The 72,089-nt window shown below is 38.7% G+C and overlaps 2 protein-coding genes across 2 annotated transcripts; both read right to left on the bottom strand.

Annotated features, from left to right (window-relative positions):
• Positions 1-28,684: 28,684 nt before the first annotated feature.
• On the bottom strand, positions 28,685-31,429 carry LOC117424040 (forkhead box protein C2-B-like). Its single transcript, XM_034040061.3, has one exon. It carries the CDS (start codon positions 31,068-31,070, stop codon positions 29,751-29,753), a length of 1,320 nt encoding a protein of 439 aa, XP_033895952.2. The 5' UTR covers positions 31,071-31,429; the 3' UTR covers positions 28,685-29,750.
• A 6,990-nt stretch (positions 31,430-38,419) lies between these two features.
• Positions 38,420-40,821, bottom strand: LOC117424422 (forkhead box protein C2-like). The gene has a single exon (XM_034040741.3). The coding sequence runs from the start codon at positions 40,560-40,562 to the stop codon at positions 39,141-39,143; it is 1,422 nt and encodes a 473-aa protein (XP_033896632.1). The 5' UTR covers positions 40,563-40,821; the 3' UTR covers positions 38,420-39,140.
• Between the last annotated feature and the right edge of the window lie 31,268 nt (positions 40,822-72,089).

The following is a 72,089-nucleotide window of genomic DNA, read 5'->3' as shown; positions in this document are numbered from 1 at the left end:
TAAGAACAAAACATTGGACTATTCTGAAGTGGCCTTCATGAGTCCTGATCTGAATCCTATCGAACATCAATGGAAAGAGCTGAAACTTTCAGTCTGGAGAAGTCACCCATCAAACCTGAGGCAGCTGGAGCAGTTTGCTCAGGAAGAGTGGGCCAAACTACCTGTTAACAGGTGCAGAAGTCTCATTGAGAGCTACAGAAAACGTTTGATTGCAGTGATTGCCTCTAAAGGTTGTGCAACAAAATATTAGGTTAGCGGTCCCATCATTTTTGTCCATGCCATTTTCATTTGTTTTATTATTTACAATATTATGTTGAATAAAAAAATCAAAAGCAAAGTCTGAATTCTATTAAATATGGAATAAACAATGGTGGATGCCAATTACTTTTGTCAGTTTCAAGTTATTTCAGAGAAAATTGTGCATTCTTCATTTTTTGTGGAGGGGTACCAACAAATTTGAGCACGTCTGTATATATATATATATATATATATATATATATATATATATATATATATATATATATATTAGCTCAAAGAGCCAGCTGCCCAACGTTTCGATATGTTGTACATATCTTTCTCAAGGGAATATATATATATATATATATATATATATATATATATATATATATATATATATATATATCAAGGGATTATATATTGTAAACGTAACTCACCCACTCGGGTTCGTTGCCCCTTTAAGAATTGACCCAGACACAGAAATAGGTGGTTCAGCACTTACGCGCACTTTTAATAAAACAAACAAAAACACAAAACAAACACCTAGCTCTTATACGAGCACTAAATAAACATACCGGAACGCCCTTCCTAACACGGGACGGATACCCTGTTTACCCGTAGCAACCAAAACACCCGCTTTACAAAGCTAAACACAGCACAGTACTTACATTGGGACTGCTAGGACACAGAGTACTCCTTTCCATGTCCTTCTCCTCAGCAGCCTCGAGCAGACTGCCTGCTCTCCTTTTAAACTCCCCAATCACGCACAGGTGCGGATGATCATAAAACAATTAACAAAAGGTGCATTCTCACATGTTTTTTTTTCTCTCGCAGGGAGGTTTTAACCCCCTCCCTGCTGTCTCTCACAACCCGCTATCTCACAATATATATATATATATATATTATCGTGATAACCGTGGGATCACGGTATTGTAAATAAGTCAGTCTGGAATGCAGACTTTAAGGGAAAGAAACAATCGTTTTACACACATTGTTTATTAGATAAAACACAACTAAATAAATTAAACATTAATAAATTATTATTATTATAGAGGTTTGCTTTGTGGCTTTGGCTGGCATCAGTATAATGATTTAAAGCAGTCTGCAGCATTTCCACTCCACCATGCAGTATGTGTTATGCTGTTGAATTTTATAACTCACGCAGTTATTATTGTTGATTTACATTGCCTTACAACCACTGCTTCATTGTACAGGTTTGGATCAAATGTCTCTTTAAGCAAGTATAATATCGATGGAATACTGTAGTCTAAACTGGGTCTAAAAATAAATAGAAAAGCTATACAATTCGCCCTTAATTCAGTCGCTCGACTCCAGTGAAATAATGTTATTCACTAAAATATCCGATGCTTCCCACTGCTTGGACGATTATAAAACACAGTGAGTCAGTGGCTGAGGTCACACAGTGAGTCAGTGGCTGAGGTAGGATTTGATCGAGGGACCTCTGGGTTACAAGCCCTGTTCTTTAACCACTGGACCACACAGCCTGGAGACTATTCATGCAAACTGCAAAGCAATATTAAGTCCCTTGGATGATGATGTTAATGTTAAAATTTGATTACCCATATTATTTCAAAGATTAAAACTAATTCTCCCAGCAAAACCACAGCAACCTAAAATGGCCATATTGACACTGTCAGAAATATGTGATTTTAACAAGAATTTAACATCATTATTAATAAGTAGATGGGTTCCTACCTTTATTGACTTGCATTTGGTACACTGCTGGGACTGGTAACTGCTGCTGACTGGTAAGACTGGTGCTGATACTGCAGGGACTGGTGCTGACACTGGGACTGGTCCTGACACTGACTGGTGCTGACACTGCTGGGACTGGTGCTGACACTGCTGTGACTGGTGCTAACACTGCTTGGACTGGTGCTGACACTGACTGGTGCCGACACTGTGACTGGTGCTGACACTGTGACTGGTGCTGACACTGCTGGGACTGATGCTGTTCGAGTACAACTCTCTTGTACTTTGACAAGATATTCACCAAAAATAACAACAACAATAATATTAATACTACTACTACGACTACTACTACTACTACGAATAATAATAATAATAATAATAATAATAATAATAATAATAATAATAATAATAATAATAATAATAATAATAATAATGTGATGTTCCCACCTCTGAACGCTAGATCTCCTTTGAACGTTTACATAGTTTCTCACACAATTCTAATATTCTTTTGTCAATATAAATCGATGATAGGAAGCAGTACAGTACTTCAGGCGGGGGAAACCGGTCACAGAGGTCCTGGTGCTGCCTAGCGCACAGGCCGGGTCTCTATAGATGCAAATACACAGCCACTATCCTATAATAAAACGCTATTCTATGGCAGGTAGGGAGGTATGACACAGGCCCGGTTTTTGGGATGGAACCGCATAACAGTCTCACGTTTTGATTGGTCCATGTCTGTCACATGAATATGTCGTCACACGTGTGGAAAAGCTTGCAGGCATTTTTAACATTGTAATCAGAGAGAGAGTGATCTGCTTTCCACAACCTTTCCGTTAAAATATAATGTGGTATTACGCTGTACTGATATAACAAACTATGGGTAATTACTTTATATGAATTATCATGTTATGCACGAATGTAAGAATTGGCTTTCTATGGTGGTGTACTTTTTTCTTTCAAGTAGCATATATCTATAATCGTTTTTGCGATATATTTCAATATAAAATGTATACACTATTGCAGTTTTGTTACAGGATACATTCGTTTATCTCTAATGTAATCACAGTTTTGCATATAGACTTCCCCTGTTTTCATTTATGTCGCAAATTCTGGGCTGCTTTGCTTTTCAGATAATGTCCCAAATTCTGGGCCGATTTGGTTTGCACATAACGTCCCAATTTCTGGGCCACTTTGGTTTTTAGATAACGTCCCGAATTCTGGGCCGCCTTGGTTTTTAGATAACGTCCCAAATTCTGGGCCGCTTTGGTTTTTAGATAACGTCCCAAATTCTGGGCCGCCTTGGTTTTTAGATAACGTCCCAAATTCTGGGCCGCCTTGGTTTTTAGATAACGTCCCAAATTCTGGGCCGCCTTGGTTTTTAGATAACGTCCCAAATTCTGGGCCGCTTTGCATTTTCGAATTCAGCCCAGTTTTGGGGACTCAGCTGACAGCGAGTTTCTAAGTCATCCATGCGCAGTTTACCATAAACTGGATCGTGAATTCATTTGAGAGTAACCCTTGGTACATGAATCAAAGTTAATGTATTTTTTACTCTCCCCAGAAATCTTTTTTTATGAAAAAACAGAAATAAAATGTAAATTAAAAAAAAAACGTATTTATTATTACATGAAGAAACTACATTGCACTTAAATAGATACATGACAATTAATCAAAGCAGTCGTTTTCCTTTATTAAAGGCTTATTAAAACACATTTTTGGGAAGGAACATTGTATTCCGAAAAAAGGACATCTCATTTTCTTATGTAACGTCCATCAATATATTGAAGTGTTTCAGGTTCTTTTTGAACAGCAACTGTGAGTAGATGAAGGCCGTTTATTTTGACAATAATTAAATAATCACAAAATAAAATCATAAAGTGAGGGTAAGGAGACTGGGAGTCGACAGTGAAAATAAATGATTGTAGTAATTTTTCTTTTACCCTACCCTTCCAAGTCTTTTCCCCGGCCCCTCTTTTGCGCAAAACCTGCACTCCAATTCCCCTCCACACACGTGTACCACCATGCAACCCCTACACGCACACACCACAATGCAACCCCTGCACGCACACACCCACCATAAGACCCCTGACCACACACACCACCATGCAACCCCTGCATGCACACACCACCATGCAACCCCTACATGCACACACCAATATGCAACCCCTGTATGCACACCACCATGCAACCCCTGCATGCACACACCACCATGCAACCCCTACATGCACACACCAATATGCAACCCCTGTATGCACACCACCATGCAACCCCTGCATGCACACACCACCATGCAACCCCTACACGCACACACTACCATGCAACCCCTACACGCACACACCATCATGCAACCCCTGCATGCACACACCACCATGCAACCCCTGCACGCACACACCACTATGCAACCCCTGCACGCACACACCACCATGCAACCCCTACATGCACACACCACCATGCAATCCCTGCACGCAGACACCACCATGCAACCCCTGCACGCACTCACCACCATGCAACCCCTGCATGCATACACCCACCGTAGCAATTCTTTGCAAAATATATTTTCGGGTATTCAGCCCAATTCATGTCTATGGCAGTGTTAAAAAACACATTTTCAGTCATATGTCTCGAACCAGAGCACCTACAACCACCGTTCGAAGGGTTCTAGACCAGCCTGAATGTAACATGCCAAGATTCGTAGCAATTCTTTGCAAAAAAATATTTTCAGGGCGTTCAGGGTGTTCAGCCTCACTCATGTCTATGGCAGGGTTGAAAAACACATTTCAGGCATATCTCTCGAACCCGAGCACGTAGAACCACCATTCAAAGTGATATAGACTCAGGGGAGCACCCCAAAACACCCCCTAAAACGGTGTGGTAGTTCACGCAAAAACTCATATCATGACGAAAAAATTCACTCTGCCAAGCCGTCCTGGCATCTGAACCATGAAAATGGTGACTCAGCCGCAAAAAGTTCAAGTTCCTAACCCCCACAGAATCCGAGATATGCCCTGTCAAAAATGTCCAAAAACTACCCTTTTCGGGGTCATATCTCCATGACCCCGGGGCCTAGAAATTGGGTTGAACTTCCTAGGGTCATGTCTGGGGGCCCTCTTTCACAGGGAGCCACCCGTTTTCAAATGCTACATTTTCAACAAATTTACACATTTTCAGCATGATTGCATGTCAAGGTTGCATTTCCAATAGCTTTTGAGCTCCAGGTTGGCAAAAAAAGTCTAAACTGGTGTCCTTTCTAGCTGGGGACACGTCGCTTGGAGGGATCGACAGGGGCCCTGAGTTGGACCTCCGTACCGATTTTCAAGTCTCGGGGACCCCCGGAACACGAGATATAGCACCCTAAAAAATGTCTATGGGAAATCCCATTATAAAACCCCTTTGGCGGTGGGGTGGCGTATGAACCTGTGGCCGATGTCTTTCTTTGTTGGCCCAGGGGTCGTGGAGATACGGGTACGATAAGAGACCACCCCCTTCCCTATGGCAAATCCCATTATAAAAACACTATCTGGGTAAGGCTCGGCCAATGGTGGTCGTGGGTCATACGAACTCGAAGGAGCCCATTTTCATTAGATAAGACTGTTGTGCATCTAAAGAGAGTACTAGCGAGTTTGTTGGCCCAGGATTTGTGGACTCATGGGGTACGACAGGAGGACCCCCCCCCCCCCCCCTGACCGTGTTTTCCTATAGCAAAATACATACAAAAAATGTCCATTATATATAAGACCTGAAATGTGCACTTTCTGTAGTGTATTTATGCAACAGAAGCACCAATTTAAGTCCATTCCAAGTGTTTTGTGATATCAGCTTTAGTGTATCAGTATCAGCTTGAGTGTATCAGAGCATAATTTTGCACCAAAAGCGACAGAGGCGAAAAAAAGCACTATATACCCTATTCTTTAAAATATCACTTTGCAGTGCAAATTTGAGGAACGCAACCACTTAGCAACTTGCAAATTGGTACTGCAATTTAAAGGCCTGTAGTGTCAGACTGGTAGTGCCTAACTGATTCAAGTGTTTTTGGAATGATTCTTGCAAAGACTGATTTATTAGAAAAAAGAGAGATTGATAAACAGCATTTTGCTTTATATGCAGAAACGGGCAACTACAAGAGGGTATCAAACAAGCTGTGAATGTCCTAGGAGGCTACAAAGTACCTCTGGATATGAATCCAGATGCTTGCAGTAACTGTTCTTAGATGTCCGAAACCACTGTATCGCTGTATAACTGTATACCCTATAAATATCACTTTTTATTGTGTATTTGAGGAACACAACCAATTACAAACTTCATTTGAATTGCTGTGCTATCAGAATGTCAGTGTATAACTTTGCTGGGTATTTCAGTGTATGCTGGATATCAAAAGGCCTTCACTTTTACAAAAGGATGTCAAAATTTAAAAAAGGCCTTCAAAGTTACAAAAAAATAGGTGTGCTCCTAACCCAATACTTGTCTTTTTAATTCTGTGCATCCAAATACTTGTAGTTAAAAGTTTTAAGAATTAAGCCTACTGTTTGTTGTTCTGTCCTAAACCAGCAGTTTGTCACCCAAATTTATTAAATAAACAGGGGGGATGGTCATCAGATTATTCTCCATTTTATTGTAACTGAGGTACCGTTCAGTTGAGCGAAAACTGTAAAGGGGTACTCGAGCTGAAACCTCCAGATAGAAGGGGTACAGTTTCAAAAAAAGGTTGCAAACCCCTGACCTACAGTATAAACTATCAGGAATAGATAAGGGAAATGTTGACTAATACAATACAATAGGATTTATTTGAAGTTGTTGAAGGGCACTGGTCTCTTAAACCCAGAAGCTCTGATAAACCCCTACGCCTCACTATATATTAATGGACATTACATAAGCAAATGAGATGTCCTTTTTTTTTGGTATACCATGTTCCTAAATGTTTTCTGGGAGAGTAAAAAATACATTAACTTTGATTCATGTACTAAGGGTTACTCTTAAATGAATTAGCGGTCCAATTTATGGTAAACTGTGCATGCATGACTTAAAAACTCGGAGGTCAGCTAAGCAGAATATCTCAAAAACTGGCCTGAATTCGAAAATGCAGAATTTGGGACGTTATCTAAAAGCCAGAGCAGCCCAGAAATTGGGATATTATCAGAGCGGCCCAGAATTTGGGACGTTATCTGCAAACCAAATCGGCCCAGAATTTGGGACTTTATCTAAAAACCAAAGCGGCCCAGAATTTGGGACGTTGTCTGCAAACCAAATCGGCCCAGAATTTGGGACGTGAATGAAAACATGGGCAGTCTATATGTACAACTGTGGTTACATTAGATCTAAACTAATACATCCTCTAACAAAACTGTAATAGTGTGGAAGACATATATTTGATATTAAAATATATCGCGTAAACGATTATAGATATATGCTAATAGAAAGCCAATTCTTACATTCATGCATAACATGATAATTCATATAAAGTAATTACCCATAGTTTGTTTTATCAGTACAGCGTAATACCACATTGTATTTTAATGGTAAAGTTGTGGAAAGCAGATCTCTCTCTCTCTCTCTCTCTCTCTCTCTCTCTCTCTCTCTCTCTGATCACAATGTTAAAAATGCCTGCAAGCTTTTCCACTTGTGTGACGACATATTCATGTGACAGACATGGACCAATCAAAACGCGAGACTGTTATGCGGTTCCATCCCAAAAACCGGGCCTGTGTCATACCTCCAGGTAGGGTGATACTTGGACGACCTGACTGTCCAATTAAAGTGACGAGAAAAAAACAAACAAATAAAAAACCAACATGCAGCCAACATGTTCATTTTACCCAAACACATACCTATAAATAGTAAAACCAGAGAAACTGATAATTTTGCAGTGGTCTCTTAATTTTTTCCAGAGCTGTATATATATATATATAATCTCAAATCAATTTTACACTCTTAAATAAAGTGGGTACGTTTTTTTTTTTTTTTTTGTCTTCACAGAATTGAACCGATTTTTACAGAGGCGGCTGCCTCAATGGACGCTAGGCGCCTGATGTTTTTTGACTTCAGTAAGAACTAAGACATCGTAGTAATCGATGATTGCTTTCCAGTGTGCCAAACCTGAAAAAAAAAAAAAATGTTGTAAAAAATAGAAATACTGTTTGTCCACCTGTGTGATCATCATCCCGCTCTCCTACAAAGAGACAGTGGGAAATGCATCTTCCAATGGAAGTGAAAGTCTCCTAAGATTTTTTTTTTTTTTTTTTTTGTATTTTAAAACTTTATGTGGCTTTGCAAAGCAACCTGTCAGACAGCTATTATTACTACAGATTAGGATTTTATAATATATGTTTTGTTATAAGGATCAGATAATGCACAGCTGAGCAATACTGTAGGAGTCTGGGTATCATGTTTCTTTTGTTAATTTCTGGAGGGGGGGGGGGAATAAATACTTCTAAGATCTTTATTTTTTAAATGCAATAACTTTAAATATGCCCTTTTAAGTGTCCACATTGTTAGTTAAAATGTGATTTTTTTCAAGCAGATGGGCAGCTCTCCAAAGATGGATTCTGAAAAGATGGATTTTATTATTTGTTTAAGTCATTTAACCAGGCTGACTCTATTTGGCACACAGCACAGTGTTGACACCGGAAGTGTCGGCAGGGATCCTGCACAGCGAGGACAGGAAACAAATAACTCAACCCCACGCACACCACTTAAATATACTTTATTAACTTTTATTTCTGAGTATCTTTAAATCATCAATGGCTAAAGACCTGGAAAAAAAATGTTAGTGTTGACCAAGTAAGGAAATAATTGTTTCAATTAAGAAATTCTACTCAGGTGGAATGAAAACCAGAAGACCTTGCGGCTCTGCAGGACCAGGGTTGGCCACTACTGGTACAGACAGTTAATGTCTTTTTCAGCTTATATCAACACACGATTGCTACCATTTCAAAGAATATGCAGCCATAGCAGAAACCTTTTCTGTACAATTAGTATGTTTAGATATAGCAATCACTTAAATGACAACCCTCCTCATCTGCAGTTTTTTTTAAACGCTTTAAAAGTACATGATGAACTGTAAAAGGTTTGCAATTTCCTATTTACCCACTCTAGGTTTTTTTGGAAACTGGAAATATTGATTGCAAATGACCACAGCCTAACCTTGCACCCTGCCATTGTATTTAAAAAAGAAAACATCTAATTACTTCACCCCGATCATATCCATTTGTAGGCTGTAGCTCTCCCTGTCGTGGATGCAGCAGCCTAAGGAAGGAGTTTATCATAGTACATCTGATTATTTTCCACTTGCTTTTCCTGAAAGGATGTTCTGGTTTACAGAGTATCTGTGGCCTGTTGATAAGTGAGTTATTCAACAAAGACCAGTGCATTATCCAGTTCTTCCTGTATGGTACAATAGTAGCAGCACTGCCATAAATTGCATTAACCATGAAAGTACTTCCCTGTACAAGCTCTCAAATAAAGCTGGGGTCAAGTGGCTTAAGCTTTGCTGGAGTATTTTGTTTTGACAGACAGACACTGGTGGGTTTCTTTATTGTGAGATGAATTAGGTACGAGCACTGCTGAGCACATGTATCCCTACATCAGTTAACCTTCAGACAGCATGCACTGCAATGTGTTTTGACTAAATGCTTAATTTGTTTAATTTTGTATATAATCTTTTTATAACCAAGAGTTCTCATTGAGATTTGACTTTCATGGGAGAGCTGCTCCAAGGAGTGGCAAACAAAAGCACAGTTATTAGAAAAATAATCACAAATACAAACAGTTAAAATAGGGATCATTAGTCAAAACATGACTATGTGCCTCTGCTCAGTTCTCTTGTTTTAAAACTCATTTTGAGTTATTAAAACACTAATTAATTTCACAGACCCTTATTGGCACTAATCTTGGGCTACCTAAGGCTGCCGATGGTACGGTAGTTCAAGATTAGTGATAATAAGGGTCTTTGAAACCAGCTATAAGGGCTGGATTCTTAAAGCTATTTACTCTAAAGAGTCAAGAGCTCAGTTTTTTTTTTTTATCATTCCAAAGAAGGTGCAAGCTTAAATGCTTTTCTAAGAATAACAAACAACTTAAATCTACTTACAAGCTTCTAAAATAAATATCTGACTTGTTTATTTTTTGTTTAGTTACTTTTTTGGTAGGTTTTAGAATTTTGCCCTAATTTTCAGATCATTTTGAAGTTACCATGGTTAATAAACGGAATGGCTATTTTCTGTGCAAACTTTAGGGATCGCAAAACTTGAGATACAGGTTCTATAAAAGGTAAATATCAGGTTTTTCTTTTTTTTAATAGTTTGGAAAAAGCACTTCCATTAGTATTTGTTTTATTAAAAAATTATGTCTCCTTGTTTTTTTGTTTTTCATATTGCATATATATTATATTGTGTAATAATATGCACATGCATGTTTCCAGTTGTGAAGAGTCTACACTTTTTATTTGCTTCTTGCTTTTGAATATTGAAGTGCTCTCAATTTGATTATTGCCTGTCTGGTATTCCATTAGGAAATTAGTTGCTGATACATAACACCATTGACAAAGAGTTCAATGTTTGTTCAAATGTATTTATTTGTTAGTACTACTGTACCTATTAGATACAAGATGTTTTTAGGTTTCAGGTTCATTGCAAATTACATTTTGCTGATCTTGGGCGAGATATTTAACCACACTGGGAAAATCAAACTTGAATTAAACTTGCTGAATAATGTTATTTTAACATATTGAATTACATAGCACTTTGTTGTTTCCTATATACTTAAAGAAATGCAACATTTCTAAATACTGTACTAGTAAGGATTCCAGTAGACTTTTGCAATACCATTTTGTAGTTTCTTTGATTTCTTTGATTAAGTTCATATAGTTATTTTTTTTAATTATGTGTCAATCCTAAAATTCTAAGTGATGCAAAACTTTTGGCCATAGCGCTATATATATATATAGTCTGATCCTGCCATCTCTTTCTTTCAGATTTATCGCCTGTCTCTTCCACAGATACATGCAGGTTAATCAGTAAGGCTAAAGATTCCACCTGTGCTATTGACTCGTGGCCCACTAGTGCTGTTAAATGTTGTGCTGGTACTCTGTCACCTTACGCATAATTAATTGGTTACTTCTCAAAGGCTTTGTTCCTATTGCACTAAAGCAAGCCTTTGTTAAATCAACTCTAAAAAAAGTTTTGCTGGATCCTGTAGTGGTTGGAAATTTTCATCCTATATCTATTCTCCCTTTTCTTGCTAAGCTACTTGAGCGAGCTTTTGCCAACCAGTTGCTCTCTCATCTCTCACAAAATAATATAATGGAAAAATTTCAATCTGGGTTTAGAACATCACACAGTACTGAAACTGCAATGGTTAGGATTGTTAATGACCTCCTTCTTAATGCTGATGAGGGTGCTCTCTCATTACTGGTTCCTTTTTACCTTACTGCTGCATTTGACACCATCGACCATCAGATTATCCTGAAGCATCTTGAAAATCTGGTAAATGTGAGGGGGAATGCTCTGGAATGGTTCCGCTCATATTTATTGGACCAACATCAATATGTGTCTTACGCTGGCTATAATTCCTCTAATGCTCGCCTTGTTGATGAAGTTCCGCAGAGTTCTGTCCTTGGACCTCTCCTTTTTAACATTTATATGCTGCCATTGGGTGATGTTATATGTCAACACGGAGTCCACTTCCATTCTTATGCAGATGACACACAGATTTATTTAAAAATGAATTCCAATACTGAAGCAGTTTTATCTGCTTGTTTGGCAGATATACAAGCTTGGATGTCAAATAATTTTCTCAAATTAAATGCTAGCAAAACTGAGCTGTTGGTAATGGGATCTAAAACCCAGCTCTATTCTTTTCCTGGGTTTTCTTGCTCTTTTGGTTATTTCACTGTTGGCGCCTCTTCGGTTGTCTGCAGTTTAGGTGTCCAGGTAGACCCTAGGCTATCATTTGAAAACCATATTTCTACTGTGGTTGGCAGGGTTTTATCACCTAAAGAAAATGTCCAGAGTTTGTTGTTTTCTGTCTCCCAGGCATGCAGAGATCCTCGTTCATGCCTTTGTAACATCTCGATTGGATTACTGCAATGCTCTTTTTGCTGGTCTTCCTACTCGTTCTCTGAATCATCTTCAGATGGTGCAAAATGCAGCGGCAAGGGTCTTGACAGGCACTAGGCAGACATAACATATCACCCAGGTCCTTATGTGTTTGCATTGGCTTTCTGTTCATTCTTGTGTTGCCTTCAAGATTCTGTTGCTGACATAGAAGGTTTTGCACGGTCAGGGTACTAGTTACATTATGGACCTTCCCAGCCCTTACAATCCTGGAAGACAGCTTAGCTTGTCCAGCTCTGGACTTCTAAAGCCTTTGGTTCCAAGATGTGTTACTCTTGGTGGGCGTAGCTTTAGCTGTGAACTCTCATTTTAGACTCCACATCAGTGTTGAATATTAAATCCACTCTTAAGACACATTTGTTCTCGGCAGCTTTTTTACAGTGATCCTGTGGACTTGTTCTTAAAACTTTTAATGTTTTTGTAATTATTGTTTTTATAATCTTAGGAATTGTTTTTTTATTCGTATTTTACTTGTTTTGAATGTATTTTTTAATTGACTGTTTGTTTTGTTTTATTATTATTGTTATTACTATGTTCCTGATTTTGTTTTTCCATATTGTGCAGCACCCTGAGACACCTTGGTGTGAAGTGTGTTATATCAAATTAAAGTTATTATCTATCTATCTATCTATCTATCTATCTATCTATCTATCTATCTATCTATCTATCTATCTATCTAAGATGATAGATAGATATACAAGCCAATAAGTACCTCCACCATTGGTTTTCAAACTTTCTCTTGACAAAGGTATGTTAGAATACTGAAATGTTGGAAAGTTGGCCCTATTGAGCCCTTTTCTTCTGTTGAATACATGTTGTTTCTTTATAGATGAATAGTTGCAGTTATTCAAATAAAAAATTGTCATGAGATCACAAGATAAATTATCTCAGCGTCTCTACATTTCAAACTGTTATGTCGAGATCAAGAGATACATGATCTTGCAATCTTGACATACCAGTTTGAATTTGTCAAGATACTGAGGTCATTTATCTTCGGATCGCAACATAATGGTTTGAATTGTTGAGATCCTGAGATCATAGCTCTTGATCTTGACATAAAGTATTTATTTTTGTTAAAATGAGCCACTCATAACTTAATCTGTTGTAGTTCAAACTCTAACGGCAGAGCTGCAATCAGACCACGGTTTTTTGAATCAGACCAAAAAAAAAAAAATGTATTTGAATTTGAGTAAAAAACGGGAAGAATCAAAATATTAGTGGCATATTTAAAGTAGCTGAATTTAAATTGCATTCACCACACAGATACTGATATTATTTTTTAAATAACAGTGAGTTTTCTTTGATTTTGAGCATTGTATTTTATAAATGTTTAAGTGCTAAGTTTGGCAGTAGATACATATTAGATATGGATTAGGAATTGAAGTTCTTAGACAAAAATAAAAAATAATTACAAATGCAATACAGAAATGGAGGTAAGTTTATACCACTTGTCTTCTAGAAACAGAAAGGGGATACAGTATGTAGAGACCAGTAAATCACACAAATGTAACAGTATTATGAATATCAGGGAAAACCCCAGCGGTGTCTGTAGACAGCCTACCCATCATAAATCTACTTTTTTTCTTTCCTCCTTTACAAATGACTATCATATGTTGGAACAGTCTTAAAGGGACTGTTTGTTTGAATGAGGTCTCATGCACTTCCTACGGTCAAGTGCATCTTACATGAACCCAAGCTGCTGTTCCTCTGGCCAAAATCAAATGAAAACAAATGGAAGAATGCTAAGATGAGAAGGAAGCAGCGGGGAGGCTGTAAGCCAATGAACAATGTGTTTGTTCACCAAGGGAGGGCTCCACCACAAACAACACCAGGAAGAAAACCAATGCATAAATGTAAACGAACCAAGAAGTAGCTTATAAGACTAACTGTAAGATTATGCAGCTACATGACTGATAGCAGTATCCAAATTAAAGCAGCTTGTGGTGATAATCAATGAAAACTGCATTTGAAATTCATCTCGGCCTCTGTTGTGCTGGGGTTTCGTATTGGTTGCATTATCCAAGTTTCATGGATGGGTGTGTGTGACAGAGAGCGAAGGTACTGGAGCTGTAAATCTCCCTCCCGACCAGAAAAGGCGTTGTGTAAGGGTGGTTGTACGTTTTCCCCTCGACTGACTCGATGGTAGGTGGAAACCGGAAGTCGGCCATCTTGAGGAAGACGCATAGCTGCAAGTGGTCAGGCAGCGATTGGATAAACCATGACACTAGGCTGATTAAAGGGAGGAGTTTGAGAAATAAATAAATAATAATAATAAAGGGGACACAGTTGCGTGAGTATGGCCCCTTTTACGCTGGTTATGAAATCTGAGCTGGAGCATTGTGGTTTTTGTTGTTTTTGTTAAGTGTTGTTTGTCTTGCAGAGGGGCAGGATTAAGGGCCAGGAGCTGCAGCCACAGAGACAGCACCCCACCTAGAGCACTACCTTCACTGCACAGCGCAGACACCACGTCCTGCACCACAAGGCACAGTTTCGTGCATGGAGGATCATAGTTACTGGAGTGTAGGACTTTTGTTATTGGGAGCAGGAACCCATTCCGCCTTACCCTATACCATTGTTGGTATAGGGTTGGAGTATTATTATTTGTGATTTTTGGGATTATTATTTTTAAAAAATAGTGTAAAATAAAGAACCTGCATTTTGCACTAAAAAACCCTGTCTGAACAGTTTATTTTTTTTATCTATGCACCATTCATCTCCTTACAGTGTGTTACATTATTTTGTTTTCAGCATCAAAATATTATCTGATAAACCAGCGCTGTCCAATTGATATTTGACTCAAAGAGCTCCCCAATATGACTCTCTTGGTTTAGAAGCCGAGTATCACATGCAAGACTCTTAATGGGTTTGAAACTATTGTAGGGGCAACTGTTAGTCTCTGGTGGAAGCCAGTACTGTCAAAATGTAAATACAGTTAATTCTCATAAAAAACAACTTGGATTAAACTAATGTCTTGATACTATGAATTTTCAACAAGATCCTGGCCAGATTTAGCAGTCGCTTATTGTAAATTAATTCTTATAGTACAAATTCATTGAATACGATTGTCCTGTTTGTGGGAATTATTTTGGAGCCCCCCATACCCTAGGGAAGAACATTTTGAATCACACAGATTGCCCTAGTTCAAACAGCTGACTGTAAAGAATATTCGGGAATCTATTAACTTGCATCCAGAATACCGCCTGTGTACTGTATTTTAATGCTGTTTTGGGACTACTTATCCTATGATGCATTTGGAGTTGCCATAGACAGAGTTTTTGAGTTGCCATTTCCATGAAGCAGCATAAAAATGTGCACTATCCTTTCAGACAAAAGTGGAGGAGTTGAAAGGGTTGGATAATGCACTACTGTACAAGAAAAAGATGCTTCAGATTTCAACACTGAACCATTCTGAAAAAACAGGATACCCTGATAGAGGCCTATGAACAGTAAACTGTTGATGCAAATCGTCAGTTTCCGAATTGCTCAAAATTTCAAAATTTCAAAATGCCACGTGCCAATTTCAAGTGCCGTTCATTTGCAATGTCTACTTTTCAATACAATGCACTGCACTTTTAAATGTATAATACTTTTCATTGTACTGCAATTGAAATTTGATTTCAGTGTTACTATAAACTACACATATTTTATGTTAGTCTTTCTTTCTTTGAGTATATTTGTTGTAAGGCTCATGAGTATGGCTCATTTTTAACCAAAAAGATTGGACAGCTCTACTATAAACAATTATTTTAATAAGATTTCCTGATAGTAGAGTTGAAGTTTCTTGGAGGTATGGTGGAATCACCCTACAAAGAAATGATATAATTTGTTGATGTTATACCCTATTGTGGCAATGTGCCCCGCCCCTGTGTGCATATTATGTGTTGTATGTTGCGTGCGTGTGTTAATGTTGGTGTATAGATTGGTACACGGGATATAAACGGGTCTGTGTTTCATGTGTGATTTAAAAAGTGTAGATTTGTATTTAGGCACGAGGAGGGCACAAATCACTTCACGTGCTGGTTAAATGTAATATGTGAGCACGGGGTTGCACAGAATTAATTCACGTGCTGGGATTCAAGTGAATAATTAATTAGTAATTGAATCCCAGCACAACAGTATATATAGATGCACGTTTCTTTCACTCGGGGTTGGGTGTTCGGTGAGTGGAGAACAAGTGTGGAGAAGGAGAAACTAAATAGTAAAGAAAGTAAGAACGTAAATATAAGTGTTTCACTCACCGTGTTTGTTTTGTTTGTCTCTTTATTTTGGGTATAGTGCCGTGTCCTGTTTTTGTGTTTAAAACCTTTTATTTTCTGTTCTGTTTATTAAATGCTGAGCGAAAGCATTCGCTCAGCTTTACCAAACCACACCTCTCTGTCTGTTTATTTCCTGCTTCTGGTCTGACGCCACCCACTCCGGCCATCTTTGTGACACCTATACAGACCTATACCTATATAATCAACACCTATATAATTGATCATGCATTATTTAGGTAGTGTGGTTTGGCTATTAGTAGAAACGTGTTAATAATTAAAATAAATAAATAATGTGACCCAGTGCTGTATCATTAAGCCGTCTTCAACCCACAGGTGTGACCATTGCGTCAGTCTAACATTGACTCTCGGTTGGTGTGAAGTTAATTTTGGTTCAAGTTTCCACCCCTTAAACCCACCGCACCCCTCCACCCCCACAGTCACGCACTCTCTCTAGCGACACCCCTGGTGAGGAGCTCAGTTAATCCACTTCATTAATGCCGAGGTGCAAGCCTGTTAAAGGTGATAGGAGTTTCCACAGGTGTTATCCCTTGGAAAGAACAAGAACAATCCAGGGGGACACTCTAAAAAGGGACACCCATAGAGCGAGTGTGGAACTCAGCAGGCACTCGGCACAATCAAAGAGTGATTCATATTGTAGAATCACATTCCAAGCGGAGAGGAAAGCTTTAACCTTTAGGTAAATTATCTCAAATATATACAAAAGTTCCTTTTTCTGAAAGGAATTCTAAAGTAATGATGTGGTTATGGTCAGACTGCAGTAGTTAATAAATGATAACTGTTTAGCTAATTTTACAAGGGGATTAAGAATGTATTTCATAAAGCCATTTATTTAGAAACTGTAACAATAAGAGTTGAATCCACTGCAAATAGGAATCATATCAGATTTTTTTAGCATTTTACAGCACTGTGGAACCACCGTGAATATCACCAACCACCTATATGTGGTTATTCTAGGATTACCCCTAAAAATAAGTGGTTAATCCCCATTCAGGTGGATTCCTGGGTGCTGTAATATGATCTCAACCTATCCTGCTGGGTATAGGTATGTCAAATCACCCCTTAAATTAACTTATCTACTTATAATCATTTTACATATATGTTTGTTTTATGGATGTAGTCACGAATTAAAGTCCACATGCTAAAGCTGTGGTGTACTCCCTTTCCCACTGACAATCACAAACATTACTTTTTGGGACACAGTTAGTGACAATAGGGTGATACAATGGCTTCATCTTACACCAAGTTTCCATCTGGACCATGAAGTCAGTCTGTAAAGCTCACTTTTCTCTCATATCAAACTGGGGCTGCCATCGGTTTCATCTGTAGATATTTAGAGATTAATTCACCAACCTCCAGTATTTTCTTGACATTATGTTCTGCGTGCATTATTTTTTGTCTGCAGTGCGATTTAAAACCTGCCTCTCTCAGCCTTCGCATTCTCATTAGGAGACTTCCACAATGAGCGTGAGTTGGAGAGATGGAGTTCTGCCATCTCGCCAGTAGTTTACAGCATTCGCTGTCAAGCCCATGGGTGTAAAAAGCCGATTGGCTTGGCAGTGTGATCAATGGATGCCCACTGACCTTTAGTTCAGCTGTTTTGGGGCCTTGCTGCGGTGATGGAACATAATTGGATTGTGGCAGGGTAAAACCCTGCCACGGTAAAATGTGTGTGTGTGTGTGGGGAATACTGATTTGGCAGGGAGCGGGTTATATTCCTCCCTGTCAAAACACATGGGAATGTGGCTGGAGCTGTAAATTGAATAAATGATTAATGATTACTTAGGCTCCAGCCACAGGTGTATAAAAAGGGTGATCATGGATGTTAAGGGAATGTTGGTGGTGGAGGTGGAGGTACGTGTTGCTGTGTATTGTGTGTTGGTATATCGTGGGTGTTTAGGGGAGTTTGTGAAGCCGTGTTTTAGTGAAAGCGGTGGCTCGGCCTGAAACCACGGGGTATATAAAGTGTATTTTTTGTTTTAACTGTTTGTTTTGGCCACTGTCCCTGTTTATTTTGTTCCAGTGTTTTGTTGGTTATTTTGTTATTTGTGATTAAAAGTGTGCAGTCACGCTTTAAACTGCAGATCTGTCTCTGGGTCTCCTTCCTGCCAGTTAACATCTTGGGCCGTGACGCTACCCTGTCACATGGATATTCTATACTTTAGTGAAAAAAGGGGATACAAGTGTGTGTGAAAAAAAACAATCCTTAAAACTGTCCTTAATTTTTTTTATGAATAGGGCTCAGTATTTAAAATGATAAAATAGAAAAATGAAATAGCACAATCTTTCTTTTTTTTTTTAATCAAAATTTTAAATATTCCTATATATCTAGAAATTGAATATCCCTATAAAATATCCAGAGGTAACCACAATTGCCTCTTTAAACCTTTTGCTAATGTATTAAAAGTACTTCTTTTTTCATAACACAATTACACCAATAAAAATGCAACATGCTTTCCTTCAAGTTAGGATTTCCTCCAGGCAGACCGTACTAAAACTGTCAGAAGCTGGGCCAGACTCCAAGGGTTACTGAAAGGGCTACAATGTAATCTCGACTTTTCTGAGAATGGTTTTCTATGCATGAAATTATAAATAATCTTGCACCCAAAGGCGCCAAGATCAATATTTCTTTATTGCTGCTCAGCGTAGATTTTGACTGCTGGAATTAATAAACAGGTCCCATTTGAGCTTTGAATTAAATAAAACACCATCAAATTGTCACCATCAATGGCAACATTTTTCTTGTACTATAGGTACATGTCTCTTGTTTAGGTTGTGCAGAAATTCTATAGCTGAGGATTTAAATAACCACCAAGATCAGACTGTAGTTCAGGCTTTACAGTAACAGAACTGACACATTGTCCTTTGGGATTGAATTGATCAGCCTATAACCCGATAGCATAAAAAACGTTGTATAAGTCGATTTTCTAGGCATTTTTGCGGGGCCCTTAAAAGGGGGGAGCGACTAATACACTGGTGCCACAATGGGATTACTACATGGTTATGGCTCACACAAACTAATCTGTCAACAAGCTGATTTATTTTTTCAGGATCTACAGCATTCAAGTCACGTTGCTAGGTAGAAACACAAAACTACTGTTCTAATTAAAAGTTTTAATTTGTTACTCTCAGTACCCTTAGTCATTCTGAATGTTAAAATGCAAGCTTTCAGACTCTTGACTGACCTCCTTTCAAAAGCGTCACAGCTATACTGCTTCACTGTTAACACAATAGCTTAGTCTCTATGAATTTCCTTATTCCCACCCTACCAAGCCATTGATTTGTCAACACTCAGACTGAACCCAGTCCTTGGATCCGTAGCAAACAGCTATTGGTTAGAAAGCTGGGTGGTAAACTTTTCAAGTCCTCCGATTGTTACAACTGCAATGCTAGGTAACTTTGAGACTGGTTAAAGCAGGACAGTCAAACAAAGATGAAAATGCTATGTTGTTAAATTTATTATTATTTGTTTATTTAGCAGACACCTTTATCAACTAGGGTGTGTGAACTATGCATCAGCTGCTAAGTCACTTACAACAACATCTCAACCAAAACACAGAGCACAAAGAGGTTAAGTGACTTGCTCAGCATCACACAGTGAGTCAGTGGCTGAGCTGGGTTTTGAGCAGGGGATCTCCTGGTTACAACCCCTTTTCTTTAACCACTGGACCAGACTCCTTTTTGCTGAATTTGCAGAAATACGTGTTAATCACAATGCTGAAACAACAGTATGTGACTTGTTTACTGGTTATTATTACTAGATGGTGCACTGTTTAGTTTATTTATTTGTTTTTATTTATTTGCTTTTTTAATTGATGCGAGCAGCAATGTTTAATACTTTTCTTTTAAATTTGAATTAATACAACTAATTTGTAAAAGTAAATGCAGCGGGAACTATTGTCTCTGTATGGTTTAGGAAAGAAATGTACAGTAAAGCAAAGAAGATATGTTCTTGAACTTGTTTGGGAACTTGATAAGCTAAAATAAAATACTGGTAGCTTTAATACAGATGTGATGTGTGACGAATAACTTGATTTTACGCACTGTAAATTATTACTTTTTAAATTTTAGAAATATTGAAAAACGGAATTGTTTCTAGCAGTTTAACAAAAAAACTAAAACACTGTCAAAGTATTAATTGAATAAAATGTTGTAAACAAGGGTTATTTCGAAACTAAACCTATGTATCTTTCTTTATTTATCAGTGTTGAGCATGTAGGGAAAAAAAACAATTGTAAAAAAAGTATATTAAACACAAAAAAGGTGTTTTCCTAAAATTGAAGTCTCAAAAAGTGGGGAGCGACATTTATGCCAGTGCAACCTATAAAACGATTTTTATGGTAAACCACAGTTGATTTGTAGAGCATTTTACAGTGCATTGGAAATTTTAGAGCATTGTACAACACACCAGAATCCCTTTGGATTACAGGGTGATCCCCCAGGTGCAGTAAAATGCTCTAAGGAAATCCAGTTGCAGCCAAATCCATACTGGAGCAACAGAACAACTCACAAAGATTGCAAACACCATCAAACAAAAACAAAGAGCGAATTGCTCTTTGATAAACCTCAGAAACTCAAAAGCTCAATTAGTGCCTGCAGTATTCAAAGGAGTTCTGTAAACATGATTTAAATACCATGGCATTTGACCTCTGTATCCTAAGCTAACTGGGACCTTGTCTACAGCTACTCTAGTGTAGACAAGGCACATGCCAGACCTAAAGCTGCAGTGGGTACAGGGCTAAGCAGCTGCATAACCAATTGTGTTTGATGTCACTGATCTGCAGACAAGCTTCACATATGAGCTGTGTTGTCATATAAACAACCCTTATGCTGTATTGTTTCAAAGTGACACATATCACAGAGTAAGTGTACCGCTTCCATAAAATTCCAAATAGAAAATACTTATATAATCAGTTATGGTGATCTGTTGAACATGTGTCATACCATTCTACACATTGAGCTTTAAAATGAATGCATGTTTCAATTGGTTTAAACATCCCACTGATTGGACCAGTGGACCTTTGACCAGTATATAGAAACACATTTTTAAAGGCTTGTATACAAATTAGGTTGGTATGCAGAAAATAACCAGAGTTTAGTGATGATATCTCTGCATCTGCATGTGCAGTGTTTAAGACAAAGCTAGTAAGTGAGGCAGTAAGGTTGTAGGATAAAAATGCAATATTAAAATGAGGGGACACAGTTGACTAGTGAGAAATTAAACTCTAATGATTATTCTCCTATGGAGAAAATATGGACCACGCTATGCAAAGAGATTTACAAGTGTAACCTGGCAATAGCTTGTTATTTATTTAGTTTGACTTGCATTCCACTTATTCAAGAATCCGCCTTGGCTCAACACCAAACTGCTAATAAATTCATACAATAGAGCCTGTGAAAGCTAATTTTGCTGTAAAGGCTTGTTGGCATCACTGCGCCGGGAAAGCTGCACACACTGGGAGCTTCATACCAGGTCTTAACACACATAATTAATTAGACCTTACAGAGCCTGTGGACTCAATAAGGGCTGCCAAGTTACTAGACTGGGTTGAGGAGGAACGGCAGCTCACCCATGGTGTCCAGTTCAAACAGTGTATCTGGGGTAATTTCAGGGCAATGTATATTGCACTGAGTAAATCATTTGCCAAGAATGAACACAGAAAATAAAAAGGGTTTTATAATCAAGCCATACTTCATGAGATCTTATTTAGATCCTAACAGTGGAGGATCTTAAAGTAATTGTAGCTAACAAAATAGTTTCATAAAATGTCTCCGGCATGCACATTTATCTATTTTCTCAAATGTGCAGTTTTGAAAGAAACACATGTAATAGCATATATTTATTTACATTTCAAAACTTCATATCTGGGACTACACTGGGTTAAAAAAAAAGCTTTGTTCACAAGCTATGCTTTTAGACTCTTGTACTTCCTGTGTCATTTCACCTGGAGAGTGAAACTGTCCCCACTCCTTCAATGGCTTCTTTCCTGTCACTAGCCAATCAGCTGCTTCCCATATTAACTAGCATGCTTTAACCAGTAACATGCATGACCCAGGGAGTGCAAATGCAAACACATAAACCAAGAATAAGGTATAGAAACTGATAGCTTCCTTTAACTGAAAGTAGTACCAGATGTCATGTTTTAAAATTAAAATAGATGTTGCTTTAACATGTGTGTATGTTAAAACTGCACATTTGAGACTGATGTCCGAATGGAAGTGCAAAAAGGCTAACATTTGTGGAATTACTGAGTTAGCTACAATTACTTTAATACCACCAACATTCAAATCAATGCATAGAAAATGACTTGTTCATTTCTGACTGATTTCAGTGGTGGAAGAATTGGGATCCCAAAACTGTTTAGATCAATGGAATACCCCCTGTTAGCAATGTAGTATTTTTAAGGGTGTTCATATTTGGTGTTTATTTTTGAAGATTTAATGAAATACTATAATAGAGAGCTCACCTTTTCGAGTAGCGTTTTTCTATTGAGCTGACTCAAAAGAATTTGGAACATCATAAAACCTGCTAATTGTGCGACACGTTGGTGGTAAAGGAAGAGGCTTGGAAAAATGTGCCAATGAGGAGGGAAGTGGAAGGAAATCAATGACAACTTTTTTAGATTCTAATGAAAGATTAAATATATAATTGAACAATTACATAAAAAATAGTGTAATACACAAGGGTTCATTTTGAAAGTTAAGTTTTCCATGAAACCCATTTCTTTCTATTGCTTACCTGGATATATAGATTTTATGGTACAAAGCAGTGAAACCTGATAATTACTAGGTTCAATGGAGAACCTCAGTCAGCTAAACATAAGTACTTTACTCCAAAAGATGAGAACTATTTTGTGCGCTCCTAAAAAATAAAATAAGAGAAACGAATAAGTCTAATTATTTGATACCTTTGCTCAATTCTTCCTGATAATCATGTAAATGTATTTCTGTAAGCCTCTTAGGGCCATATTTTCAAAGCTTTTACTTCAGTCTTTAATTAACTGAAGGAAGAAAACAATCATGTAAATGTTACAAACAAAACATCATGAGAGTGATTAAGAGAACTTGAAATATATCATTTTGTTGTGTGGTTCTAGTTTTGTACAATTAACAGGTGTTTTACAAAAAACAAAAAAAATAGGAGTTAATTAAAGGCCAGCGGAAACACTTAGAAAATATGGCTCTAAATCTCTTTACAGAGTGAAGTTGCAATTTGCTGACTTTTATCTTAATCCTTTCTGGTGGGTCTTGCTGGGAAAAAAATGATTAAGCAGATTTTCTGTTAACATTTGCAGCTTTCAAAGTGTGGAACTGCCATAAGCCAGGATGTGAAGAAGAAAAAAAATGAGTCAGCATTATAACTTTCTAACCTTCTGTGAAATGGGTTCTGTTATTCTCAGGCCATTTCCTGCCAGAGTCCACAACTCATAACCACAATGACGATTGAGCCTAACTGGGCTCCTCCTTATAAGGGCTGTATTGTTATACCCTTCGAGGACGAGACAGAGGGACAGACAGACACTCAAACCATGTAAGGGGTGCTCCCAGAAGGCTGGTATTGAGACGTGCTGGCAGGGCCAATGTGGAAGGCGAGACACTGAAACTTTCAGCAACATTAAATAACTTTTAAATGCATTACAAAAAAATCAATGCTGATCAATGTGTGTTTTCTATGAATATGATTTATGCTACAGTACCTGTTTAAATTAAGCTGTCAGTGTCTGCGTGTGTTGTGGTATGCATTCCATATGTGTATACATTGTGTAATCATATGCATAGAGTAGCATACTCTGACCACCCTACCCAGAACCCCATAGAATATCTATGAGATCATCTTGACAGCCACGAAGACCTTCCCAAACTTGGGTGTTCAAAGTATTCTTACATACATGCATTGCCTAAACTTGTCTGCCCAATTGAATTTGGCATCACCCTGGTGTGGGGCATACGCCCTGGTCCACCCTGACGACCTTGATAGACTACACTGGAATGACGGACGGATGTTGTCGTCTACTTAAGCATCGTTGCGGATCAAGTCCACACAACAATGCTGTACGTGTTTCTTTCAAGAGGATAATGCACCCATCCACCATGCCAGGATTGTACACATTTGGGTTGAGAAGCATGATAGAGACTTTAGGTGTCTTCCGTGGCCTCCACAATCCAGGGATCTCATTCTTTTAGAGCATGTTTAGGAAAAGCTTGAATGACACATTCCTCATAACAACCTTTTGGCTACCTCTCTGCGCCAATTGCATGAAATATTAATGATTGAATGGAGACCTCAAGACACCTTCCAGAACTTTGTGAAGTCCATGCCATGTTGTGTCAAGGCTGTGATCAGGAGAAATGGTGTCCCAACCCGATATTAGGTACAGGTCCTAATAAAGTGGCTTGTCAGTGTGTAATAAATAATAATATATACCTACATATATACATACATAGCACATACATACATACATACATACAGGGAGGCAAATTTGGCCTTTGGTGCTAGATTCTAGCGCTAGGGTACCTCATATAGTGCCAGCAACTTTAAATTCTGCCACCAGTAGACATGTTAAATTATATATATATATATATATATATATATATATATATATATATATATATATATATATATTTGTATTCTTTAGCTACCATAGATGATGATAGTTTCTCATTTGGTCTAGACTACTTACATGACCCACCCACACTCATCCACATACACAAGAGAGAAGGTTTGTGTCGTGTGGGAAGTTTAACTGCAGAAACTGGGTGCACTTTTACCCAATTATAACACTATAAACTAATTGAAGAGTGTAGAAGAGGGGGAGGTGGGGGCTTGATTCGGGTGGGGTTTGATAATTTAGCACCAGTGGGCTCTCTGGTGCTAAACTTTCAAAACAGTTTAGCACCCATGTTCTAAACTATTTGCACCCCTGACATACTTACAGACCTACATACATACATACACAATACATACATACATGGCCAGAATCAGCCTTACATCTTTATTGAAGCACTCCTAGGCTCTTTCAAAGGGCTAGGACTGGGAACAAGGTTTAGGGTGTGACTGTGGCATATGTGCACCAGCGTGGCATTCCTTTCTATATAGAATAGCACCATGCTGTGAATGAAAAAGACACAATGCTGTCTGGTGGTCTCTACAGCACAGGGTTTCTGCGTCAAAGTTGTCTACATGTTAGTTTTCTTTGGCTTGCCGATAAAAGAGCAACAGATTTGTTTGAAGTTTAATTTTTTTATTGATTAATGAGCAGCTATAAATAACTGGAGGGGAGCAGAGTGATGTCAAAGTTTACCCAGCTACAATGGTAGCAAAGAGAGCACAGCAAACATGAATCACACTGTGACATGAACTCATTTTAATGGGTTGTAGACTCCTTTGGAGAAGGAGCTGGAGTGAGCTTTTTTATGTGTCGCTACAAATAAAATATTATAGATTCACCATTCTCAATCAAAGTTTAACTGAGGTCTCCACATTTACACCCATCATCAACAAACAAGTACAAACCTATATTCCTATATCAAACTATTTTTATTATTAAAAAAATAAATACACTGTTTGGCCACTTTATTAGGACATGTACCCAGTTTCGAGTTACGACACCTGTAACGTGTATTATTCTTGGCAAAGGGCATGTATGTTACTTACATACCTTGTTTATTATTATTATTATTATTATTATTATTATTATTATTATTATTATTATTATTATTCATTTCTTAGCAGACGCCCTTACCCAGAGCGACTTACAGTTGTATACAAAAAAAAAAATACATATCAATAATTAAAGTACATTGCATTGACTACAGCCGTGACATGACGTGGCATAGACTTGACAAGGTGCCGGAAGGTGTCTTGTAGGATGTAATAGAGAAGATAATGATGATGAATGCTTCATTCAAGTTCAACCCAAACATGCTCAATTGGAGTGCAATCTGGGCATTGTGGTGCTCATGGAAGTTGCCTGAAGTCTCATACACCTCTAACCATCTGCACACAGCATTATAGGGCTGCAGGAATCACTGATCACATCACATGATCAAACGCATTTTAAAGGATATATCTTGGGAACTGCCTCTACAATAAAAAAAAACGTTCTTTTATTATTTTATTCAATTGTTTTCCTTAGTGTTTTTTTTACAATGTTTATATTTGCAGTTCTTATTTAATCTATTAATTGCTCCTAATTGGAAAAAGGAAAATCGTCACCACAACCCAACCCCCAACCCCCAACCCCCTATCCACACTCGCCATGCCACGTCTTTCACGTGGGTACTTGTTCATTCAAGATTTCAGTGTTATGGGCATAGGCGTAATATACATGGGGGCCATGTCCCCCTCACTTTTTCATTATTTCAGTTATAATAATCTTTATGCATGCATCAGCTATAGAAACTGCTCCCCCCCCCCCCCCCCCCCCCCCCAAACACACACACTTTTGAAACCAAATTTACGGCACTGGTTCTGGGTGACGTTTTAATTACACTTACAACCAAAATAAGCTTATATACAGGAAATACTTGCAATTTCTATATTATTTTTTATTAACTGTGGGAAAGTTTATTTACATACAGGCGCATTCCTGATTTGCACACTGACCAAAGCCCAGGGCTATATTTAGGCATCCCGTATTTAAATAAATCGACTTTGCAAAGATCTGGAAATGGATATATGACCATTAAATTGTCTGAAGAGCTTAGATCTAGATTTAGGAGGTAACAAGCTGGAGATATTAGCAAACGTAAAACAGCTAATTCATTCTTTTAAGTAAAAAAAAAAAGTAAAAACGTAGTAAAACACGAGGTAAAAGAGAACACTGTTTGTTTACTATTAGAATGAACATGCAAAGTAAAAGTAATAACTCAAACTTGTCCTTTCAGAATATAGGCACGAACACAGCTAACTTAGATGTGAGCCCTCACGGCCTAATGTATTCCAACAGAACCCATAAATTCATCACATACCGCTTTGTAGTTTTCAATATATTTAACGAAAAACTGACAAAAATGGAAAAATGTGACATTTCGAAATCTAACATGAAATACTGCACTACTATTGTGGCTTCCGGTAAACTTTTGCAATATCATTTTCTTTTTGTTGTTGTTCTTTGATTACATAATATTAAATAAAAGATCCAAATTATGTTCATATATATATATATATATATATATATATATATATATATATATATATATATATATATATATGTGTGTGTGTGTGTGTGTGTGTGTGTGTGTGTGTGTGTGTGTGTTACGAAACAGCTACGGATAATATAATTCATAATAATGCACAATTCAATCTGATGGAACGTTTTAATACATTTGAGTTCATTTTAAATAAGATAGTAAGAACAATAAAGTGTTTGTCAATCAAAGGAATGATTTATTATTATTATTATTATTATTATTATTATTATTATTATTATTATTATTATTATTTATTTATTTATTTTGCTTTCATGTAATTTATTTTTGCACGTCAGAAGTGATCCTTTTTAAACTCAAGCAAGTAAAACGAGGTGTCAATCTCGACAAGAACAGTCTGTACACATATTAACAGTTTATTGCCTACAATATTCGTTTCCCTGAGTTGTGTTTATTTATTTATTTTTTTAAAAACTTACAATCATAATTACGTAGACCTATTATAACTGAATGTCAAAGTTGTTTCTGATAGTTGTGTGTGGAAATAATAATATAGGTGTATACAGGTTAATCTGTCTGTAACTACTCGCCACTGCCAAAAAAAAAAAAAAAAAAAAAAAAAACCAGATTTTGCACAAGTATTTTTTTTTTTTTTTTTTTTTAAATGGGAGCTGTACTTCATCTTTATTGCTTTAAAATTGGTTAATTTAAAAGAGTATAATGGAAATATTCACAAAAGGAAATACTGTACGGTATTCCTAAATGACAATTACTTTAAATAGCTAGTAATAAAAATAAGTGCATGTAGCCTATCGTTTCCCACATAGACGATGACGGTTTAAAATGCTGGTCACATATTCTGTCATCTAGTGGAGAAAATATTACTTTGAAAGTGAAGGAATCATTTCATAGAAACGTGGGCCTCGGGTTCTGTGGGAAACTGAAATGTATGACTCAATGCTTTGTTTAATTCACGTCTGAATTAAAAAAAACAAACAAACAAACAAAAAAAAGGCCCACGGTCACTTTCAGTCCATGTTTAGGATAGGGTGTTTTGGAACCCACTGCTTATCTTCAAACTGGGATGCTGTGTATGTGAAAATAACAGGGTTATTTTATTATTATTATTATTATTATTATTATTATTATTATTATTATTATTATTATTATTATAAATGGGCTTGTAACCAGGAGGTCCCCGGTTCAAATCCCACCTCAGCCACTGACTCATTGTGTGACCCTGAGCAAGTCACTTAACCTCCTTGTGCTCAGTCTTTCGGGTGAGACGTAATTGTAAGTGACTCTGCAGCTGATGCATAGTTCACACACCCTAGTCTTTGTAAGTCGCCTTGGATAAAGGCGTCTGCTAAATAAACAAATAATAATAATAATAATTATTATTGTAGAAATTGACAAATAGTTTTTAACACATACGACAAACATAATACAAACACATGTTCTTAACCAAAATATTTTATTAGATGATTATGAAATGCAATACAACCACGTTAGTGTAGCAATCTTTATTATTAACATACACTTCGAATAACAGATTGCAGTTATAGTGCAGGTATTGGTATAAAATGGCTGCATGGCTCTATATAATACGAAATTCTAGGACAAATGCACTAAACCCGATTATTTTATAATTAAGTGCTTATTAAATCAAATCTAATTATCGACTGTGCACAGTTTAGAGCAGTTTCGCTACACAAAGCAAACAGTAGGCTATATAATCCATTTTAAACCTATGATATAAACAAAAAATGTGACTCGCATAACAGCTGGAATCTATCTCATACAGTAAGAATATACAAATGTACAGATGTGTTGACATGCTACAGTAAATTTAAGCAAGCGGTTTAAGACTGTTTAGTTTGATGTCTCCAATACAAAAAATGTTTTTAAGAAGCAGTAATATAGCATGATAACCAAGGAATACATTTTACTGACAATAATGACGTAACAAAACCGCATTTATATCTGTACATTTACAATATATTCTGCAGATTTCAGGTCATTAAAATTTTGTTTTACTGTATCCGAAGCGAGCTTTACATATATTTGAAATACATTGTTAAAATGCATTCTTAATTAATTCTATGAAATAGATACATATGGCTATACAGCATAAGTGTAATAATAATAATAATAATAATAATAATAATAATAATAATAATAATAATAATAATAATAATAATAATAATAAACTACAAGGAACATGGAAAATGTATTTCAATACCCAATGTGCTTTCCAAGGGATTTATGTCTAGTGAAAGTTAAGTAATTTTTCTGAGCAAGTTAAAGGCAAGTAAGGATACAACGGAAACCCAATGTGATAAAAACGACCAGGTACTTGTTGTGCATTAAACATTAATGCGGTATTCATGAAACCTGATGTACCTCCCGTGAGATCACCAACATATTTGTTAGGTAGGCTGTCTAAACCTATTGCTGATACACGAACATTGCCTTTAGTAATACTTTTGTTGGACAGAATACTATCTATACTAAAGCCTGTTGATCTATCGGTGCTTTTGGTCAGCACTGCTGGCCTTCCTTTCTGACTGGTTTGCCCTGTAGCCATTTGGATGGGCGAGCGTGAAGCAGGGTTAGGCGTCTGCTGGGTACCAGATGTCTGTGGGATTTCATCCGCCCCTCGGCACATCCTGTCCTCGGTTGCCAAGCTATTTATAGAATCATCCTTTTTGGGGAGGCTTATCGGCTTATCCTCTTTGGTTGAAGCGCTTTCCTTTGATTGAAATAATGGCAGTGAAATGGTAACAGAAGGTGATGGTGGAGTTTTGGGCCAGGTATTAGCCTGGGTAACAGGTTGAGAATTCGGGTCAGCTGAAGACGCGTAAGGGTACTGCACCTTGGCACAATGCAAAAGCCTATTTATAGCGCGGTCTCCATCTGACAAAATCATCATGCATTTGGAGTCGGTGTGTGGTCTCTGTTGCTGTCCTTCAATGGTGCCCAAGGTACCAATTGTCACTGCTGGAAGAGCAAATAACTGGCTTCCTGCTGTGATTTCACAGTCATGTCCAAGTTTAGAACCAGGGCCAGATGTCTCCCCGTCTATCACTTTGCTCCTTTTGGTAACCTTGAACTCTAGAGAACCGTGAGACTTTGGTTTTCGTTTTCTACGCCTGTAGTTCCCATTTTCAAACATGTCCAGGCATTTTGTGTCGAGGGTCCAGTAACTCCCTTTGCCCGGGCAGCCCTTGTCTCTGGGTACCTTAATGAAACAATCGTTGAGAGAGAGGTTGTGCCGAATTGAGTTTTGCCAGCCTTGCTTGTTGTCATGGTAAAAAGGAAAACGTTCCATGATAAACTGGTAAATGCCGTTCAGGGTAACCTTTTGGTATGGAGCGTTCTTGATTGCCATGGCGATGAGAGCAATGTAGCTGTAGGGTGGCTTTTGAGGTGGCTCCTGCCTCGTCATCATATTACCTGATGTAAAACCCAAAGCAGGCAACATACCGCTCTCTCCTCCATACAGGTACAGCATAGAAGAATTGGTTAAGTTCAAAGCAGAACGCGGGCCTCCAAGTTGCTGCACACGACTGTTGTATATGTGGCTCATATTTGGCTTGTTAAATCCCCGTTTTCAGTTGAAATGACGCTCAAATAAAAGTAGATAAAGAGTCCACTACAAAATATAAGAACGAGCCAGAGCTCCGATTGTGCACACTGCCTTTCAAGCTTGTTCCCGCTGTGTCCCTACCTCATGAGCTTAAAAATGTTAAATAATTGTTGAAAGTTTGCTATTTTATGTTGACTTAGCACTGGAAAATAAATTGTCTATGATAAACATTCGTTGTATTCTCAGCCCACCCACATTAATTACAATTTCATTGCAAAAATCCTAACGTTCTCCACGTGTCTCCTCAGTACCAGCCAATGGTGTGCTTGGTTGTTGCTTCATTTGTTTATAGAATTAGTCTGTTGATAACTCTGCCCACCCAAGTTGAATCAAGCTGTGTTTATTTGGAAAAATTTCCGGGCACCCAATACATAAACGCAGAGATCTGATGTTTGAAATATCACGTCCACCCTGACGCTAGAAGCTGCTCACACTGCAACAGCATGTAAACCGATGGAAGGTTTCTAATGTTTTAGGGTGATTCTTTTATGATATATGCACTCAAAACTCATCTTCATGCACTGCAAATGTACCTTGTCAGTTCTGGGATAGTTAGAAGTGTTGCAAATAAACTCCGTTTAAAATAAATTATATTTTTCTAGTAAGAGACGTTGTTGTTCTATTATTTGAATTTGTGAGAAGGGGATTTTCTTTTTCTATAACTACATACCTCCAAGAAAATATTGTATTCTACAACAGTTGTGTTTTAACTGCTTTTTTATTTGTATTTTAGATTCCTACTGTGTAAAGCATATGCACAGTGTATTTTGAAGCATGTTAAAAGACTGTAAAAAGTGTGGTTTAAGCTGGATCGAGTTCCATGACTTTATTTGTACTCTACAGGCACACTGCAAGCAACAAAGACCATAAAAGGGGAACTTGGCAATGTCGAGGGATTTTTATTATTTGTGAATGCGGGCCTGTTGCTTTATATTATGTATGTTCCTGTTTATAACAACGAGAGGGATTATAACAACTTTACAAGTGCATGCAGCTGGATTGTGATTACATTACAAATTTGGATGTATTATTGGGTAAACTCGAGTTTAAAAAAAAAAAAAAAATGGTAAAGGAAACCGTCTAGTCTAGTCCAATCCAGTGATGCACTCTAGTAACTAGCAAGAAGTTAGTTTGGATTAAACACCCTCCATGAGTAAGGGATATAGTGGGATCTTCTCTTTTTGTATACAAAATTAAGAACAATGAAATGCGCTTAGTGCCAATTCGTTGTAATAATAATAATAATAATAATAATAATAATAATAATAATAATAATAATAATAATAATAATAATAATAATAAACAAGGTATGTATGTAACATACATGCCGTTTGCCAAGAATAATACGCGTTACGGGTGTTTATGTAGCACTGAAAATGTCGAATTTGGGTCTGTGAGAACTCACCATTTTTTAAACTTTGTTACACAGCATTAGAATTAGCTTGATAAATAAACATTTTCAATAGTAATTTTGTGTATGGATTACCCATTGCATTTAAACTGCAACGTTATCAGATTTCCTTTAAACAGATATTTGCGATTTGTTTTATTAACCTCTGACTAAAACGGAAATTATAAAGTGTCTGTAATATTTTCTGTAGTAAACAGTTGGACTTTTTTGTAGTTGTATTCAGTAGAGGTCAGTTTTCATTATGATACACAATAATACTATACTTGCTAATACAATAAAGTCTTCAAATTGACCTCGGTAACGTGCCAAACAGTGCCTCTTGTGAGAAGCGAAGTAACGTGAGCCAGCTGCATTATTGCTTACGAAACTCCAAGAACCTAATACTGCAATACGTTTCTTTCTATAGTCCTTCAAGGCACGGCTTCAGAATCCAAAAACCCAACGATTGCCACATATGTGCATGTGGCACAGTCTTATCTGGCACCGGTTGAGCAACCTCACGGAATCCTACATGTACCATAGGTCATAAAGAACTGCAAACAGTTTAGGCATCTTCACGCAAAAAGGATAACATATATAATAACAAATGAGAAATATAAATACTATTGATATTCATTGATACTAACAGGATTGAGCAGTAGTGCATGTTCATATACACTGTTTAAAACAGTGTAACTGTAGAGGACTTTTTTTCTGCAACTTTCAATAAAAGACAAGGGTCTAACGATGGGAATTTTGCTTATAAGAGGCAGCCAGAAATGAAATATTTACTCTCACAGCTTTCACCTTTATATACGCTCCATATTTGCAGAAATCAACGTGTCTATTGTTGCATTGTTATTTTTTCCATTTTTATCAAGTCCTATGAAGGCCTACCTTTGTTGTAGGCCTATTGCTCATTTTAACATAGGACATATGATATACATGGAGAAAAAAAAGAATGCGCAATAGACAAGATGATTGGTGGTAGTTTTAACTTCCATAGTACATATTTCATTTTTGGCTGTAACAATCATATTATAGACTTGTCCTGTGCCACTTTGCAATATTTTCTTCTCTGTAAATTTACAGATTTACTGAAAAAAGAAGAATAAAATGACAAATGCACAGATTTTTTTCCATCATCAAATCGTTTTTTTAATAGTGGGGGAACTCAAACGGATATGATATGTGGTTTTGGAAAGTTACAACTTTGTGTAGAAAGATATTTTAAAAATAAAGTATAAAATAATGTGTAGACAGGTCGCTGCATGGAGATAAATAAATAAATGATATACGTCACACTGTGGACACAATTACATGAGAAAATGCAATTTTTGGAAACAGACACAAACCCACAAACAAAAAAATAAAATAAAATACATTAAATTGTAGTTGTATAAGGCAGGTTAAGCTTAACTTATGAAATGACTGGAGTCGCTGTGTATGTGCCTTTCAATAAAGTGAGAGAAATATCAAAATGAATATGCAACAAAAAAATAAATAATTGAGGGGTATTGACGTTAGGCTATATACAGTTAAAATTATAGTCTGTTGCAACTCAGTCATTGTGGAATAACCAAATAAATGTATGTTGGCTAAACACAATCAACCTAGAATGACACTGCTAAGATTTCATTATTTAGCTGTAGGTTGAGTGTGTTGCTTAATTTAACAGTAATAGCATTGCTCTAAATTTAAGTCGTGTCATGTAACATACCTTTCTGAATGCCAGGTGTACCTGTCTTATTTGCTGATCTAGTGTTACATGTATAGACAGTGTTGATATCACAACATGGAGAAACATTACTGTTTATAAAAAAAGGTCCACTTTAATAATAAATAATAATGGTCTGAAAGTCTCTCATTTTGCTTTTTTTTTTTTTTTTTTTTTTTTTTTTAAATCAAATACAATACCTTTTCATGTTGACATAATGCACTGCCAGGGTGCACGAGACTGGTAAACCCATGCACCTCAGCGAGTTCCGGTCGTTTTCTGTATTTTCAGAACATTGGTTCTGGTGTCACCAGGGAATTAATTTTGCTTGTTTTGTGATTTAACTACCACAAGAATTATAGGAGTTCGGTCCAGTATGCAATGCACTGACGTAATACAGGATGTGTGTGGTGGAACGCTAACGGGATCACAGCATACAAAGCAGGTTCAGTTGAAAATGTGTGTTTACTTCCCCAATACTTGTACGTTGTACTATGTGGCACATGCCCTAGCACGGAATTTCTTAACGTTATTTTTAATAAGCACGTTCAATCCTTCCTTGGCTCAAATGTCTTTTGTATCATATTTGATTTGTCATTTATTCAATAACGTTTAACCTGAGACATAAATAAATAAATAAATAAATAAATAAATAAATAAATAAATAAATAATTATTATGAATTTAAGCCGTTTGTCTTTTTCCGTTTTGTATTAATAAAAAAAGTAGCATAAATCAATTTAGATTGGAAACTTTAAATATTTCAGAATACAATATGTTTATATGAAAGAAATACTATGCTAAACAGGAAAGGTGGTAATATTTTCCAGTGGTGACATTTTAAAGATAAAAGGCCCTATACCACCTTGGAATAATTCTGAAATCCACTTCTGTCTCAATATACATTTCTATGAATGTCAATGCGCTGCAGTTTCAAAAACACAGATTGAGTGACTGCTTTATGCTATGAAGACTGGACTGGCACTATTAAAATCAAAACGGGTTGATTTCCCAGGGTTAATACAAATAACGTATAAAGATGTGGTGGTTTGAAAATATTTTATCTTTTAACATAAGTTCCCTTTTTGTAACTTGTTTGTTTTTCCCAAAATCGGTTCCAATTGCATTTCGGAGCAAATACCTTTATGACCAAAGTGGCCAGCAGGTTTCAAGCATGTACCGCTATGCTGCTAAAACTACCTATTAAACGTAAATAAACAAGGACTGTGACGTAGATGGCAAAAGGTTTCACTGACGGAGAATGTGGTAAATAGACCAAAAATGACACGAACAGGGGGTCTGCAGCTTTAAGATTGCTTGCAATAATTCATTCAGAATGTTGCTGACTTTGAGCCCAGGCGCTTTATTAGAAAGTCTGCAAGGTTATGACCAAATATCTAGCTCAGGCGCTTTATTAGAAAGTCTGCAAGGGTACGATGTAGTATCCGATGTAGAAAATGGAAGCACTCTGAGATGTGGTTAGTGTGTAAAAGTTAGCCCACTGGAAAACAACCCCGCTCATTATATAACGTCAATACAACCAGACAGCCAGTCAGACAGCCAGCGGAATTCACTCATTCGCTCGACCTCACGGGCTCGCGCAGATGTGGACTCACTTCTTTGGTACGGGGGAGGGAGGAGGAAGCTCTGTTTTACGCAGCCGGGTTTGACACAATTCTGTTGCTTCTCTATATTTAAAGACGGTGACTAAAATCAATGGACAAATGGTCAATATAAACGACACTCTATATATATATATATATATATATATATATATATATATATATATATATAATTATTATTACTACTACTACTACTACTACTACTACTACTACTACTACTACTACTACTACTACTAATAATAATAATAATAATAATAATAATAATAATAATAATAGTAATAATAATAATAATGTGTTTTTATTGTGAGCTGGAGGTCTACTTTTGTAATAAACTAGGCGTTCTACTGATATTAGATAGCGGTAGGCTAATATTGGCATAATATTACAAGCTCTAGTAATATTTTATTTTACAAATCGTAAGTAAAAGACTTCAAGAAACAGAAAAATAATTGAAAAGCGCCTGAATGAGACACTAAGGCTGAATTCAGTCATTCACATGCTGCCTTTAACGGTTGTTGGCATTTGTCTTATTTTAAGCACATGGCGAAAATGCATAGTCATGCTGTAATTCTAAAAAACAAAACACACACATGGAAGTCTTTTTATTATGTACATATCTCCCTGGACCTGTTTTGGAGAGGGGGTTAATTGTTTGAAGGGTCTGTAATTCGAGCTGGCTTAATGGATTTGACACACCAACTGCAGAAGAGATGCGGAAGAGATGTGATTCATAGAGCACTTTCAGTTACACAGTGCGGTTTCTTCGATTCCTGTGCGAGATTATATTTACGAAGTTCTTATGGAAGATTCTGAGGAGCACAGCGTGGTTTTGCTACGATTGTAATTTTAGAATTAGGCTATTTATTTTATCGTAGTTGTTTGTTGCGAAATAACAGTAACACATATTACAATTACCCATCTATCGCACATTATCACAAATAAAATAAGCTCATGCTGTATGTACACTTGGCATTCAGAAAGCTATGATAGATAACCTGGACTGCGTTAAACTGGATCCCTGTTTTTAAAGATTATTAAATTAATGTTTTGTTACACCTCAAAAATAAAAAAAGGCTTTGTCCATCTATTGCACTAGACAGGTACAAAGCGCTGGATTGTTTGGATAGGTTCAAGCAATCCTTGAGCAATATTACCACTTGTTTATAACATTATCTTTAATAATATTTTGGAACTATTTAACCATATTTAGTAGAAAACAGGAACATTATTTTTCTTTTCTTTTTCTTATTAAAGCTTACCGCGAAAAACTGGTCTACCAATAAAAAAAAATAATAATAATAATAAAATAAAATTAAACACAAATACTGTATACTACCATTCCACAGCATATATTTCCATGTTCGTTCCTGTTTTTCAGTTAAGTCGTGCATTTTGAAATAAAATATTAGAAACAAACGTCATAAACAAATAGGCCTAGAAATGGTAATGACTGTGCCCTGACGATTGAATTGTTCAGAGTTTAAATCAAAGAGTTAACGAATTGTTAGCTTCCTTCTTGTATTTGGGACTTGTCAAAAACATGACCACTTAACTGTGTTTTTATATTTTTATTCATATGTATTGTTTCAAACCATTAGGCTAGTTTATGTAGCCCAAATATTTACATTATTTTAGTGAAGCCAAATAAAGGTTTGTACGTTGTTGTTGTCGTCATCGGAATGTGAACTATAGGAAATTCTAGTTCAGAAACAATAGACTGTGCTATTAGCATTTGTTCTGCTACAAAAAATACCGTGCAGCAGTAACATATATGTAATCCCTAATGGTGTTCTAGTTCTACAAGATACTGTACAATATAGGCTACAGAATTTAAAAGGACCCAATTGATTTAGCGTTAAACTGAAATATGTTTGTATACTACATTTTAAAAGTAAGCCACTTTAAATGCATTCATGTTAAGTGTATATAAACTTATTTAAATACACTTAAACATGAATGTAACACCAATCGTTTCAACTTGACTTCTAGTGTACATTTAAAGTGTTTGTAAATGTTTACTGCTAATATAAGAACTGTTATGTCCTGTCACCCAACATTAGGGATAATGTTCATGTGTGTCTCTCTCTCTCTCTCTCTCTCTCTCTCTTTCTCTCTCTCTCTCTCTCTCTCTCTCTCTCTCTCTCTCTCCTCTATTCTGTAAGACCGAGTGTTTAACTTTAGAACACTTATTTGTAACACTTTTCAAACACGTCACTGCGTTTATAATTCTAAATGTGTTTAGGATTTAAACACCTTGTGGTGTTTAATTTGTAAAGTCTTGGACGTGTTTATGATTTGTAACACTTTTAAACATGTGTACGCGTTTATAACAGGGCTGGTGTTTAAAATCTAAACGTTAAACTTAGCAAAAACGGCACATATTTTAACAATTATTTAGAGTTCCAAATTACTAAACACCAGGGTTACACCTAATTACATATAAACACTGCTGTTTAGGAATAGAAAGTTTCTCTTTTACTGTACACACATGCCATTTAGATAGTCAACGCGTTACACGTTCTTTGGTTTTACAGTGTTATAGTTCAAAAAAAGCCACTTCATTTAAGCAAAAGAAAAATATTTATTTTCAACGTAAGTACAACATATGTCAGAGACTAATTCAACAAACGAGTCAAAGCAAAGAAACAGTACAGATAGTGAGACGCAAAGCACCCCCCTAAAAAAAGATAACATCACATATTGTAAAAAAAAAAAAAAGGAAAGGATTTGTTTTAGATGAAGAAAAGTTTTTTTTTTCAAATAAATAAGTTTGGTTCACAAAACCACAAATACTGATAACAACAGACTTAAAGAAATCGTTTGGATAACAACTTTGGCACTTAATGAGTTTGGGTAACAGTTTATCAAAATAATCCAGTGAACTCAATTTTAAATATAATACTAATGACTCTATTACTAGGCCCTTTTAAAGTTTCATAGCAAAACAGGATTTGAAAAAAGAAAGAAAAAACAACAGAGAATTTTGAAAAAAAAATACAACCTTGCACTGTACAATATTGGTCCAAAACTCACTTCTAAGACCTTTTGGCACAGATTTGCCTTTCTGCATAATAAACGTTTTTGTTTATTTCAAGTAGTTTTCCCTTGTATTAAACACCAAGCACAGGTTGTGCACAAACATAAAATAAAGTATTTACATTTTCTACACCTAAACTTTGGCCTTACTGGTGTCCACTCGCTGGCAGTTTGCATATTTCATATGTGCATCTTTAGTTCACGGTTTACAGTTTTTAAGATTCCCTTTAAAAGAGGTGTCTTTTATCAATATTTAGTGCAGTCATATGCATACGGACTCGTATGGCGGTAAATGGAAGAGGTCGATCTATATGGGATCTGACAGCTTGTGTTGCCGCTCACCTGGTGCTCGCTGAGGGCTGAACTCTCAATGCCGAGTCGGTGCGAGCTGAACATATCGCGAACATTGGGGAAATTCTGCTGCTGGCTGCTAAAGCTATGTCCCGAAAGATGATTCAGATCTGCTCCGTGATTAAGATACCAAGAAGCTGTCTGTCCGGTGCCACCAGTCTGTTGGTGATGACTGGAGGCAAGGACGCTGTCTTGGCTTGCCGCGAGGTTCATAGAGTTTAGCGGGGACGTTGTGCCACTGTGGTGATCTGAGATCGCTTCTTCCAGAGTGGTAGGGACGCACATGGGTCCAGTCCTGTCCCCTGCATATAAGCTCATTGCCCGCATGCTGCACTGGTAGCTAGCGTTAGAGTCCATGCCCTGGCTGCAAGCCTGGCTGTAAATAGAAGATTGTGATTGAGGGTAGCTAAGCGAAAGAGAGGGCACCATGCCTGGCCTGCTTGGCGGCGCAGACACAGGGCTCAGGTCTCCTTGAGGGGAAGTTCTTAAGGTCATGATGTTCTCCACGCTGAACCCCGAAAGGCCGTTGTTTGAAGTGTGGTGGTCGGGGATGGAGCTCTCGGTGGACACTGACGGGGTTGATGCCATGCTCCTCGGGCTGTCTTGCATGACGCTACCGCTGTCCGGGCTCATATTTTCCACTTTGGTGATGACAGGTATATCTGGAGATGATGCCTCACTTTTGATCACGACCTTCTTTTCTGAAAGCATTTCTTTCGGCGTGCCGTCGCATTTGGACCCTGGGCTCTGGATTTTCGTTTGCTCTTTAATTTGACCGGCCCTGTCCTCCTTCTCCCGACCCGAATCCTTCTTCTTGAATCGCCTCCGTCTTCGGAGAAAGCTGCCGTTTTCGAACATGTTATAGGAGTCCGGGTCCAAACTCCAGTAGCTGCCCTTGCCAGGCTTTTTATCATCCCGGGGTACTTTCACAAAGCACTCATTTAGAGACAAGTTGTGACGTATGCTGTTCTGCCAGCCTTGTTTATTTTCACGGTAGAAAGGGAAGCGATCCATGATAAACTGATAAATTCCATTGAGGGTAATTTTCTTATCAGGCGCATTTTGGATTGCCATGGTGATCAGCGCGATGTAGCTGTAAGGAGGTTTTACCAAGTCCTTGGGTGCTGTCTGTTGATGGTGGTAAGGTCCATATGATCTGGCCATGCCAGCAGTGTACTGGTCGTGGCCCGAATATACGCTCATCGGGGTGGGCATGCTGCCATAGCTGCCCGCTGTCCTGTAGTAGTTCTGGTCACTCAGGTAAGGAACGACGCCCAAAGTGTTGGGGTCTGACACTGCGTAGCGTGCCTGCATCATTGATGGTTCAAAACAGTGTAAACCAAGTTATAATACTGATTTGGTAATAGAAAAAGTCTCAAATGCTTGTAGTTGTCCCCCAATATGTCCCTCAGTAATAAACGCACGTCTGCATCCTTTCTTCACCGAGTTTAAGCAATGTGTAAATGCGCACCACGACACTGAAAAGCTGAAATAATCAACATTAAGCGAAGCGAACTGAGTGCCAGTGCGCCTGTAAGTTAAACTTCTAAAAAAGATTTGGGAAAGTTTCAAAACTTCTTAAGCGAGTTGCGCTTTTACTCCAGAAGCACCACAGCCCTCCTCCAAACTTTTGACCAATCAGGATTGAGCTGGGAAACTTCTTGGCCAATGGAATCAGAGGAAGCGTTGCAAACTTTGAGCGCTAGGACCCCAGAATAAGAGCTGATTGTTTTACAGTGTTCAAAAAGTTCTGAGGGTATCCATCTACACAAAACAAAACGTATTACAACTCTCATTTTATTTGTTTTGACTCAGAGTGTTTCTTATAGCACATATAGAAAGTATCTCGAGCACTGTTAATTGCAGGTAATTCTTTCACAGCTGGTTTTCATTTGGGTTACTAAAACGACTTTAAAATCGAAATATTTAACCGCATCATGTTAAAAATACATACAGTACATGTAACCCAGGGTTACATTTCAAAATATTATTTGATTAGCAGAACTGTACTGCAGAATAGTTTTACAATGAAAATCAAAACGCCCAGTGAAGAAATAAACCAAATAGAGTATTATAGCACTTTTCTAAATAGCTTAAAAATGATGTTTATACAATGCTATCCCGAGTCGTGTAATTGTGCAAAAGTGTAAACAGAATTTGGCCCGTTTAATATATTGATGCGTTTTGTTTTATATTTATTTTGTTAAAGGAAATATGCTGTCTGTTTCAATAAATAATGTGTGTATTGTATTTTTTTCATAGTCGTGTTAGGCATAACGTTACCAGATTTTGTTAATTAATGAACCATGCAGAAGAGGTGTTAAATTTAGCCGCTTAACGCCATTCTGTTAAATGCGGTAATCTCTCCCCCTTTAAGAAAGAACGACAAAAGTTTTAACAGTAACCTAAATGAAATCACGCTAATGTTAGAAAAATACCCAATTATCTTGTTTGATAGTATTCGTTTGATTTAAAATCGAATTAGGTTATTCAAATAATAAAAATAAATAGATAAATAAATAAATAAAACATAGGTTTTAGTTAAGGGATTTGGATTTGCATAATGCAAAACATATATAGGTTATTAACTGTTAGGGAAACTGTTTTGTTTTCATTTTCTTCTTTTTTTCAAGAGAAAACTTCAAATAAACCATAGTTTGTGTGTCATTATAATGTTCTATTTTATTTATTCCTACTAATGCATGTAGATTAACTCGTATGGTTTTGGAGAAATTATACATTTTGCCATTTAAAAAAGACTGCTAGATTACGGCTAATAAAACATTTTTAAAATAAAAATTACAAATGAGATATATTTTCTTTGTGTAAGTGCAATTTCTCATGTCCGAGTTTGTTTGTTCTAACTGATTTCATGTAATTATTTGAACGATTGAGAATAATTACAGACATACGCGTTTTACTTTAGCAACAAGAAACACGTTTTTTTTTTTTAAAGCAATATATGCCTACAATGTAAAACAAAGTTTTTTTGTTTTTTTCTTACCATTACTTTTGAATGTAATCGTTCAACAAAATTGAAATCATTTTGGGTTTTAACTGTACCGATTTTACTATTAAAATAGCAGTAAAACAAAAGTATTAACTTATTCTTATAAATTAATTTGCGTTTAGGTCTACTATTTTTTAAGATAAAGGTAAATTGTGTATTTAAATTACTTATTATTTTATGCAAACACATTACACTTTTTTTTAAAATAGTCAAATTCGTGATAGTTTTCTAACATATGAACATAGTACGACATTAAATTCCTTTTTCTATTAATATAGATATATTGAGCATTCGTTTTGCAGCCAATTGAAGCGCAACACTTGATATACGTCCTACCCAATTCTATCGTATCCATGTGAGTCTCTTTGTTCAAAGAAACGTCAAAGGTCTGCTCAAAACTGACATCTTCTTATAAACACAAAACGAAATGCTGCGTCCCGACCCAGTCCTGCTTGTATTAATGCCGAGGCTAAAGTCAAAATCAGCTGAAACGCACACGGATCAGTGGCAACAAAAACATTTCACTTGAAAAAAAAAAAGTTTTTAAATAAAGCCCAATAACGTAAAGAAGCGAAAGCGGTTTTTTCTTTCTAAATTATATATATATATATATATATATATATATATATATATATATATATATATATATATATATATATATATACATACAGTGGATACATACAGATATGCCTTCTCAGCAAGACTTTGACCATTATTAGGGAAGTTTGGCTTTTCAGTACAACTTTTGCAATTTACAAACCATAGCTTATATTGTTTTGTTGTACATATAATAGATTTGATTACTTGTTTTAGACTCGTGGTTCCTTGTTTTGAAGAAGCAACACACAGGAACAAAAGCCATCGTGTATTGCATCACGTTTGGCATTAATCTTACATACAGAATTAATAACTTTTGAACTTGAGATAACTGTGAAGATACTGCAGATTCTGAGAATAACCCGTTCTAGTCACTCACTTTAAAGGCAGAGTAAAAGCAGTCTAAAAAAATATTATAATAATAATAATAACCTTCCCATTGATTTTATTGGCAATGCTGCCATCTAGCGCTTAAAAAAAACACTGAAAGTCCCCTTTTTGTCATGCGTTTTCCTGCGTGCTGCTGCTACCACCTAGTGGATAGTCTAGAAGTCTCTCTTTTACCAATGTGGTGATAACCCAGCTGTTATTCCCTATAGAGGATTTTTTTAATGAATTTGTATGTCGTCATTATATATATATATATATATATATATATATATATATATATATATATATATATATATATATATATATAACACAGCTTGGAAAAATAACAACCTCTGATTGGTTAAACAGCATCACATGACTGTGCGTATATATGACTTGCATACTAATGAGCCACTTCACACTGAATAAATCACTACGCACCACTACATTATAAACTCAGTGACAAACTGCCATTTTATTTGTTATTAGTTACAAAACCTCAGCCAAAAATGAGTGACATTTCACCTATTTCCTTTAATGTATTTGGGGATGAAACCAGATAACTGGTACAACACCAACTTTCTGAGTGAAAACAGCAGTCCACCTGAAAAAAAATACAAATAAAATAAATGCACCAGCAACTTTTAAGAGTAGACACATAACAGCAGATGAGGAACAGCTAAATGAAATAGAATAAAACAAAGATGAAAAAAACACAAAAAAAAACTGCAGCATGGGCTGTTAATGTACTTAAAGACTGGTTTAAAGAAAAAACATATGAACATTAATTTTAAGGAAATACTGTAAAACTTTAAATAATTGCCGGGTCTCAATAATCGCTTGTCTCCAATACGTGCCGGGCTGCTGGTAAATACAGTAAATAAACGCCGGGTCTCTGTCATTGACAGCTGAGGAAGATGAGGAGGAGTTTGAGCGTAATGAACTGCTAGTAAGTGACAGCGATGAAAGTGACTCTCAGGATTAATAAACAATAAAAATAATAGAAAACGTAATTTAAGGTAGGCCTACATCTAATGCATGTTTGTTTAATGCAATTATTACGTTATTAAGTTTTGATAATTTTAAGCGTGCTGAAAGTAGGCCAAATACAAACATATTTTAACGTGTTTTGTTGTATTAACAATGTACAAGTTTGAGAATAAACAATAAATTATTTTTGATACTTATTGCTTTTATTGTTCATTTTTAAAAACATTTTAGAAGTTTGTATTATTATTATTATTATTATTATTATTATTATTATTATTATTATTATTATTATTATTATTATTAGTATTGTGCAGTAACAATGGTAGTAGCTCTAATTCAGTTTTTAAATACAAATTCGTACTTCTGCTTGTTCCTTTTCCAATGTTTTGCACACCATATCCTTGTTAATCAGTGCATATAAAAATACTGTAATACTATTTTCGCTTTATACTTGAGGGTGTACAATATAATGTGATTTTGTTATAAACTGTTACTTAGTTCCCACTGACACACAACCTTTTAACAAAGTTGCTGGAATGTTTACAGTTGAGTTGCGATGTTGCTACAAGTTTGTGTGTTATCGGCTTCTCAATGACCACATGAAGCATGACTGCGTTCCTAAATTCAACGCTGAGAAGCAACAACTCTCAATTCCTAAACTCACTCATTTTAATATATATATAAAGACCCATTCAAATTTGTAAAGAAGTTATTCACCAGTGAGAAGAATGGCACACTAAAAGCATCTAAGGTTGAGCTGGAGAGATATTTGGAGGAAACACATACAGATTCAAAAAGGCAGGAGCCTATGTCAATTCCGTCAGACATCCCACCTATCAATCCACCAGAATACCAAATGGAGGACTGTGCACCTAAGTGGAAAGAAATAGAGCAAGCTGTGAAAAAAGCAAGGGCTTCATCATCTCCAGGGCCTAATGGAGTTCCGTACAGAGTGTACAAGAGTGCTTCAGGAGTTCTACGAATTCTGTGGAAATTGATGAAAGTGGCATGGGAAAAACAGGTTGTACCAAGAGCATGGCGCCGAGCAGGTGGAGTCTTTATACCTAAAGAAAAAGATTCTACAAGCATCAGTCAGTTTCGTCCCATTTCCCTATTAAACGTAGAAGGCAAGATTTTCTTCAGCATTATTGCTCAGAGATTGTCAGCTTACCTATTAAAGAACTGCTTCATTGACACATCAATACAAAAAGCGGGCATTCCAGGTTTCCCAGGTTGCTTAGAACACATCAATGTGATCTGGCAACAAATTCAATCAGCTAAAAAGGAGAGGAAGGAGCTCCATGTGACATTCCTGGATTTGGCTAATGCATATGGTTCAGTGCCACATGAACTACTTTGGGCAGCATTTGATTTTTTCAGTGTACCGATGACAATAACAAATTTAGTGAAAGCCTATTTTGGAGATTTGCAATTCAGTTTTTCAACTTCAGAATTCAGCACTACATGGCAATGCCTAGAGGTTGGAATAATGGCAGGATGCACCATTTCTCCACTGGCTTTTACCATGGCAATGGAAGTAATCATTAGGGCATCAAAATGGGTAGTAGGAGGAGAGCGCTTGGCTTCTGGAATGCGACTACCACCAATTCGAGCATACATGGATGACATGACAACCATGACTACAACAGTAGCCTGCACTAATCGATTATTGGGCAAATTAACCAATAACATTGAATGGGCACGAATGCAATTCAAGCCCACTAAATCAAGGAGCATCTCTATAATTAAAGGCAAAGTAGTAGATAAAACATTCTTCATTAATGGTGAGGCAATACCAACAGTGTCTGAGAAGCCAGTGAAGAGTCTTGGGAGATGGTACGACGGGGATCTAAAGGACACAGTTCGTGTGGGAGAAGTTAGACAACAAGCAGTGGAAGGGTTGAAGAGCATAGACAGCTGCGCACTACCAGGTAAACTAAAACTCTGGTGCTTTCAGTTTGGTCTACTGCCGAGGTTGCTGTGGCCACTGACTGTGTACGAGGTTTCTTTGACAACAGTAGAGAAGCTGGAAGCTTTAATCAGTTCATACATCAGGAAATGGTTGGGAGTTCCACGCTGCCTCAGCAGAGTGGGACTTTATGGTAAAGGAATACTGCAGCTACCAGTCTCTGCTCTAACCGAGGAGTTTAAGTGCGCCAAGGTCAGACTGGAAATGACATTAGTAGAGTCACGCGATAAATGCGTAAGGGAGGCAGCACCTGTGTTGAAAACTGGAAGAAAGTGGGCGGCAAAGAAAGCTGTGGAAGATGCAAAGGCTGCCCTTCGAATTGGTGATATCATGGGGCAAGTTCAGCATGGAAGAGGGGGTCTTGGTTTCAGTTCAACTCCTCCTACATGGCACAAGGCGGCCCCAGCTCAAAGAAGGAAGCTGGTAGTCAACGAGGTGCAGAAGCAGGAGGAGAGGATGAGGTGTATAAAGGCCATTTCCCAGGCCAAACAGGGAGAATGGATGAGATGGGAGAGTGTGGAACAACGCAAGATTGGCTGGCAAGACCTATGGTCAATGGAACAGAGCAGGATCAGTTTCCTCATCAGGTCAACATATGATGTTCTCCCATCACCACAGAACCTAAACCTCTGGGTAGGAGAGGATCCCTCATGTCCTTTGTGTTCATCACCTGCAACATTAAGGCACATTTTGACAGGATGTAAGGTGGCTCTTAGCCAAGGACGGTTTACTTGGCGCCATGACCAGGTGCTGCGATGTTTGGCCTTAGCATTGGAAGACAAGCGTAACATGACCAATAAGTTGCCACCTGTTCCATCAAAACATTACACACAAAAGACAACATTCCTCCGCCCAGGAGAGCAACCACCAAGAAAAACCAATCCTCGCCCAGGACAACTGGAAGCTGCTAGAGACTGGAATATGCTGGCAGATGTTGGTCAACGGCTTATTTTTCCACCTGAGATTGCCACCACTAACCTTCGACCAGATATTGTCTTGTGGTCTGGATCAGCACGCCTTGTTCACCTGGTAGAGTTAACAGTGCCATGGGAGGACGCTGTAGATGAGGCGTATGAGAGGAAGAAACTGCGGTATGCTCAACTAGCCACTGAAGCGGAACAGCGAGGATGGAGAGTTCGGGTTTACCCAGTGGAAGTGGGTTGTCGAGGATTTGTGGCACACTCTACAACCCGGTTTCTCAGAGACGTCGGATTCAGTGGCCAAGAGTTGCGTCGCACAGTGAAGAACTTATCTGAAGCAGCAGAGAGGAGCAGCAACTGGCTGTGGTTGAGACGGAAAGATTCTGGCTGGGGACAGGTAAGTAAGCTGGGCTGAGTTGAGTGGGGGACGGAGGGGGGTGATGCTGGGACGCCAGAATCACCGTCGAGCCCTCTTGAGGTGTCGTGGGCTAGTCGACGAAACACTGAGGATGGAAGGTGCCCACTTGAAAACCCCAGAGATGTACCCTACTTAGCTCAATCCAGACGGTTGTCATGCTGATGCGCTGGGGAGGCCGCACTTTGGTTGATCCCCGGAGCCAGCATCGCAGCCGTCGTGTGTGCTGATGCGCCAGGGAGGCAAAATAAGCTGATCCCTGGAGCCAGCATTACACTTCAGCCATTAACACCAGACAGAAGGATATCTACATCATCATATGGAAGGAAACGTAAATGGATGGAGACACATATGGATCACATTAGTTTACTGTAAAGCTACGTCTTAGTTGGTGCTTATCTTGGCGAGAGCCGAGTTCAAATCAGCATGAAGTTTTAACATCTACTCTCGTGTAATGGAAATCATGAAGATCTGGATACGTCTATGTCAATTCCGTCAGACATCCCACCTATCAATCCACCAGAATACCAAATGGAGGACTGTGCACCTAAGTGGAAAGAAATAGAGCAAGCTGTGAAAAAAGCAAGGGCTTCATCATCTCCAGGGCCTAATGGAGTTCCGTACAGAGTGTACAAGAGTGCTTCAGGAGTTCTACGAATTCTGTGGAAATTGATGAAAGTGGCATGGGAAAAACAGGTTGTACCAAGAGCATGGCGCCGAGCAGGTGGAGTCTTTATACCTAAAGAAAAAGATTCTACAAGCATCAGTCAGTTTCGTCCCATTTCCCTATTAAACGTAGAAGGCAAGATTTTCTTCAGCATTATTGCTCAGAGATTGTCAGCTTACCTATTAAAGAACTGCTTCATTGACACATCAATACAAAAAGCGGGCATTCCAGGTTTCCCAGGTTGCTTAGAACACATCAATGTGATCTGGCAACAAATTCAATCAGCTAAAAAGGAGAGGAAGGAGCTCCATGTGACATTCCTGGATTTGGCTAATGCATATGGTTCAGTGCCACATGAACTACTTTGGGCAGCATTTGATTTTTTCAGTGTACCGATGACAATAACAAATTTAGTGAAAGCCTATTTTGGAGATTTGCAATTCAGTTTTTCAACTTCAGAATTCAGCACTACATGGCAATGCCTAGAGGTTGGAATAATGGCAGGATGCACCATTTCTCCACTGGCTTTTACCATGGCAATGGAAGTAATCATTAGGGCATCAAAATGGGTAGTAGGAGGAGAGCGCTTGGCTTCTGGAATGCGACTACCACCAATTCGAGCATACATGGATGACATGACAACCATGACTACAACAGTAGCCTGCACTAATCGATTATTGGGCAAATTAACCAATAACATTGAATGGGCACGAATGCAATTCAAGCCCACTAAATCAAGGAGCATCTCTATAATTAAAGGCAAAGTAGTAGATAAAACATTCTTCATTAATGGTGAGGCAATACCAACAGTGTCTGAGAAGCCAGTGAAGAGTCTTGGGAGATGGTACGACGGGGATCTAAAGGACACAGTTCGTGTGGGAGAAGTTAGACAACAAGCAGTGGAAGGGTTGAAGAGCATAGACAGCTGCGCACTACCAGGTAAACTAAAACTCTGGTGCTTTCAGTTTGGTCTACTGCCGAGGTTGCTGTGGCCACTGACTGTGTACGAGGTTTCTTTGACAACAGTAGAGAAGCTGGAAGCTTTAATCAGTTCATACATCAGGAAATGGTTGGGAGTTCCACGCTGCCTCAGCAGAGTGGGACTTTATGGTAAAGGAATACTGCAGCTACCAGTCTCTGCTCTAACCGAGGAGTTTAAGTGCGCCAAGGTCAGACTGGAAATGACATTAGTAGAGTCACGCGATAAATGCGTAAGGGAGGCAGCACCTGTGTTGAAAACTGGAAGAAAGTGGGCGGCAAAGAAAGCTGTGGAAGATGCAAAGGCTGCCCTTCGAATTGGTGATATCATGGGGCAAGTTCAGCATGGAAGAGGGGGTCTTGGTTTCAGTTCAACTCCTCCTACATGGCACAAGGCGGCCCCAGCTCAAAGAAGGAAGCTGGTAGTCAACGAGGTGCAGAAGCAGGAGGAGAGGATGAGGTGTATAAAGGCCATTTCCCAGGCCAAACAGGGAGAATGGATGAGATGGGAGAGTGTGGAACAACGCAAGATTGGCTGGCAAGACCTATGGTCAATGGAACAGAGCAGGATCAGTTTCCTCATCAGGTCAACATATGATGTTCTCCCATCACCACAGAACCTAAACCTCTGGGTAGGAGAGGATCCCTCATGTCCTTTGTGTTCATCACCTGCAACATTAAGGCACATTTTGACAGGATGTAAGGTGGCTCTTAGCCAAGGACGGTTTACTTGGCGCCATGACCAGGTGCTGCGATGTTTGGCCTTAGCATTGGAAGACAAGCGTAACATGACCAATAAGTTGCCACCTGTTCCATCAAAACATTACACACAAAAGACAACATTCCTCCGCCCAGGAGAGCAACCACCAAGAAAAGGTGTTAAAACCAATCCTCGCCCAGGACAACTGGAAGCTGCTAGAGACTGGAATATGCTGGCAGATGTTGGTCAACGGCTTATTTTTCCACCTGAGATTGCCACCACTAACCTTCGACCAGATATTGTCTTGTGGTCTGGATCAGCACGCCTTGTTCACCTGGTAGAGTTAACAGTGCCATGGGAGGACGCTGTAGATGAGGCGTATGAGAGGAAGAAACTGCGGTATGCTCAACTAGCCACTGAAGCGGAACAGCGAGGATGGAGAGTTCGGGTTTACCCAGTGGAAGTGGGTTGTCGAGGATTTGTGGCACACTCTACAACCCGGTTTCTCAGAGACGTCGGATTCAGTGGCCAAGAGTTGCGTCGCACAGTGAAGAACTTATCTGAAGCAGCAGAGAGGAGCAGCAACTGGCTGTGGTTGAGACGGAAAGATTCTGGCTGGGGACAGGTAAGTAAGCTGGGCTGAGTTGAGTGGGGGACGGAGGGGGGTGATGCTGGGACGCCAGAATCACCGTCGAGCCCTCTTGAGGTGTCGTGGGCTAGTCGACGAAACACTGAGGATGGAAGGTGCCCACTTGAAAACCCCAGAGATGTACCCTACTTAGCTCAATCCAGACGGTTGTCATGCTGATGCGCTGGGGAGGCCGCACTTTGGTTGATCCCCGGAGCCAGCATCGCAGCCGTCGTGTGTGCTGATGCGCCAGGGAGGCAAAATAAGCTGATCCCTGGAGCCAGCATTACACTTCAGCCATTAACACCAGACAGAAGGATATCTACATCATCATATGGAAGGAAACGTAAATGGATGGAGACACATATGGATCACATTAGTTTACTGTAAAGCTACGTCTTAGTTGGTGCTTATCTTGGCGAGAGCCGAGTTCAAATCAGCATGAAGTTTTAACATCTACTCTCGTGTAATGGAAATCATTTTATATATATATATATATATATACAGTCACCTCCAAAATTATTGGCACCCTTGATAAAGATGAGCAAAAAATGCTGTATAAAATAAACAGCACAGGTAATGAGCTATATTTTTTGCTCAAATATACGGGAAAACCATATTCTTTATTCTAATACAATTGCTCAGAGAAAAAGTTCTTTATTAACAAGTAATAATTTATTAAGATAGGTGTCAGAATTATTGGCACCCTAAATATTCTTATAAATAAAATCAAACAAAATTAAATCTGCATTAACATTATACTTCTTTAAGTTCATCTCAGTCTTAAGGAACTGTATTGTGGCCTTCCATGGCTTCCTGTTTCACTGGGGTATAAAAATGAGGTAACACACATATGAAATCCATTTGTTATCCATCACCATGGGGAAAGGCAAAGAACTCACAAATGAAAAGAGACAAATGGTTGCTGACCTTCATGAATCAGGCAATGGGTACAAAACAATAGCTAAAAAACTAAATATACCACTTACCACTATTAGGGCAATAATTAGTCTCCCGTGAAAAGTGCAGCAAATTTTTTCAAATTCTGCGGCAAGGGTCCATGTTTACTGCAACAGAAATTCTTGAATTTTGCGGTAGCCTTTTAAACGTTAAAACCAACCCGTTTTTTTTTTTTTTTTTTATAGAGCTGTTTTCAAAGTTTATTACAGTACATGCTAAAACGAATAGCAAATTAATACACAAAAACATTTATTGAAACTTTAATAACTTTTATTAATTCCAAAACCAAAAATTGTGAGGCCACTGTCAGCAGGTTGAAAAGTAAAATAAATTATCAAATAAATACTGGCATTTTCCAGTTTTAAACCTTTACTGCTATGAGGAAAAACATAAATAAATAAAAATGTTCTCCATTTTCTCAGGACTGTGGTCAGGTATTTAAAGTCCTGTTTTCCCATTGAAGTCGAGGAAACAGGGCTCTGATAGTTTCTTCAGAAACAACATGCATGGTCTGCAAAACAGTTAACCCCCCTTCCTCATACAAGACTCTCGGATATTCCCCAGCACGATCAGCGGCTATTTTATTTCCTAAGTGGTTTTGCCTCCAGGCACATGTTTGCTCTTAAAAAATGGATCCATGTTAGCTGAGGATTTGAATAGCCACAGCACGTCTGTGTCTAAAACGAGTGGATTGCTTTTCCTAAGGACGGGTTGAGCAAGATAAACGAAGCAGAGGTATTCAAAAATCTCACTGCGCCACCTTGTGGAATGTTTAAAAAACTTGAATTTGTTCTTATGAATGCTAGTTAGCCGTGTTGTATTGGAAAATCAATAATTTTGCAACCCAGAATGCATTTTGCGAAATCGCACCGCGATCCGCGATCGCGTTTTTCACAGGGGACTAAATAATTAAGAAGTTCAAAACCACTGGAACAGTGGTAAACTTGCCTGGTAGAGGAAACAAGTGTATCTTGCCCCGACACACAGTGAGGCAGATGGTTCAGGAGGCAAAGGGAAATCCAAGGGCCACAGCTGGAGAATTACAGAACTTGTTTGCATCTTGGGGTCACCAAGTCTCCAAATCTACAATCAGATGCCACCTCCATGCCAACAGGCTATTTGGAAGGGTTGCCAGAAAAAAAAGTCTTTATTGAGAGCAACCAACAAACGTAAGAGCCTGGAGTTTGCTAAACGGCATTGGCACTTCTATTGGAACCGGGTGCTATGGTCAGATGAGATGAAAATAGAGCTCTTTGGCCACACACACCATCGGTGGGTTTGGCGTTGAAAGAAGGATGCATGTGCAGAAAAGAATCTCATACCTACTGTAAAATATGGTGGTGGATCTTTCATGTTATGGGGCTGTTTTGCTTCCAGTGGTCCTGGGGCCCTTGTTAAGGTCAACGGCATCATGAACTCTACCCAGTACCAGGACATTTTAGCCAAAAACCTGGTTGCCTCTGCTAGGAGGCTGAAACTTGGCCACAAGTGGATCTTCCAGCAAGACAATGAACCCAAGCACACATCAAAATCCACAAAGAAATGGTTAATTGACCACAAAATCAACATTTTGCAATGGCCAGCTCAGTCTCCGGACTTGAACCCCATTGAAAACCTGTGGTTTCAATTGAAGAGGGCAGTCCATGAGCGCAGATTGAAGAATATCAAGGATCTGGAAAGATTTTGTATGGAGATCCCTCCCAATGTGTTCTCCAATCTCATTAAACATTATAGAAAAAGACTCAGTGCCATTATCCTTGCAAGGGGAGGGTGCACAAAGTACTGAAAACAAGGGTGCCAATAATTGGGACACTCCATTTTTTTTGGAAATATATTTATAATTTGAGAAATTTTGGTTGATTCCATTGAATCATTAATAAAGTCAAATACATTCCACATGTTGGAAAATTACAATATAGCTCAATACTGGTATGATTTATTTTATACAGTCTTTTTTGCTCATCTTTATCAAGGGTGTCAATAATTTTACAAAGTATTGCAGCATATTCAATACAAACTTGTATTTAAGATTTTGTAATATTCTTTTTAGATTCTGAAGCTGCAGGCCGATATGCAGAATTGCTCATTTTAAATTTTACTCTTTAGTTTAGGAATGCAACAAAGCGTTCCTAAATACCCGTGTTGTGACAATAGTGACGTTTTTGTTGAGTCAACACTCAACAGTACCGTTGAATTTAGGTACGCACACCATGTGAACTTAGTGATCTAATATAAACGCTGGTCTCAAAAAGATCGCCTGCCTCCAATAGGCGCCAGGTCTACGGGCAAATATTGTAAATTGAAGTTTTACGGTAAGTTAAAAAAAATCTCAACAACATAAGGGAATTTTATGCCAGTGCAAGAAGTTCCGCTGGGGACAGGGCTTGCCTTAGGGCAAGGCGAGCAAGGTGGCTGCCTAGGGCTCCACACCTAAGGGGGCCCCGCGTGCGTCACAAATTGTATGACGTCTTCAGCGAGTATTATGTCGGCCCTCGCAAGTACGAGTCGGGCCATTGTAAAAGGAAAATAAAAAATATAAAGAAATTCAAGCCAAGCGTCAAAAAGGAGCTCTACTGTCATATCTAGACAAACCGCCAAATAAAAATCTGCTTCGGGAAACAAATGACTCTTCACAATAATCATCTGCAAAATATTGATTTCTGCTTACCAATGTAACGTTACCACATTTGCACTTTCTGACTGACAAAGTGGACGTACTTCCTCATGTGAGTGTACACCATCGTAAGAAATTTATTTTTAAAAATGCAACATCTAAGGGTTAGTGTCTGATAGGCTAGTAGGCTACTATTAATCGATAATGAAATCGAGATTGTGTGCATTAAAGTAAGACAGACCACCACACCAACGGTCTGAATAGGTATCTGCGACAAATTAAATGTTTGGATGTACACTTGTAAATGCAGCGTGGTATTAAAATAAAGCTGCCTCTTGGCTAGAATATTCAGAAAAAACATCATGATGTTTTGTTGGGCATGTTGTTTCAGTGTAATTTGCACAGCAAAAATGAAAGACCACTCAAAACTGCAGCTGAATGTGCAGTATCCAAATGTGAAAAGTTACACAAGATTTGATAAGTAGATCGGTCAAATATAATTTTAGATTTATATTAAAAAAGGATAACATTTGCAACAGTTTTTATTTCACTTAAGTGGCAGCACACATGCAGTATGGCTTGCCTACTTGATTACTGAAGGTGAGCAGTAGCCTACCGTTTTATTGATATAATGTGTGGTTGTTTTGATTTTGACTGCCTACGGCCCCACACAGACTAAGGCCAGCCCTGGCTGGGGACCAGTATTCAGTCTCCAGTTTTATAATGCTGAGATCTGGACTAAGAACAGTAGAAGTTTTAACACCTGACAGCAAGTTAAAACCAACAAGAACGTATTTCTATCAGTCATGAAAACTTTTAGCAAAGCAGGTAAAGACAAGGCCAGACAACACCCCCATAATTATCGGCCTGGATTTTAAGCGCTTGCGGGAAACTGAGGCACTGTCACCTGTCACTGCAGCGGCTTGGTGCGTAAAGTCTGGTTTGATCTTCAACATAATCTGGTACAACTGCGCAAGGGTGTCCAACAACTAACAAAAACATCTTTTGAAATCCGAAAGGTTGAAAACAGACTTGAATATGTGTGCCTCGAATATAACGAGTACACAAACTCTCCTGAAGATACAGGGTGCTTTCGTAAACTCAATCTCAGAGTCAGAGCGCACTCTGACCGTTCGTAAACTCCTGGCGCTGGTTGTATTAAAGGAGATCCGATCCAGGATCTGTGCTAAGATGTTGATCTTGATCCTAGTTGTGTTGTACTAAACAGATCAATGCTCAATCTGAGCTCAGACCTGATCTTGCTTTTGAGCAGGATCAGAACTTGATCCCACTTTTGAAAAATGGAGGAACTAAACATAATTTGTTTTATTCGAAAATGTCAGACACGTACTGGTCAGGTTTTTAAAGACAGGCACAACCCTCTTGAGGTTTTCGGCGAGGAAGAAGTAAGAACACGGTACAGATTAACACCGGGTACCATCTTTAAATTAACAAACATGGTTGATCCGATAGTTGGGCCGATAGTTAGGCCTTAGCAATGCTAAGGCCAAACATCGCAGCACCTGGTCATGGCGCCAAGTAAACTGTCCTTGGCTAAGAGCCACCTTACCTCCTGTCAAAATGTGCCCTTAATGTTGCAGGTGATGAACACAAAGGACATGAGGGATCCTCTCCTACCCAGAGGTTTAGGTTCTGTGGTGATGGCGGAACATTATATGTTGACCTGATGAGGAAACTGATCCTGCTCTGTTCCATTGACCATAGGTCTTGCCAGCCAATCTTGCGTTGTTCCACACTCTCCCATCTCATCCATTCTCCCTGCTTGGCCTGGGAAATGGCCTTTATACACCTCATCCTCTCCTCCTGCTTTTGCACTGCGTTGACTAGCAGCTTTCTCTGTTGAGCTGGAGCTGCCTTGTGCCATGTTGGAGGAGCAGAACTGAGACCAAGACCCCCTCTTCCATGCTGAACGCCCCATGATATCACCAATTCGAAGGGCAGCCTTTGCATCTTCCACAGCTTTATTTGCCTCCCACTTTCTTCCAGTTTTCAACACAGGTGCTGCCTCCCTTACGCATTTGTTGCGTGACTCTACTAACGTCATTTCCAGTCGGACCTTGGCGCACTGGAGACTGGTAGCTGTGGTATTCCTTTACCATAAAGTCCCACTCTGCTGAGGCAGCATGGAACTCCCAACCATTTCCTGATGTATGAACTGATTAAAGTTTCCAGCTTCTCTACTGTTGTCAAAGAAACCTTGTACACAGTCAGTGGCCACAGCAGCCTCGGCAGTAGACCAAACTGAAAGCACCAAAGTTTTAGTTTGCCTGGTAAAGTGCTGCTGTCTATGCTCTTCAACCTGATTTAGTGGGTTTGAATTGCATTCGTGCCCATTCAATGTTATTGGTTAATTTGCCCAATAACTGATTAGTGCAGGCTACTGTTGTAGTCATGTCATCCATGTATGCTCGAATTGGTGGTAGTCGCATTCCAGAAGCTAAGCGCTCTCCTCCCACTACCCATTGTGATGCCCTAATGATTACTTCCATTGCCATGGTAAAAGCCAGTGGAGAAATGGTGCATCCTGCCATTATTCCAACTTCTAGGCATTGCCATGTAGCGCTGAATTCTGAAGTTGAAAAACTAAATTGCAAATCTCCAAAGTAGGCTTTCACTAAATTTGTTATTGTCATCGGTACACTGAAAAAATCAAATGCTACCCAAAGAAGTTCATATGGCACTGAACCATATGCATTAGCCAAATCCAGGAATGGCACATGGAGCTCCTTCCTCTCCTTTTTAGCTGATTGAATTTGTTGCCAGATCAAATTGATGTGTTCTAAGCATCCTGGGAAACCTGGAATGCCCGCTTTTTGTACTGAAGTGTCAATGAAACAGTTATTTAATAGGTAAGTTGACAATCTCTGAGCAATAATGCTGAAGAAAATCTTGGGAAATAGGGTGAAACTGACTGATTCTTATAGAATCTTTTCCTTTAGGTATAAAGACTCCACCTGCTCGGCACCTGCTCTTGATACAACCTGTTTTTCCCATGTCACTTTCATCAATTTCCACAGGATTCGTAGAACTCCTGAAGCGCTCTTATACACTCTGTACAGAACTAGGCCCTGGAGATGATGAAGCCCTTGCTTTTTTCACAGCTTGCTCTACTTCTTTCCACTTAGGTGCACAGTCCTCCATTTGGTATTCTGGTGGATTGATAGGTGGGTTGTCTGAAGGAATTGACACAGACTCCTGCCTTTTTGAATCTGTATGTGTTTCCTCCAAATATCTCTCCAGCTCAAACTTAGATGTTTTTAGTGTGTCATTCTTCTCAGAGGTGAATAACTTCTTTACAAATTTGAATGGGTCTTTATAAAAGTTAGCTCTCGCACGCTCCTTCTTTTTGTAGCGTTTCCGTAGGTGCTCAGCTCTGTGCAATGCTGCAAGCTTGTCTTTTATGACCCTTTGTAACAGATTGAGTCCCTCCTTCTCACTTTGTTCTGCTCTTCTCCATTGGTTCCTCAGCTGTCTCCTTTCTCTAACTAAGCATTAAATCTCCTGCTGCCGTCTAGACTTTCCAGGAATAGTTTGTACTTTTTCCTTCCTTTTTTCAACTCCAAACCTCTTGCTTCCATATCCGTAGATGATGTCCCCAAATTTATCCAGCTTCTTTTCAACTGTTCCTTTTAACCTTTCCAATGCAAAGACCAGATCTGTGTTTACTGTGTCCCACGCAGTTTTCTCACAAGCTCTTGGCCATTTAACTCCAGGCTTGTGCCCGTTGAGGTTCTTTTCTCTCTTATGCTGGTTTGACTGACCGGGTTCACAAGGATCATTAGGTTCATCACTAACTGTATCCATGCAAGTCCTCCTCACAAACTTGGAGTTCCATGTCTTTGCTAACTGCAGATCTTAAATAATATAGCCATTTAGTAGCTTGACCACTCAATATAATATAATGTGAGCACTTGTACACATGCAACATTGTATGAGTATAAGTATAAGTACAGTACTACCCTGCTCTTTATTGTCTGCTTGTGCTAACTTCTCATTGTGCTATTGTAGGCCTATCATTTAGGATGAGGGCTGTTGACAGGTTGTAACCAGGGATGAGGGGGTTGGTTCAGAGCCATATTTGGCTCTGGGTTGGACCTGTCCAGTAACCATGGGGATAGCATGCAGGCAGGGTAACTTTAAAACCAGGGCAGAATGAACAGTCATGACAGACAAATACGAGTGTAGACTGTGCAGCAATTACGACCTATCCATCTCTGATCACAAAGCTGTTATGTTTGAAGTCTCCACCCCCCTTTCCAAGCAAAATGTCAAACGCACTATTTCCTTTAGGAATGTAAAAAACGTAAACCCCACTGATCTAATGAGCCTGATTAACACATACCCCAGTCCTGACTCCCAGTCCCCCCTTGACCTCATCACTCACTACAATGACTGCCTTTCCTCCTCCCTGGATACCCTTGCTCCCCTCATAACCCGCTCAGTCTCCTTGAACCACACTGCTCCCTGGTACATCCCCGAGCTATGCCAATTAAAAGCCGGTGGACGGCGTCTCGAGCGTCTGTGCAAAAGGACTGGTCTAGTAGTTCATTTTCAAGCATACGCAGATCACCTGTTGATATACAAGAACACCCTCTCAGCTGCCAGAACATCCTACTACTCCGACATCATCGACTGTGGTAAAAACAACTCAAAAGTCCTCCACAGCGAACCACTTACTTCAGCATCCTGACAACTTACCTGCAGACCCCTCCCCTGTACAGTGCAACAAGTTCCTGAACTTCTTTCACGCCAAAATCCACGACATCCACCAACATCTAGTTACAATGCCCAGTACTCCTGCTGACAATTTGTCCTGGATGAACACCTCAGAAGGCTCAGTCTACACCACCTGCCTCTCTGACTTCACCCTGGCTACTGAGAATTCCATCGCTAAGCTTATCTGCAAATCCAAATTATCCACCTGCCAACTTGACCCCCTGCCTACCAGCCTTGTCAAAGCCTGCCTGCCTTCCATCTCTCTCCTGCTCACTGGCATAATTAACTCCTCCCTTACCACTGGCATTGTACCCTCCACTCTCAAGATTGCTGCCGTTACTCCCATCCTCAAAAAGCCAAATGCTGGCCCCGATGATCTGAACAACTTCCGTCCCATTTCAAACCTCTCAAAATACTGGAGCGGGTTGTGGCCACTCAACTGCAACACCATCTCAACTCCAATAACTTTCACGAGCCATTCCAGTCTGGTTTCCACTCCAAACACAGCCCCGAAACAGCCTTGGTCAAAATCACCAACGACCTCCTCCATGCAGCTGACTCAGGCCTGCTATCTATCCTTATCCTCCTCGACCTGAGTGCAGCTTTTAATACCATCTCCCGTCCACCCCTCATGGAACGTCTGTCTGGTGTTGGTGTCCCGGGTGTTGCACTCTCCTGGTTTTCCTCCTACTTCACTGACCGCCAACAGTTTGTGCAACTGAAAAATCACAGATCAGGGTGTGCGGTTGTCTCACAGGGTGTCCCCCAGGGGTCAGTGTTGGGTTCTCTCCTCTTCATCATATACCTCCTACCCCTGGGCAAGATCATGCGACATCACAAAGTTCACTTCCACTGCTATGCTGATGACATCCAGCTCTACCTCTCCACCAAACCCATCACTCCCCTCCCTCCCACCTCCCTCATCAACTGCCTTCAAGACATCTGGAGCTGGATAAGCATGAACCTCCTCCAACTCAACAGCAACAAGACACCAAATCCACTCTCTCCAAACAGCACAACCTCAACATCACCATAGATGGTTTCCCGGTCCCTCTGTCAACACAAGTCAAAAGCCTTGGTGTCACCCTGGACAGTTCCCTCTTTTTCGAATCCCACATAAAAACCATCACCCGGACAGCATTCTTCCACCTCCGCAATATCTCTAGGCTCCGACCCTCACTTTCACACTTCAGCACCGAAACCCTCATCCATGCCTTCGTCACTTCTCGACTTGACTACTGCAACACTCTCCTCTGGTATCCCACTAAACTTACCAACAGACTCCAACTGGTCCAGAACTCTGCTGCCAGAATCCTCACCCGCACTAGATCAACTGAACACATCACACCAATCCTCATCAATCTACACTGGCTCCCTGTGCATTACCGTATTGACTTTAAGACACTCCTCCTTACCTACAAAGCCCTCCACAACCTGGCACCCACCTACCTCTATGACCTTCTCCCAGTCTATGCCCCCTCCTGCTCCCTCCGCTCCTCCTCTGCTGGTCTCCTTGTCACCCCCCATTCTGCCTCTCCACCATGGGTGCCTGGGCCTTTAGCTGCTCGGCACCCAGGCTCTGGAATGCATTCCCCCCACACATACGACATGCAGACACAGTCATCTCATTCAAAAACCTCCTGAAAACACACCTTCCAGGAAGCCTATGACCTTTAGTTTATGGTCTGTGTTTGACTCTGTCCTATCCCTCTTTCTTTGCCTTCCCTTTATCACTATGTATCCCTATGTGCCCTCCCAACCCAAACCCTTACCCAAAACCGGGTTACTATCCTATTCCCAACCACTCCTTCCTTTTTTTTCATCTGTCCTGTTTTGTATGGTCCTTTTAGATTTTAGATTTTTAGATTTTAAATTGCACTGTTGATTGATGCATTTTATGACTTTATGTATTGCACTTGATTTTATGTAGGCCTACTTTTAATGTAAGATGTCCTTGAGTGTCCTGAAAGGTGTCCGCCAAATAAAGTGTATTATTATTATTATTATTATTATTATTATTATTATTATTATTATTATTATTATTATTATTATTATTATTAATCACTGGTTTCACAGACCCTTATTAGAACCAATCTTGGACTATCTAATGTTAAATTACATAGGCTAGTCTAGAGTAGTGCTATTGGGGGTCTGTGAAATCAGCCCGTAGTATGTTATCTGTATATTTGTGGTTTAATAATAATAATAATAATAATAATAATAATAATAATAATAATAATAATAATAATAATACAGTATGCAATTGAGAAATGGAGTGCACAAAGGATTGTTTAAATAATAAACTCGTAAGCAATACAGGACAGTACAGATTTCAGAAAGGTTTATTATTCACTCTTTCATTAGGCTTCCAGGTGTCATCGGAGCTGTTGACAGCACCCATATCCGTATTATTGCACTTGTAAGGGATGAGCCAGTTTACGTGAACAGAAAGCAAGTTCATTCAATAAATGTTCAGGTGAATTCTATTAACTGCATTATATTTGTAATAAATGTATATCAAAGTTAGAACGTTGGTATCTGATTAAATACATAGACTTTGCTTTGCATAATAGCCTGGATAAGAAAAAGCATGTAGCCTATTAATATTCCTTTTTATTATTAATAGATAATCTGTGATGCAAATTACAGGATCTCTAACACCGTGGCAAAAAGGCCAGGATCTTGCCGAGACTCATGGATTTTTACAAATTCTAATGTGTGCAATTATCTAGAATCTTGTACGTTTTATTATTACTACGACTACGACTACAACTAGACTACTATGTTCAGAGGTACAAAAAGGGCAGTTACATAATAATTGTAATGTATACCGGTACCACAATCATCTCATCTACACAGTAACCAAACACATTGTTTAGTGTTTGTGATAGTAAAGTGAAACATTTATAAATTATCTCAGTTTAAATAAAAAACAATCCAAATAAGTTACCTGAACGGTATTTGATCACAGGCAATTATCTCAAATGATTACACCGTTTCATCTTTTCATACATTTTACATTGTTGATAATAGGAAAAAAAATACTAATTAGTAGTATAGTATACAGTATATAGTATATAAAACAGTGACGCTGTTAAATAAATGTGATTATTAAATCTCTTTGACTTTACTTACTTAGAAAACCACATTGGACATCTTTTGGATAACAGTGGGTATGTGGAGTGCTCTGTGGTGCCGTTTCAAAACTCAGAGGAGATGAATTTCGGAGCGCTCGGAGCACACTCTGGCCGCTCCAGCTTCAGAGCTGGATCTCGAGCGTTAACTTTCAAAATGGCTAACGGCTCGATGTGGTGGATGCGGGTATATTCTAAACCTATTTGTATTATTTATTTCTATAGTCATTTTAATGTTTTTTTTTTTCTTTTGAGAAAAAATGATGTTCCACATATTTTAATTTCGGGTATTACATTTTGAAGGGGAGAAGGGGGAGGAGTCGTCTACACTCTAGCCGTGTTCAACACCAATTAGCACTGACCAGCTTTCTTTTTTTTTTTTTTTAAACAGTACTGCCGCACACACACGCACACGCACACAATCAAACTGAAGAGCAGCAGTAATAATTACAGTCGTATTAGAATTTAGAGTTGAAAACTCACGTAAAAAAATATTTTCATTATATCGGTCTAAGAAAAAGCCATTAAACGGCGCAACTGCATGTTTATAGTTAATAATAGTACTATCAGTATTAGAACATAAGAAAGTTTACAAACGAGAGGAGGCCATTCAGCCCATCTTGCTCGTTTGGTTGTTAGTAGCTTATTGATCCCAGAATCTCATCAAGCAGCTTCTTGAAGGATCCCAGGGTGTCAGCTTCAACAATATGACAGGGGAATGTGTAAAAAGGTGCCTCCTATTTTCTGTTCTGAATGCCCCTTTATCTAATCTCCATTTGTGACCCCTGGTCCTTGTTTCTTTTTTCAGGTCGAAAAAGTCCCTTGGGTCGACATTGTCAATACCTCAATTGTCAATATTAAACCGTTTTAGGTCGTTCGAAAACTAATGAGAAAATTCAAGCTCTGAAGCACTCTGAAGCGATTTCTCGGACGCTCTTTCAGGTTGAGTTAATGAAAGCACCCACAGCTTCAGCACCATGGCAGCTTTTCCCCGTACTTCCTCGGTGTCATTTGAAACTCCGCCATCATGACAGCTTGTGGTCAGTCCTCTAGTTTCTAGTGAGGTGGCACTTTCGATGCAGAAATTCACAATAAACAAACATGTGCAATTTATTTTTAATAAGTGAACAATGAATTAAATTAAATTAAATTTGGGACTATATTACACTGCAGATGTATACACAATAAAAGTTTCTGGTTTTGTCTTAATTTAAAATGTGTTTTAATTATTTAAATTATTTTTCATCCCCCAAATTACAGTTCAGTAGTTCGGGACAAACCCCAATCACGAAATGTTTAGTACAAATATTTATTGTGGAGAATGCAGAGTATGCGATTTTACAGAGAAGTATGGTGTACATTAATTTGGCATCAAACCTAACTTGGTTTGAGGGTTTGCTGTCTGACCTACTGGAAGAGGCTGAGACCCCCAAAAAGAACAAGCCGGTCTCAATGCTGCGATTAGAATTGAATATAGCCCACTTGAAGGTTTAGCCAACCTTTAACAAATGATCATCAGCACACAGGAGAGGAAAACAAAACTCATTTTTGGGAAATAAACCTCTGGGAATCCATGGCTGATTTGATTGCCCTTCCTTCAGGCAGGCTACTAACGCTTAAGAAAGTATGTTGATGGTGATAGGTAGGCAAGCAGGGGGAGAAAGAGATTCTGATCGTTGAAGCCCTTTCAGGATTAGTGAAATTTCTGAGTTGCTGAGTGTAGAGCTGGGAATTGGATGCCGGAAATTGAAATTTTGATGGAGGAAACTCTTATCGCTCTATTCTTAAGGGACATAATATAGGATGATATTACAGGCATTGAAAATGAAGGGAAGGGAATATTGAATGTAATGTGAATTTTTAAATCCCCAAAAGCAATGCGGCTACAGCAACTGGATACATTTTGTACAATGACGAGGAGCGATCGGGTATAGGAATGGTGCTGAATTCTTCGGGCCATGAAGCAGAAAACCAGAATATATATTGGTCCAGTGTACCGCAGTAGATTCTCTGGTTCCATTGTTGGAGATGGGCAGCGGCTTTGGCAGAGAAGGCTTTGTGGTATTCAAAGAAATTGGAATCTCCGAATCTAACTGAGAAGTCTAATATGATCGCCATAAAATTATCCAACTCGTGCTGGCGGTCTGGATAGAACGCATATAATGTCCCTGAAATGGCTGAGAGCTAGAATGAACTCGGAAATGGTAAGTGTTTTGAATAAACTGCTGATGAGCTGAAAGAAGAAAAGCATCTCACAGAGAAGGGGCCACTATGGGGGTCTGCTCGATGCTCATAGTGGCCGGGGAGGAACCTGCAGGGGCCTGCAGTGAGGGTGGGGGGGGAGGGGTTGGAGGGACCACTATGGGGTCCTGCTGGACACCCATAGTGGCCAGGGAGGCCACTGCAGGGGCCTGCTGGATGCCTGCAGTGAGGGGTGGATAACCTAAAAGGTTACGTTTGGAGGACCGCTGGTGAAGGGTGAACAGAAAAGCGGGGCCCTGCTGGGCAACCTTTTTGAGGTAAAGAATAGAAGAGGGCTGTGGGGCCCTGTTGAAGCCCACAGCAGGAAGAAAACATTTTGACAGAGAAGGGACCACTATGGGGCCTGCAGGACGCCCATAGTGTCCAGCAAGGTCACTGCAAGGGCCTGCTGGATGCCTGCAGTGAGGGGAGGTAACCTGAAAGGATATACAGTGGCTCTCAAAAGTATTCACCCCCCTTGGACTTTTCCACCTTTTATTGTGTTACAACATGGAATCAAAATGGATTTAATTAGGAGTTTTTGCCACTGATCAACACAAAAAAGTCCATCATGTCAAAGTGAAAAATAAAATCTACAAATTGTTCTAAATTAATTTCAGATATAAAACAGAAAATAATTGATTGCATAAGTATTCATCCCCTTTGCTATGACACACCTAAATAAGCTCTGGTGCAACCAATTGTCTTTAGAAGTCACATAATTCGTTGAATGGAGTCCACCTGTGTGCAATTAAAAGGTGTTTCACATGATTTCAGGTTAAATACACCTGTCTCTGGGAGGTCCCACGGTTGGTTAGTACATTTCCTAACAAAATCTACATCATCAAGACGAAGGAACATTCAAAGCAAATCCGGAATAAGGATCTTCAAAAGCACCAATCAGGGGTAGGATATAAGAACATTTCCAAGGCATTGAATATCCCCTGGAGCACAGTAAAGTCCATTATTAAGAAATGGAGAGAATATGGCACAACTGTGAATCTGTCTAGAACAGGCCGTCCTCAAAAACTGAGTATCCAGGTGAGAAGGGCACTAGTCAGGGAGGCAACCAAGAGGCCCACGGCAACTTAAAGGAGTTACAGTCTTCCACGGCTGAGCTGGGAGACACTATGCATACGGCAACAATAGCCTGGGTGCTTCACAAAACTGGCCTTTATGTGAGAGTGGCAAAAAGTAAGAGATTGTTGAAAAAAACTCACATCAAATCTCGGCTAGAGTTTGCCAGAAGGCATGTGGGAGACTCTGACACCAAGTGGAAGAAGATTCTATGGTCTGATGAGACCAAAATAGAGCTTTTTGCCTCAACGCTAAGCGCTATGTTTGGCGCAAGCCTAACACCGCACATCATCCTGAGAACACCATCCCTACCGTGAAGCATGGTGGTGGCAGCATCATGCTATGGGGATGCTTCTCTGTGTCAGGGCCTGGAAAGCTTGTGAAGATAGAGTGCAAAATGTATGCAGCAAAGTACAGAGAAATCCTGGAGGAAAACCTGCTGAAGTCTGCAAGAGACCTGGGACTTGGGAGAAGATTCATCTTCCAGCAGGACAATGACCCCAAACATACAGCCAAAGCCACACTGGAGTGGATTAAAAACAAAAAGGTCAATGTCCTGGAGTGGCCCAGTCAAAGCCCGGACCTCAATCCAATTGAGAATATGTGGAAAGAGTTGAAAATTGCTGTTCACCAAAGGTCCCCATCCAACTTGACGGAGCTTGAGCAATTTTGCAAAGAAGAATGGGCAAAAATTGCAGTGTCCAGATGTGCAAAGCTGGTAGAGACTTATCCAAATAGACTCAAAGTTGCCTCTACCAAATATTGACTCAAGGGGGTGAATACTTATGCAATCAATTATTTTCTGTTTTGTATTTGTAATTAATTTAGAACAATTTGTAGATTTTATGGCCAGAGAGGTCACTGCAGGGGCCTGTTGGACGCCTGCAGTGACGAGGGGGTGTAACCAGAAAGGTTACATTTGCATGTTGACAACAGTGGCAGGTGTCGAAACCCCGGGATGGATCGCGGGAGCAGCCGCTCCTAACTGTAAACACAGACTCTGGATACAAATGCTCAAAACTGCTGATGAGCAGAAAGAAAAGCATTTCACGGAAAAAGGATCACTATGAGGGCTGCTGGATGCCCATAGTGGCCAAAGAGGTCACTACAGGGGCCTGCTGGACGCTTGCAGTGAAGGGAGGTAACCTGAAAGGTTATAGTTGGAGCCAGAATGTTCAGGAACTGCTGAATGAGCCTTTGATTGACAGGTGCTGTGGTCCCGACCTTTGGAGTTTTCCGGATGTAGACGCGCTTTGACTAGGGGTGAGCTGTATAGCAATGATCTGAGCTGACATCATAGCGCCTGCGATGGGAAGGATGCTGCAGAGTGGAAAGAAATAAAGTAAACAAATTCTCCTTACGAGCTGTAGATTTGAATGGGATGTTGTTGCTACGAAGATAAAGCTGGAGCCGGGAGTTCGTCCAGTCTCTTATGTCAGGAGTGGCGGAAGAACAACAGACGGGAGCCACGGCAGACAGGAGAAGCAGATATCTGGGCAGAGAAGTTTGGAGTGGTAAAAACCGCCGACTGAAGTTGTCATGGAGTTGGCCCGGGAAGGGCTGGTTGATCTGGTTGAGTGGATCTCGGCTCTGGGGAAACGGCAAACAGATCATCATCCGACGAAACTGAATAATCCAGAATGTAGACCACGATGCGTGCATTTACGATGATATCGAAACGCAACTGAGAGGTAAGTGAAGAGGGTACTTATAGTGCTAACAATCTTAATTAGCTAATGTGTAAATTGAATGATTCAATTTGGTGACGCGGAGATTGGTGTCTGACCCTCCTCCTGAACTTTAATTATAAATTTCATTTATAACCAGTATAAACCATTTTGGGCCGTCTGGTTCCGATGATTTATACCACCCCAGGCGTGGTATATATCACAGGAATCGCATGGTCCGTCGTGGTTTATACCTTACATCTAATCCAGTGCTGGCAATGGAACGTGAAACAAGCAATGTGATTGGTCGAGCAGTTTCGAGCTCCTTATATTGCATGGATATGGACAGTTGGAGCCTTGTCACATACTCTAAATCACTGCGCTGTCTCACAGAATTTAAAAGTATCAGACGGTACAGGCCAGGCGGCAGCATGAACGCTGTAGGGGGCATCCACTTATTTAGGACGAGCTCATTTTGCAAAAGACATATCTATTAGCTCATATTATCTCCTATTTTACTTCACTGTGCTTACAATAAACAAATAAATACATTTAAAAAAAATCACATGACAGCGCAATATTATGAACTAGCCACACAGCACGAATGACCACAGCTCTATCCATAAAAGTTTTTTTTTCTTTTAAATTATTATTAGGCTTCCAAGCCAAAGGCTGGGAAGCCTATTGTTATTGCTGTGTTTATTATTATTATTATTATTATTATTATTATTATTATTATTATTATTATTATTATTATTATTATTTTTCTGCACAAACAACATTGCAGAGTTATGAAAACGCATACGTAAGTAGATGCCTATGGCTGGACAATCAGACTGGCGTCCCCGAATGAAAAACTCACATGGTTCGACCGCCATCTTGGATCTCGTGGAAATTTGGGGAATTTTTCAAAACTCTTGCCGTTAAAAACAACTTAAGGTGGAACTATGACAATGGCAGCAGATAGTGCAGCAATGGCCTATAAAAAACATATGTTCGATCGAGGTCGATTGAACAATTACTTTGCCGCACCAAATATTCAACAATCTTCTTGTCTTAAACCGCAACGTCAATCGACACCTAAATTGGCATGCATGTTCATGATCAGGTCCTTTCTACCATTTGTAAAATCCACGCTTTTTCGCTAAAAATCATGGCCGCGGCGTGCAAATAACCGTTTCACGATGGCTCTATTTTCATACATTCGTGCATAAATCCAAGGTGCAATACACTACAGTCATGAAACTTTATATGACCATAGAGACTCAGTACTGGTGATATGAAAATGACACATTTTGGTCACATGGTTGGCAGCCATATTGATAATTATAAAAAAAAACTTTTTCAACCCATAACAAGAACACCATTGCACTTATGCTCTTCAATGTCAAGATAATTGCACAGACCATTGGAAAGTAATAACTGCTGAAGTTTGAAACAGATTGCTCACACGGCACGGTTGCCATCTTGAAATTTACGTTGAAATTTTAACTCCTAGGGCGTGCCGACAGGGTCATATTTATAATGGAACACGTATAGGAAGTCATATGTGCTCTAAGAAAGAATGTCATCGCCCATGACCTCTGACCTCTCCTAAAGGTCAAACGGTGATGCATGACATCATCAACATACGCAACTGGCTATAAAACTGCCTATAACTTCTGATCGGTTGCACCAAAATGCACGAAATTTGACATGGATGTAGAGGACTATGGGATGTTGTGCCATAGTCAATATGGCAACCTTTGGTCACATGGTGTGGCAGCCATCTTGGATTTAATGAAAATTAAGCAATTTTCAAAAGTCTTCTTCTCATGAACGGTAAATACCACAGCTGTGAAAAATGTTGTACATAGTGCGCTAACCAATGCGCTTAAATTTCACGATAACTGCTTGGAAGCCTTTATAGTTGCTAGCAACTCTAGTTATTACTGTATTAGCAACAATGGGGTGTCTGAGCAACAATACTTTAAACTAAAACAATCATACAGTGAGCAGGCCCTCTACAGAGATTGCAATAAACAGATTCCCACACATAACAAATTACTGTAAAGTAACGAATGTACATATAATGCTTACTTTCACTGTCTATTCAATACTGAATATAAAAAGCTGACGCTCTTGTAAACAATCCGACAAGGCAGCCCTAGAAGGGGTTTCCAAACACCAGAAGCAACAAGACATTTTAAAATGAATAGGCTTCCAAGCCGTAGGCTGGGGAAGCCTATTGTTTTTGTTAGGATTATTAGGCTTCCAAGCCACAGGCTGGGGAAGCCTATTGTTTCTGTTAAGATTATTATTATTATTATTATTATTATTATTATTATTATTATTATTATTATTATTATTCTTTCTTCCGAGACCTCATCGCAGGCTTATGAAATCGGGTGTGTAGGTAGGTGGCTGTGTGCAGATAACAGGTCAGGTGTCCAAACTTGCGCAAGTCACATGGTTTGGCAGCCATATTGGATTTTGCGGAATTTGTTAAAACGCCTATGTATTGGAAACCGCTTACTGCAGAGTTCTGAAAATTGCTATACATGTTGAGGGATAGTCCATGATTAACTGTTGTTAATATGAAGCTGATTGGTTATGTGGTTTGGCAACCACATCGATTAATGACTTAAAAATATGAAATTATCAAAATTCAAACATCTTCTTCTCTGAAACCGCTTATCCGATTGAAACAAAAATTGGAATAAAACATCTCAGCATGGTCATCTGTTACGTGTGTTCAAGGGAAGTTGCTACTGTGAAAATCATGGCGTCCACGCTGCAAGACATCATCAACATACGCAACTGGCTATAAAACTGCCTATGCTGCACCAAAATGCACGAAATTTGACACGGATGTAGAGGACTATGGGATGTTGTGCCATGGTCAATATGGCGGCCTTAGGTCACATGGTGTGGCAGCCATCTTAGATTTAATGACATTTTTTGTGCAATTTTCAAGTCTTGTTCTCATGAACAGTAAATAGTACAGCTGTGAAAAATTTTGTACATACTGCGCTCATGTCCACAATTGATTCTACTTAAGGAAAAATGGATTGGTGACATGGTGTGTCAGCTATGTTGGATTTTGCGTAAAACACTTAAACAACAACTCCTCATGAGCCCTTTGGCTGATTGACATGAATCATGGGTATACGTTATTTTTGTACTGTCCTCTAAAAAAGATAGTCAGAAAAAGTTCCTACATCAACAAACATGACCGCCACGAGCCAATCAATATGGGTGACATACCACTTTGCCCAAATTTCACCCTGAAATGACACATTCCCACCAGCAAGCTAAGAAAAAAAATTCCTAAAGCAGCCATTTTTTACTGGTACAGTTTTACTAACACATGTAACTTAAAAAACAGTAAGTACAGTGGAAAGGATTATATTTAGACGTACACATAGTACAGTATACAGACACATACTGTAAACTAAGAAAACATTTTTTTAAGAACTGTTGCAGCTGCATCCACGCGAAAAAAAAAACTGCACTATGCTTTATAAACCAACACAATCGAAACGATGAAATGCATAAAACATCAGCTTTACAAGTCACATGAATATAGTTTGCTTTAAAATCATTATATAATTATTTTTACAACTGAACTGTGGTCACACACAGTCACAAATCCTGAATCTGTTGAAATGAAACCGTGTGTGTAATCCATTTAAACGATGCATGTGAGACGGGTGAGAAGGGGGAGAAGGGGGAGAAGGGGGGGGGGGGGGGCTACTTTGGGGTCGTATATTTCATTGAAATATTTATTTTTGGTAATCAAAACAGAGCGCTTCACAATCGCTTGCTCTATAAAACATCGTTGTAACTGTAAAGATCGCATAGTTATTCATGGAGAATCCCCCCAAAAAGCGGACATTTTAGTATAATTCGAGTTTACCAGCTTCTCAGCCTTTACTTATAACCTCGTGGACATGCAGGCAATACTGATGCACACAAAGAATTTGAAAAAAATTACCGTCTTCTCGGGCTGTACAAAAATGTTCTGTAATCACTTTTTTTTTTACAACGTTGTCCTAACTGAACAGAAGCCAAAAGAAAAAAAAATGCACTACTCGTTTTATTGATATGGCGTCTGTTTTTTTTATTATTTATTTATTTCATAACTACAGTGATAGTTATAATTATTAAGACTAAACTGATAAAACAACAATCGCAAATTCTGAATATGTGACAACGAAGCCAGCCACCCCAGACAGCCAATCATTACACTATTATCACTTTCTATTGCTTTACGAATGCACATTAAATTATAGTAGCATTAAAATATACAAGAACCAGTACTGTCTCTCTGGGTTCTGTTCCAGCTTCTGCTCTGTCCTGTTTATAATTCCTCGGCATAGGATTCGAGTGGTGTTACTCATAAATCGTGCACATGTTATGTCCTAGTGGCGGTTTGGTGACAATTAAATATGGTGAATTGTGTATTTGCCAGACACCCCTGATAGCCAATCGTTACACTATCACTTTCTATTGCTTTTAAAATGCACATTAAATGATAGTGGCATTAAAATATACAAAAACCAATACATGCTGTAGACTTTATTTTACATTGCAAAATGAAGAATAGGGCACCACACGCACACAAACTCAAACAGAGCGATTTCAAATTTAGAACAATGTTAGCCTCTTATATGCATTATTTTCAAAGTATATGACTGCATACTATTTAGAATTTTGTGTGCATCCAAATAAAATTAAAATTGGTTACTAACCAATAATTCCAATATTTGTGCCAAAATTAACACAGTTAGCACAGTTGTGATGATAAAGCTTCATCTATAATAACCAATGCGCTTAAATTTCACAATAACTGCTTGGAAGCCGTAAAGTTGCTCGCAACTCTACTTATTATTATTATTATTATTATTATTATTATTATTATTATTATTATTATTATTGTGCTTTGCTTTACTTTGGTTTGTTTAATGATTTCGCATAGATTTTTTTTTTAAATTATTATTATTTCATACATATTGCAAATGTGATACATTTACTACCAAACTAAATACAAATGCAAATATGTGACAAATGCTAAATGGACTTTCCCATACAACACATGTTAATTTATTAACATGAGTTTGGCAGAGGCCTTTATCCAAGGTGACATACAAGGAAAACAGTTTATATAATAATAACATAAACACAGTAAT

Source organism: Acipenser ruthenus, chromosome 19, assembly GCF_902713425.1.
Source record: "Acipenser ruthenus chromosome 19, fAciRut3.2 maternal haplotype, whole genome shotgun sequence".
NCBI lineage: Eukaryota > Metazoa > Chordata > Actinopteri > Acipenseriformes > Acipenseridae > Acipenser > Acipenser ruthenus.
The sequence above is the reverse complement of the archived record's forward strand: the minus strand, read 5'-3'. Positions and strand labels throughout refer to the sequence as shown.

Coding starts and splice junctions, on each gene's coding strand:
- LOC117424040 (XM_034040061.3), bottom strand. CDS start 31,070: ATGAGCCACATATACAACAGTCGTGTGCAGCAACTTGGAGGCCCGCGT.
- LOC117424422 (XM_034040741.3), bottom strand. CDS start 40,562: ATGATGCAGGCACGCTACGCAGTGTCAGACCCCAACACTTTGGGCGTC.